Below are 65,522 nucleotides of genomic sequence, written 5' to 3' on the forward strand. Positions count from 1 at the left end.
ACGTTGTCAAACTATGGGTGGGATAAGTGAAAATATAGCATAGCAAAAAAGGTAATACTAGCTTTAGATATCCCTTATGAATGAGATGCAAAGGTATTCTTAGGGTTTCCCTATTAAAATTGAATCCCTTGGAAAATCTGTATGATATCCTAGGAATTGTCCTCTTCATGTGTTGGGTTTGGTGATGTAAAATCACATCATTTTTGTTTCTATGGGTTTATGGGTTTTTCCCTTATGTGAGGGTATTTTGGACATTTTCCTTTCATTAAATTATAAAAAATAAAAGTGAGCTCTTAAATGGTTGTTATGATTCATAAAAGGGGTTTTGCTCTTTGGTTGAAAGAGGGTGAGAAAGTATTGGGTCTTTATGTGTGTATTTTTTTTCTTTTGTAAAACTTAAAATTTCAAGGTTGTTGAAGGTTATCATTACATTGTTATTATGAGTTTTTAATAATAGGAGTGGGATCGAGATTTCTTTTTTGAGTTCTTACTAGAATTGTGTGTAGAGATTTTGATGGGTTTCACCGGAATATTGAAGTTAAGTATAGACCTCTATTCTTATAATTTTTTTCCTTAATTAATGGATTTCTACTTGCTAGCTTGCTCGTGGATGTAGCCCCATTGTAAATGAACAACTTAAATCTTATGGAAAATACATAAACTTAGTTGACTTGGTCAAACTTACTAACTTGGTCAATATTTTCAAGATAGCCAATAGGTCATATTGGATAATAGATACCAAGCCAAGATGGTTTGAGGGAGTCATCTCGGTCTTGGACAATTTTTAAAACCATGATCTCAACCATAAGTTTGATGTTATATTTCTATAGTTGGGACCCGAATTAGTCAATCCATCGATCAAAAATAGAAGATTGTAGTCCACTATAAATCAAAAAGGTAACGCCCAAGCCCCAGGATCAACCCAAAATACGATTAGTGTATGAAGCAAAGCAAGGTCCAGCCAAGCATAACCTCAATAAGACTACCAACCAGTCATGATAAGACCATCGAAGTTCCTTTTGAGATGTAAATTATTATCCTGCATATGGTAGTTCGGGTCGATAGTATCTTTAGAATTTCCTCCACAAATACTCTCAACACTTGCAATCTAATTCTGAGCCTTGTTTCTATCCTCTCTTAGCCCATGTCAAGTTGATCACTGATATCTTACTGGACTTCCCTTTATTTTTTTGCTTTAATCTGGTTTCATCCTAGTTTTAGTGGGTGTGTGCCCCGGAAGATTCAGACTAGTTTAAGGCCCATCACTCAAATGTGATGGGCAGGGCAACTCTAGTTTGTGCAAAGCAACGGACCATCGTATCGGAAAGGAAAATGGACCACGTCTTCACTAGATGACAGGCACACCAACAAAAGCTTGATTCTTTAGAATATTTGATGTAAAAAAGTAATATTTAGGTCCAATACCTATGTTGTACATTGAGTTTGCTCGTGCGTACAGCATGGGCATCCTCTTTGGGGTTATAGGGGTAAAAGAAGAAATGTAATAAAATTAGAGGGTTATTATTGAAAAAAAAGGGAGGAGAGGAAAGACAATAAAATTATAGGGGAAGAAGAGGAACGACAATAAAGTACAGTTATCTAAACCCCACTCTTTTGTCTTAATTTTTATCTCACAAAAATTGTAACTGAATAGACTCCACCATTATGTTTTATAAAATAAACTAGAGTTCCCCTCCTCTTTAAAGATAAGAGAGGTAAAACAAAAAAAATTGGAAGGGCATTATTAAAAAAAATTAGTTTAAGAGGGTAAAAGATGAAAATTAATAAAATTGGAGAGGTGTTATAATTAAAGGACAAGATGAGGAAAGCCAATAAAGTAGGCTAAAGGAGTAAAATAGGAAATATAGTAAGTCGGAGGGGTATTATTTGAAAGGGAGTAAAAGAAGAAAGATAGTAAACTGGAGGAATATTATTAAAATAATGAGAGGAAATAATAAAAAAGACAATAAAATTGAAGGAGTGAAAAGAAAATACAAAAAAGTGAATAGGATGAACTCCACAAAATTATAGTTGGATAGGACGTTTATCCCCACCAAATTATAGTTTGATGAGAGGTTTATCCCCATAAAATTGTAGTAAATTAAGTCCTACAATTGTATTTTATTATATAGACCAGAGTTTGTCCATGTCGTTACATCCTCTTTAAGGTTAGAGGGGGGAGGGGGGGAGGGGAAGAAAATAATAATAAAGTTGGAGGAATATTATTTAAAAAAAATTGAAGTTAAGACGATAAAAAGAAGAAAAATAATAAAATTGAAGATGTATTATTAAGAAATGAAGAGATGAGAAAAAGACAATAAAAGAGTTGTCAAAAAGGTAAAAGAGAAAAGACAATAAAGTTAGAGGACATTAATAAAAAGGGATAAAATAAAATAAAAAATAATAGAATTAAAGGAATATCATGGAAAAAAAGAGGGGAGGGGAGGGAGAGGAGGAGGAGAGGAAAGATAATAAAATTGAAGGAAAAGAAAAAAGAAAAATGATTAAATAAGTAAGGTAGATCCCACACAAAACTATAACTGAAGGGACATTTATCCCCACAAAACTATAGTAAAGTGAGACATTTCCCCCTCAAAAAAAAATAAAAAATTATTGAGTGAGACAATTATCCCCTACACATACACATACGCAAAACTGTAACAAAGTGATCCCTACAATTTATTGTCTCTATTGGATAGACTCCTACATTTTTCTCATGTGTTCATTTCTAATATTATCATTTATTGTCTTTCCACTCACCCATCATCATCTCTGTTGCACTTAATTTATTAACATTATGCTCAGTGACCAACCAACATTCGCCTCCTTTAAGTATAGCTTATCTTATTGCTATTTTTTAATTTGATTAATATTGATTTATCAAATAGTATTTTGAAAACGCTACTCCACTTTAATCATTCAGCTCTAATTTAAAGAGATATCTTCAAACTCCTCCATCTTCACGTATAATGGATGAAAAATAATGGAAGTCATGGCATCAAAACATTTCTAGACCATCAATTTTTTCCCAAACATTCATCATCCTACGTATCAATACTACATTTACACTACAAAATAAACAGAGTCCTGGCACTACATATTTTTGGAGCCCTTGAACTCCAACACCTCTCTACAATTCTAATTTTTGTGTTGACTTCCTCTGTTTCTCATCAACTAATACTACATCCTCAAATAACATACATCAAGTTACATATTCTTGAATATCAGCAGTCATTTCATCTATAACTAATACATAATTTAAAATCATTCCATGATGTAAACTAATCTTAAGTGGGAGTCCATTCGTCTCCTTTCCATTTGCTTTCACACCAGTTACAGCCCCAAATACATCGATGAAAGCTCCAATGGTACAAAAATCGAACATATGAGTTTCAATAAAGATCCCCAAGTTAATTTACTTTTGATTAATAGGTAATAGTGTTGGGACACTTAAAAAAAGGGTAATAAGGATGTGGAACAAAATGTACTCAAGACATCCGCACAACTGTGGATGGCATAGTACTTCAATGCTACCCCAATATTCCAGTCTAAACATGGGCATTGTCATGGGTCTAGTCTGCAACAAATGTAAAACGGGGGCAAAAAATAAACCACCACCTCATCCTCTTTACAAAAATCTTTAAGGCATGGAGATTGCCTGAATCTTGGCTAAGTATGCTTGGCGACATCCCAACTTGAATGCGATGACTATCCAAAGGAAACAGACCTGAATAACAACACCAAGGGAACGGACATATTTTAACTTTTCACTTAAAATATCAAGAATCATCCATACAACATAGGTGAAACATATTTGAGACTCCAACACCACCTAATCCAAGTGACACTGTTAACTTAGGGATGATGGTTGATATGAGAGAGAAGAAAAATCAGAGGTTGCAGATATTAGTGATCAATATATCAGATTTGTTGAAGAATTATTAAAGGATAAATGTATATTATACGTACTGGCAAGGCATAGAGAGGGACCATTGATATTCTCATATTCAGAGTGCTGAACAGAAGCTTGTACATTATTGCAGCAGTAGCATCTCCAAGTCTTTGAACAATTACATCAATGCATACCTACAGAGACATAATATTTTGCTTAAAGTCATGAAGAAACCATGTTTTATAGTTCTTGCCAAAACTTAAAGAGGTCGAAACCCTTTAAAAAGATGGAACCTTAAACATAAGAGACAAAGATAACCTTTGCTACGTCCATAGTCACCAAGTCGGGATTCGGGAATAAGTCGGCAAGGGAAAAATTAGGTAAAATCAGAAAGAAATCGAGCTAGGCATAAGTCTGAACAATTGTTCATATTAGGCGTTCTCATAGTATACCACCAAATCTCATATTAAAACACAATAATTTATCACCAAACCCATGTATAGATATCATCTTTGCATCCACAAGAAGTAACCACAAGTCCACAACACATTCAAGGTTTATATGATTCAAAATATAAAAATATTCAATGTCCTCCTCACTTGCATCCTCATTATCTAATGCTTCATCAATAAAGTGGTCACCATCATCTTCATCAAGGTCATCTTCTCTTACTTGTGCTTCAATTTCATCTTTTGTTTTAATTTAAACTTAATCATAAAGTTCACGGTTTAATCAAGAAGTTCATAATTTAATCGTGAAATTTGTAGAATCCATGATTTATTGAAAAAGTCCTGTTTAAATCGGGGAAGGAAAAAAGTCATGATTAAATCATGACTTCTTCAATAAGTAGGAGAATTTGGTGATTATGGCTACGTCTAAAACGACCTCTGCTTTTCATTCTCTGCATTTTGAACGATAGAGAAGATCATTAAGAGAATCTATTACCTTGGCCTTGTATTTCTCATCCACTGAGACAACAGTGAATAAAAGTTCCCTTCCAGGTCTTGCTAAAACGTATGTAACCACCTGCGATGCAACAAAAAGGCAAACTGATCAGTTCCACTCAATATTGCCACGTCAGTCATGGCACCTTAATTGGATTGAATTGTCTCCCATATTGAGTTGATATTCCCATGGAAAGAAACCAATTGTAGAAGGAGAATTAACTCTAAAATTTCCCTGAAAAGCAAATTTATTCTGACAGATAAAAGCATGAATTAAAACAGCTCTAAAACACAAACCTTTCGCACAGTCTCAGAAACAGCAACGACAATCCAGGTTGGCCAAACAGCAATAGCAACCATACTTGAAAAGGCAGCACAAGGAGCCGAGCAAATAGCAGTAGTAACCCCAGCAACTGTAAGTATACGCCCCTGTAATAGTAGAGAAAATAAGTAGTTGATTAAAATGAAGAATCTATTGTCACAAATATTTAGATCACTTTCACTGCATTTGCTTAACGAGTAAAATTACAACTAACTTCGGCTACAAGCCTATAACAAAGGTTTCTCATCAATTCGTTGGTCCTTCGCTTTGAAGATTCACAAATAGGTTTCAGCTTGCATTTTTTGCAACCATCAAGCTTGCTCACCACATATAATTCCTGGAACTTCTTTCAGAACAATTTCTGAGGTGTTGTACATGATTCAAGTTGCTTCCACTGCTAATGACACGGAAGATGTTAACTGGCCATGTTGTCAAACAACTGCTACATCTTCATTGATTCTTCCCCTTTGGATTTAGTCATTATCTTTGTAACCATAACCGTAGTTAAGCTCAGATATGGCAACTAAAGATTTTACTTTACAAAAATACAGTGGTGGCCTCAAAATATGGCAACTAAAGATTTTACCTTACAAAAACAATTGCACCTAATTCATTTTTATCCTAGAATCCTTTTTTAGTTTCTATTTCACTCTGTTTGTATCACATTATTTCTATAAATATTAGTTTAATAATAGATTTTAAGGAACATCAAAAGGGCAAAACAAACCCTTTACTAAGAAGTATAATTTAAAAAAAAAAAAATACTTGGTTCAATAAAACATGATTATGGTTATTATTTAAACAATACATTTTTTTTTTAAAATATAGTTTAAATAATAGAAGGGAAAAATAGGAACAAAAAAGAAGGATTTTGGAGAAAAAGGAATTGGGTGCAATTATTTGTGTAAATGCAATCTTTATCAGCCTTATCCATAATTGCAATAATTTTCAAAAATATATCCTTTCCGTACTTTTCCCAATTAAAACCAAGGGATGATCTTGTAATGGCTCTTATTAAATCATTTTTCAATTATTCACAACTAATACACAAATTATTTCGTTAGGTCCCAAAAATTCATCAATTATTCCAAACTTTGAATTGAACAACAATTTTCTGTTTTTTTTTTCTAAACACTAGAAACTGTGTGTGTAGTACACATGTTTGAATTAAATTTTTGAGTTTGAACCAAACTTTATTCAAACTACATTAAAAAAAAAAATTATAATACTTGATTCAAACTTGTTTTACAGGGAGACCAGGGTGGTATCTCGAAGGTTTGCAATGGATAGATTTGGATAACGATTGTGTTGATTTCTTCATCCATTTCCAAGTTTCTCTTACATCAGCTAAGGTATGATGAGATTCCTCACTAAATCTAGGAATGTTAATGCATGTCCGAAGACCTATAACATAATCCTATCGTGTGGCATATCTGGAAGGATTCACATAGAGAAAGTAAATAACCAAAAAACCTAGAGCAAGCAGTAGAGGAGAAAGAGAGGAGGAGAAGAAGATTAGAGAGAGAAAGCCAAAAACACAACAACAACTGTGGTATGGTCTCTCTTCTCTTTATATTAAATTCAACTAATAAAGTATGTAGGGCCCACATACATAACATAAAGTGGGCCCCATAACATAAAAACCCACCACAAGTTAAGCAAAACCTTATGGGTTGTCACACAACACACATAGAATAGCCCTAGGGTTGTTTTGTATGAACAAAATTCTAATACTCCCCCTCAAGCTGGAGCATACATATCAAAAATGCCCAGCTTGGTCATGAAGAAGAAAAAAGTACATGAAATAAGGGCTTAGTGAGAAAAATCAGTCAACTAATCACTCGACTTCACATAGGGTGTGACAATCTATTTACACATGAGTAAATCCTAAACAAAGTGACAATCAACTTCGATATGCCTGGTGCGCTCATGAAAGATAGGGTTGTTAGCAATAAAAATGGCAACCTGATTGTCACAATACATCTACATAGGTAATGGAACATCAACGCCCATGTCACGAAGAAGAGAATGAACCCACATCTCAAAAGCAGTGTAGGTCATTGCACAATATCCATCTTCAGTATTAGAGCGAGCCATAACGTTTTTCTTCTTACAAAGCCAAGTAATAAGATTTTCACCAACAAATGTGCAATAACCAGAGGTAGATCGGTGATTAGAATGAATCCCAGCCTAGTCAACATCAGTGTATCCAAAAATAATCAAGAAGGATGAAAGGCAGTGCAAGAGACCATTTTCTAAGAGCACCCTTCAAATAGTGTAGAATACGACATATATCTTCCCAATGAGGTTGTCTAAGGGCATGCATAACTGACTAATCACTCCCACAGCATAAACAATGTTAGGATGAGTAACTGTGAGATATATTAGCTTGCAAACCAATCGCCAATGCCTCCCAGTGTCCTAAAAAAGTTCTCCTTGTTCAGCATCAAACTTGACAGAATGATCCATGGGAGTATCAGCTGGATGAGATCCCAAAGTACCAGCTTAGATAATAAATCCAACACATACTTGTGTTGGCATAGACTGAGTTCATCCTTGGAATGTGCAACCTCAATCCCAAGGAAATAACAAAGAAGGCCCAAGTCATTTGTATGAAACTGAATACCCAAATAAGCCTTCAACTAGGCATTACCAACAAAGTCACTACCAGTGACAATAATGTCATCCACATACACAATAAGAACAATAATACCTGATAGAATGCTGAGTAAATACAGAATGATCAGAGTTGGAATGCTGAAATCCATAACGAAGCACCACAAAACTAAATTTGTCAAACCAAGCACATGGAGACTGTTTCAGTCCTACAACGCCTTATTCAACATACACACAAGATGTTCTTTTCCTTCAACTACATAACCTGGGAGCTGATCCATATACACTTCCTCGTGTAAATCTCCATGAAGAAATGCATTTTTTATGTTTAGTTGGCAAAGTGACCAATTAGAACTTATTGTGACAGATAATAAAATTCTAACGGAATTGAGGCAAACAACAGGTGAAAAGTTTCACAGTAATCCACACCATAAGTCTGAGTATACCATTTAGCCACTAATCGAGTCTTAAAGCGATCAATCGAGCCATCAGGTTGATACATTACCGTGTACACCCAACAAAAACCAACAATAATCTTCTTGGAAGGAAGAGCGGTGAGGTCTCAAGTTTGATTTTGATAAAGGACATGCATCCATAACAAGTTTCCATCTAGAAGAAGTCAAGGCATTAGGAATAGAAATAGCAAACAACGAAAATGTGAAAGAACAAAAAGTATAGGAAAGGCAATGGAAAGATACAAAATTAGAAATAAGATGGTTAGTGCAGGAACGAATACCTTTCCGCAAAGCAATAGGTAACATGGAGGATGAGGGCGTGGCGGGAAAAGGTGGGTCCTTAGAAGAAGCAAGAGAGTCAAGAGAGTCAAGTGAGGGTTCGACTACGGTTGGACCATAAGATACAATTGGATGATGCTTAGAGCGTTGATAAACCTGTAAACGAGGAAAAGAAGACACTGGAAGATGAACAATAGGCAAAACTAAATCTCCCCGATAAGAATGAACTATGAACTAGATCAAAATTGCATTGACAACCCAAAGTGGAGAAAAATGAAATCGACTTTAAAAAGGTGACATTAGTACTAGTATAATATTGATGTCCTACAGGATCATAACTGTTGAATAATTCTGTTTTATTAGACTTTTTTAGTCTTTTGTCCTTTTTAGTCTTTTCCATTTATTAGACTATGTAATTCCCCTTTAAAGCCTAATTAAGGCTAATCAATTAATTTGATCTTCTTTTTCCTCTCTTAATTTTACCTTGGTATTAGCCTCCCCCCCCCCCATTTTTTTTCTACTACAAACTCTATCGCCCTCCTCCTTCTTAAATCTATACTCTACACCTCTCGTCTTCAATACATATCACTCTTACGGGGGATCCTGTTTTGCTCCACACTCTAATCGCATCATGCGATAGGGTCTTGAGGATTGTTTGAATCCCTACGGCAGTAGTGTAGCCACCATCAAGGGCTGCAGCAACATCAAGTTTGCTAGTTGGTGTTGGTTAGGCCTAAAGATGGCATCTTGGACCTCCACAGAGGCTTGCGATGACAACAACTTGGCTGTTTGCTGAAGACTAAGGCAGGCGACATAGGTTTGGACCTCCACAAGGATTGGCGATCACAGCAAAGCCCTGTTTGCAAGCTTGCGATCACAGCAAGGGTGCTGGTTGAGGGTTGTACTCACAGCAGTGTTGCTGTTTGGGGCGGGCGATCACAAAAAACTGTTGGTTTGGAGCCTGCAATCACAACAATGTTGCTGTTTGGGGTGGCGATCACAGAAAACTGTTTGTTTGGGGCTGCACTCACAACAGTGTTGTTGTTTGACGGTTGTAACAACAGTAAGTGACTGTTTGAAACTTACCACAGCGACAGAATTGATTCTTGGTGCCCTATGATTGAGTTAATGCCTGCTTGGGTCACCTACAACCGTGTTTGATTCACCTTCCACACCTCTTACAATCGTGTATTGTCATCTTTAAGGTGCTGTGATCATTTATTTTTCCCTCGTGATTCGTCCCCTCTTCTTATTTGAACTTTCTTCAAACCAAAGCATACTGACTATTTGATGGCCTCCAAGACATCTTCTTCTTCGATCATCAGTAATAGTGGTGGATCGAGTGGTCTTCTCTCTCATTCAACTGACTTTCCAGGCATTCAAATTACCACAGTGAAATTAAATGGTCCCAATTATCTTCTTTGGGCAAGATTGATTAAAATGTTCATTGGTGGTAAAGGAAAGATCGGTTACCTCACATGGGCAGACAAACAACCTGCACCGACCAACACTACTTACTCCAACTGGTTTGCTAATGATTCTATGGTCCATTCTTGATTAGTTACATTTATGCAACCACACATTGCAACGGGTTTTTTGTTCTTCACGACAGTAAAACAGATATGGGATTCCGCAAAGAGCATCTACTCACAACGTCAAAACATTGTCCATATTTTTAACTTAAAGCATGAGATTTCCCGCCTCTCAAGGTGACTCTTCAGTCACCATATATATATCACAACTACGTGCTCGATGGGAAGAGTTGACTTTCTATTCCTTGTCCTATGCGTGGAAGGACCCTTTTGATAAAGGATTATATGCGTCGATTCTGGATAAGAATTGAGTCTTTCAATTTCTAGCCAGTCTTCGGGATGAGTTTGAGCATGCGAGAGTCCATTTATTGGATATGGATCCGTTTCTGTTCCTATAGACAACGTATTCTTATGTCTTAGCTAATAAGAGTCACCGCATAGCTGCTCTACCTCATTCTTTAGGAGACCACTCCACCATGCTTGCTCGCCTACCTTCTCCATAACCTCCCAATGGGTCTCTGCCTACACATCAACTACATAAATGTGATCATTGTGGAAAGTTGGGTCACGTAAAGGCCTGCTGTTATGATTTTCATGGTCATCCTAATCAGCAATATCAACCGTTTCATTGATCTTCAGTTCATGTAGTCTCTCAGTCAACTACTGATCTAGTACTTCCTTCAGCTACTACCTTCTCCTCGGATACGGTATCTTTATCCCAGGCTAAGCTTGACAAGTTTAGGAAATTCTTCAATCAGATGGGGACTTCATTTCAGTCAGTCTCTACTTTCGCTCATTCAGGTACCTTTGCATCTGCACACGGTGTTTCGACCATTTCCTCCCCATGGATCATTGATTCTGGTGCCTCAGATAATATGACCGGTACGTCCTCCCTATTCAAAACCTATAGTGTTTGTTCTGGTCATCGCAAGGTTCGCCTTGCTGATGGTTATTTGTCCTATGTAGTTGGTTAAGGTCTATTTTCTGTTACACCTTCTTTATCCTTAACTAATACACTGCATGTTCCTCAACTTACTACTAAATTTATATCTATTAGTAGCATTACCAAAAATTTGAATTGCAATGTAACTTTTTATCCCTCTCATTGTGTCTTTCAGGATCTCCGGTCGAAGAAGACGATTGACACTGGACGTGAAGTGAATGACTTGTATATCTTGGATGCACCCGGTTCACCTAGCACTCATTCTATTTCTTAGTTTAGTAATAATAATCAGTCTAATAAGGCTCTTGTAATACGTTGGCACTTACACTTAGGCTATATTTCCTTTGGATATTTGAAACACATGTTCCCTAGTTTATTTCATAATAACAATTTACTTGATTTTTCGTGTGAAACTTGTTAATTAGTTAAACATGTACGTTCTCATTATCTTATTAGTATGAATACTACTGCACCTGCTATGTTTGACCTAATTCACTCTGATGTGTGGGGTCCTTCTCTAGTCACATCCACTCTCGATTTTCGCTATGTTGTCTTGTTCATCGATAACCACAGTCGCATCACTTAGGTCTATCTTATAAAACACAAGAGTGAAGTATATGGGATCTTCAAGCAATTTCTTGCTATGGTTCATACCCAGTTTGGTTGTACCGTTAAGACTTTCCATTCTAATCATGGAAGTGAGTACACCTATAGTGAGGTTTTGAAACTTTGTTTAAAGTCTGGCATTGAGCATCAAATGTCCAATGTAAAGACTCCTCAGCAAAATGGTAGATTAAAAAGGAAAAATCGTCATATTCTGGAGTTAGCCCGTGCTTTTTCTGTTGGCAAGAACGTGCCACAATCCTATTGGGCCGATGCAATTCTTGTTGCTGTTTACATTATTAATCGAACCCTCTCTCGAGTTCTTCAATTTGCCACGCCCTTCTCTCAGCTCCATCCGGATCATCCTTTATTTCCACTCCCTCCACACGTGTTTGGGTGCGTCTGTTTTATTCAAATTCTTGACCAAACTCATACTAAACTTAACCCCAATGCCATAAATGTATCTTTTTGGGTTATTCCTCTACCTAGAAAGGATACCGCTGTTATCATCCTTCTTTTTAAAGGCGTTTCATTTCTTGGGATGTTTCCTTTTTTGAACATACCTCATACTACAATGGGTCAATTGACATTCAATCCAAGTGGTTTCCTCTAGATTCTCCTAATGATGATCCCTCTCCCTTGTAATTTCCTCTTCCTATGCCTATTCCTCCTTCTCCACCCCCTGTTAGCTTGTCACCTCTTTCATTACAGGTTTACTCTCAGCAATCACGCAATCACACAATACGACTATCACTTCTATGCCAGACCAGCTCGCTTCCTCGCTTCCTCGCTTCTAGCTTCGCCTGGTACCGTCCCTTGTGATGATCGTCCTATCATCACTCGCAAATATAAACGCACTTATTCTTATCCTATTTCTAATTATATATCCGATTTTACTCTCTCACCCTCCTATCAGAGTTTTCTTACTTCTGTTTCTGTTGTTTCTCCTTCTAATACTGTTGCAAATGCTATTGCCCATCCTAAGTGGCAAGCAGCTATGATTGATGAGTTGAATGCTCTTAAAAAGACTCAGACTTGGGAACTTGTTCCTCTTCCGCCTTGGAGGAAGGTTGTGGGATGTCGTTGGATTTCGTTGGATTTTCACCTTTAAGTATAATCCTGATGGTTTTATTGCTCGTTATAAGGCACATCTGGTGGCAAAGGGTTATGCTCAAATTTATGGGATTGATTATCAGGAGACATTTGCTCTGGTTGCCAAAATGACCACTATTCGAGTTCTCTTTTCTATTGTCGCAATCAGAGGGTAGCCTCTGTTTCAGTTAGATGTCAAGAATGTATTTTTCAATGGTGATCTTCATGAACAAGTCTATATAGTCCAACCTCCTGATTTTCTCACACCTGCTTCTCTTGCACATATCTGTCATCTTTGTCGTTCTCTCTATGGACTGAAGCAGTCTCCTTGCACATGGTCTAAGCGCTTTACTAGGGCAATCATCAGTTTGGTTTCCATCAGAGTTGTGCTGATCACACTCTTTTCTTGCGTCACTCCAAGAGCAAAACTGTCGCTCTAATTGTTTATGTGGATGATATTGTCCTTATTGGAGATGATAGTACTGCATTACCAAGGTCAAATCCTACTTAGGACGTCAATTTGAGATTAAGAACCTTGGCCATCTTCACTATTTTTTGGGTATTGAGGTTGAGTGGTCCCACTCTGGTATATTTATTTCTCAACGTAAATATATCCTTGATTTACTCCATGACTCCAATCAGCTTGGTTTTCGTCCCGTTGATACTCCTATTGAGCAAAATCATAGGTTGGCTAATTCTGACGGGGAGTGTTTGTCAAATATTGGCCAGTATTAGCGTCTTGTGGGAAAATTGATCTACTTGTCTATGACTCGCCCCGACATTGCATATGCTGTTAATGTCGAAAGTCAGTTTATGCACTTGCCTCGAACATCTGATCTTACTGCTATCTATCGTATTCTTAGATATCTTAAGGGGTATTCTAATTGAGATATTTTGTTTAATAATCATGGTCATCTTCGTGTTGAGGCGTGGACAAATGCAGATTATGCTGGGTCAGTGATTGATATATGATCCACTTCGGGGTACTGTACTAAAGTTTGTGGCAGCTTGGTAACTTGGCATAGTAAAAAGCAAGATGTGATTTCTTGATCCAGTACTGAGTCAGAATACAGAGTTATGACACTTGAAGTGTGTGAGTTGTTGTGACTCAAGACCTTACTAGCTTACTTATGTCTTCTTGTAACAGCCCATTTTTCAATATATTGTGATAATAAATCAGCCATTAACATAGTAGTAAATCTGGTTCAGTATGACAGAACGAAGCATATCGAAGTTGATCGACATTTCATTAGAGAGAAGATTGTTTCTAGGCAAATTTGTACTCCATTTGTTCCAACATCTCAACAACTCGGCGATATTCTTACTAAAGGTGTTAGCAAAACCACCTTTGAAGGTGTCTTGTCCAAGTTGGGCGTTGTTGATATCCATGCACTAACTTGAGGGGGAGTGTTGAATAATTCTGTTTTATTAGACTTTTTTAGTCTTTTGTCCTTCTTAGTCTTTTCCATTTATTAGACTATGTAATTCCCCTTTAAAGCCTAATTAGGGCTAATCAATTAATCTAATTTTCTTTTTCCTCTCTCAATTTTAACTATAATAACGATAGCCCTTTTGCGTCCTAGAATAACCCAAGTAAATACACTTAACAGAACAAGGAGACAACTTATCATGGCCAATCCCAAGAATGTGATCAAAGGACACACCCAAAAACATGCGGGACAAGGGAAAAGGGCTTGGCCTTAGGACATAAAAAAGAGAACGGTATCTAGTTACCCAAAACAGGCTTAGGAACTCGATTAATGAGGTAACAAACAGTAAGAACGCCATCGTCCCAATAAGGTTAGGAACAGGCATGTTAAACAATAAGGTGGGAGTCACATCCAAAACATGACGAAGTTTAAATTCAGCAATGCCATTTTGTTGGGAGGTATGTGGATAGGTAGTCTGATGGATAATACTATGGTCTCTGTAGAAATCAGACATACAATTTTGAGTATATTCAAGGGCATTGTCAAAACGAAAAATTTTAACACAGCGTTCAAACTAAACAAATATATCATTATAAAGAGTTAAGAAAATTTTGGATGATTCAGAATGGTCTTTCATTAAAAAACACCAAGTCATTCTAGAATAATCACCCACAAAAATGACAAAATAAGAAAAAACACAAGTACTTTTTATTCTTGCAGGATCTCAAATGTTCGAATGGACTTTACATCAAAAGGACTCAACTGACGACTCTCTAGATAAGAAGAAAACTACTACGACGATGCTTGCCAAACTGACAAGCCTCACATTCTAATAGTGAAATAAAACTCAATGTAAGAACAACTTGACACAACTTCTACAATGATGAGTGACCCAAGCTATAATGCCACTATAGAGAGAGACGACAACACTCAAAGTAGGAATTTACTTATAACAGTCCAAAAAATACAGCCCATTCTGTTCATGCCCTAAACCAATCACCTTCTTCGTCTTGAGGTCCGAAAAAACACGAGACGTAGAAGAAAAGGTTACAGAACAATTTAGTGATTTTGTTAGTTGACTTACAGATAGAAGATTAAAAGAAAATTCAGAAAAAAATATGCTAGAAGTGAATATCATGTTATTGGTAGGGTGAAGATCATCATTGGCAAAGACAAGATTTGAAGAAACATCAGCTAAAACAATATGAGATTTAGATAAGGCGAAAATTAGAAAAGATGGAGGAGGTATCCGACATGTGAGCACTGACACTAGAGTCAATAATCTAGGAAGAGGAAGAAGATTGAGCAACTACACAAGCAAAATTACCTGTATTGACCATAGTGGTTGTTGGAATAGATGAAGGTGAGGATTGACTTGACAAATTTTGAAGGATCTGACTAAGTTAAGCAATAAGATTGTCTTGAGACTAAGAATCAGTAATCGGAGGTTTGGAAGCAGATGGTTGAGTGACAGATGCAGTGGACAAATCAGCAAATGCATTGTAGGCATAGTCAGGACGTCCCCATTTGTCCCAACAATAATCTTCGGTATGCCTTGTCTTACCACAATAGTTGCATTTCCAATTTGACCTATCAGTACCACGACCCCCACGAGTTCCACCACGGCCACTACGATTACCACTACGACCACCACTGCTAGTACCGCTGCGTCCACTACCAAGAGTCCCACGAGTACCATCACTAGTGATTTAGGCATATGAATCCTTAAGAAAATGAGCTGAATGCATAAGGGATGTTATTTGAGGGCGAGAATATGCATTCGCTGTAATAGGAAGCCGTTCACTAGACAGAATATGATCCTTGAAGACATTGTACTTTGAGTTAAGACTAGACAACAACAATGAAACTTGGAACTCTTCCCCTTGACATCGTTGAATTTCCAAATCATTGCTCATAGGTTGATAGAGCAGTAGTTCTTCCCACACACCTTTCAGATTGCTATAATGTTTATTCAGGGGTTTATCACCTTATTTGGTAGTGAACATGCATTCAAACAACTCAAATACCCTAGTCTCATTACTCTTTTGAGAGTACATCTCTACAAGAGACCTCCAGGTCTTTGCAATATCAAGGAGACATTGGAAACCTTAGATAGTTCCATGCTTAACCAAAGTCACGTCATAACTAATGAATTCTCACTCCACCAATCTTCATAGTTCTTTGAATCCTCAGGAGGAAGATCTTTAATAAGGTACTTCGCTTTCTTTTTTGCTCGTAGGAATACCTTTATAACATGGGACCAAGAATAGTAGTTATTTCCATTCAACCTTACCGAAGTAATTTGCTTGGATGAATCCTCACTTGAAGAGCTACATTCATCCATTAAAACAACTACGAAGATGAGCAAACACACAACGAGGGCAACAACCGGTGTAAAGGACACCTAAGAGGAGTGAAAAGGGTAGGAAGCGCAAAAAAATTCCACCGATTTGGGATAAATCAAAAACCTAATTTCGGCCAAAAACAACTAACCTAGACACCACCCACTACGATTAAACCGTTTAACACGTTTGAAAAAAACAGCACCACGCAGCCCCAAAATTCAATCACAACCAACCACAAGCACACAACCACACCCTAAATACACATCTAGGGTTTATCTTGCAACACCACAAGGAACCGAAGTTCTTTTCACCAAAAAACTGCAGAAATAAGGGTTTAAAACCCAAAAAAAAAGTAAGAGAAGAAAAAAATGCTTCACTCTGGTACCAAGAAAATAACCAAAAAACCTAGAGCAAGTAGTAGAGGAAGAGAAAGAGAGGAGAAGAAGAAGATTAGATAGAGAGAGCGAGAGACAAAAACACAGCAACAAATGTGGTACAGCCTCTCTTCTCTTTATATTAAATTACACTAATAAAGTATGTGGGGTCCACATACATAACATAAGATGTGCCCCATAACCCAAAAACCCACCACAAGTTAAGTAAAGCCCTATGGGCTGTCGCACGACACACACACACACAGCAGCCCTAGGGCTGTTCTGTACAAGCAGAATTCTAACAGAAAGAAAACAATTTTTACCACTTATTTGCATTGTAACTTGCAAGGAAAGGTAAGAACATGCCCAGTACCATATAAAAGTAGCATACCGTTATGGTAAGTTGTCCAGCAAGGATGAAGACAGCAATGAAGCTATTAATCTGAGCAAACAACCTTCTTCTCTCGAGAGGGCTCACAACAGTCATTGCAATCACGGTTACTTTCTGCCATTGCAAAACTAGTTAGTAGGATCAGGTGGATGGGAGTGGGAACAATAGCATAGATCATTTCTTTTACCTTCGTTTCGGAGAGACTCTGAATAAAAGGCTAAAAGAATATAAGAAAAAAAGATATAGCAGTCTAACCATATCAAATATGAAAGATATATAATAACATTGCAGAAAATATATGAAGTTCTTAAGTGTTTTTTTTTTTTTTCCAATATTAGATATTTGTGACAGTTCTATTACATGATTATTGGTTTTATTGGTTAAACAATCTTATCGATGAATCAACAACAATGCAGTGTATAAATTGAAAGGGCTATATTAGAAGAAAATGCTTATTATACCTGAAAATAGAAGAAGGATGAGACGACTGCACTGAGCCATAGGAACAAAGACACATAGATTAGGTAAGTTGAAGACATTATCTGTCGCAGACCATCTAACATGACCAAAAGCTGAGGTTTCACCATAGAGGTAGGAGACCGAGGTGAGATTCCTGTACGAGCAGGTCTTATTTGTTCATCAGCCTCAATTTTTTGACCTTGATCCACTTCTCTAAAAGAAAAACCAGCTAAAGTCAAATACCAAAGAGAAGCAATAAATACAACAAATATAAAACCTGTACACTGCAAGTCAATACAAGAGACCAACTAGAAAAACCTAAAAGGACCAGTATACCCAAATACGACATTCAATTCAAAGAGCACTGAGGAAATCCTTAAGCCATATATTTGAAGAAAAAAAAATTTATCAGAAGCAGTATATTTAGAAGTTTTACAAATAAAATAGTTTATGAGTAAAATTTTAATAGGAAAGATATATATATATATATATATATATAATAAAACACAACTGAGTTGGAACAATTGTGTGTGATACAAATGTCCCATCATCAATAGTTTTGTGGGTTAAACCTCCCATCAAGCTAGTGTAATGGGACCCACTTCATTTCCTTTATTCTTCCCCTCCTCTAATTTTACTATATTTTCTCTTCTAACCCTTTAATGCATTTTATTATTTTTCATCTTTTACCTATTTAATCTCAATTTTTTTTAATAAATCCCTCCAACTCTACTTTTTCCCACTTTTACTCCCTTTAACCGGAAAGAGGATGCCCCCCCCCCCCCCTAACTTTACTATATTTTCTCTTTTACCCTTTTAATCCACTTTATTGTTTTTCATCTCTTACCCCTTTAATCTCAATTTTTTTTAATAATACCCCTTTCATTAAGCTATAGTTTCTTTGGATCCACTTTATTTCATTTATTCTTCACCTTCCTTAACTTCATAATATTTCCTCTTTTACCTCCCACTTTATTATTTTTCATCTTTTACCCCTTCAATCTCAATTTTTTTATAATAATACCCCTCCAACTTTATTTTTTCGCTTTTACCCCCTTAACAAGAGAGAGGATGATCATGTCATAGGCACAAGTGAACTCTAGTATATATATATATATATATATATAGATATACATATACCTACCAAATATTGATAAAAAAGAAAGTAGAAAAGAACTTATATTAAAACCTCGATGCCACTGCCTATTCTTTTCTTTCTTTTTTTGATATCGCAGTGTTTCCCCCACACCCTTTTGGGATAGGACGAATCCTAAGGTTGCACGCCTCAGCCCCACCGAAGTTTCCAAACGTGCAACAAGGTAAGTTAGGATGCCACCAAGTTTCAAACACACAACCAAAGGGAGTAAGCCCTTGTCATTAGTTTTGCCGCTAAGCCATCCATCAGGAGGGGTGTCATTGTCTATTCAAACAAACCATCTCCCACCTAAACAAGAATTCTTCAAAGAAAATGCCCTTAAACTTCTTAAAACTTTTTTACATGAGACCTAAAATGCTGTTAATGACCTCTTGTAGAGTTTCCTACCCCCTCGAACATGTGGTTATTCCTTTCCTTCCATATAATCCAAAAATGGAAATAACAGTCAAACTCCATAAAATTATTTCTTTAGAGGTAAGGGCTGAAGTCCGCCAACTCTAAGGGAAACTACCAAATGCGGAAAGCACCAAAGATTATAGAAAAGGGACAGAAAATGAGACCATACTTCAAGTGAGAATTTACAATGTCTTGTTATCATGCCAGCAGCTTAAACTGCAATCTCTTGATCTACTAAGATTTACAGGTTATAGGAGTCATTTTATTTGTACAAGGCAATAATCTTTCAGTCTGCGATGACTCTAACATTATAAAGTTGACTCTTTGCAATAAATCAGTTTTAGTTGACAAACTGAAGTTTAACAAATTGATCTCGTCACTAATTTTATATCCACCCCTACTTTTGAGGGGTGTGCATTACGCAATCCACCCGGATACATCATAAATTAAGACTGATTAAGCCTGAAAAATATTTTCTCCTTATCATCATCAAAGCCTTGACACAAATTTGGAATAGGCAGAATGGTTCTTGTTCCTCCATTTAATTCTATCCTCTATTAATTCAAGTACTAAACAACTTCCCAATTGTTCTTCTCCCCATATGAAATAGATGAAGTGGAGTAAATAAATAAACAACTGACCTAATGGAATGAAGTTCTTCAGAATCATGGGGTGCATCCTGGTTGATGCCTTTGGATGATTGGGCAGCAAACTCCATCAAAAGAGCCGCAAAGAGGAGTAAAACTGAAAGGAATAACATAATAAAATTCAGTTCTCAGAAGACCCAAAAAAAAAAAACAATCACCAGGAACCTCAAAACAATAGCTTCCAGTTGACAGGAAAGGGCATACATACAAGGTCCTAACCAAGCCATTCCTGCGGCAAACAATGAGCCAAAAAGCTGCCCAAGTGTAGCACCGGCACCAATGAACCCAAACAATCTTGAACCTGACTGAATACGAAATACAGTTAACAAGAAATCCACCAATTCTCATTAACACTGCCTGACAAGACACGCGCATACCTCACTGTCCATCACATCAATCACTCTAGCCCATGTCGAAGAAATAGTGATAAGATTTAGCAAAGAAACCTTCAAAAGAAAAAAAAAATCAGAATTTCTGATTAGAAGAGCAATTCTAAGAGACACATAAATAACATTAGGAAGTCAAAATTAATCACTAATTTCTGAGAAACCAACAATGGTTTTAGTCATACCCAAAGGAACAAGGCAGTTCTAACTGAAATGTAATACCACCCATGACTGATCCAAGTTGGAGAATGTGAGGGACTGCCTTGGGTAACATTGATCTTCTGATCTTCTTTAGAATTGGAGGATTGAGAAACCAAAATCTGGAAATGATACACCAATTCAATACATTAGGAAAAAAGTAAAACTGAAAATACAACAATGAATAAGGAAATTTAACAAAATATATTTATATATTGTCAAAGTACGCTCTCACCTTGGAACCGGAAAGGGAGTATCCAGCTGACGAAGAGTGCCATAGAATAAAGAACACAACAAGGGACACACTAAAAAACCTGTGTATCAAAACCAAAGCCTGAAATTTCAAGAAGCACCTATCACACAAGGATATGAGAAGGAACACCAACAGAGGCAAAATGTAAGGATGAAAGAGAACGGAAGCATTATATATGGAGATATAATTATTGTAATTAAGGGAAAATTACTAAAAGAGGTTTAAATATTTTAATATTTACAAAAAAGAATATATTTTTTTCAAAAATTAGTGAAAACGAATTAAGTCGCTTGATTGTCTAGCGTCTTAGTGATTCGCTGAATGGTCCAACATTTTAATGTGTTAAAATTCATTGCTTTACCAAAAATGCCCTTGGAGTAGTTAAAACACTGGACTATCCAGCATTTTAATAAATTGCTTTAACAGGTACTTATAAAAGCACCCCACGAATTAATAAGGGCAACCCACACCATCGCCGAATGTTTTTGTCTTATATGGCTTAAAAGTTTCGGAATGAGTTGATTTTCGGTGAGGATGATCTCTATGATGAGGAGATCATCGTCACCGAAAATCAGCCCATTATGAAACTTCTAACCCCATCAAAACAAGTTCAAGAACCGTAAATCGTCCATTGTTTTTGTAAACCAGTTTTGATGGGGTTACAAGTTTCGGAATGGGCTGATTTTTGGTGAGGATGATCTCCTCATCATAGAGACCATCCTCACCAAAATTCAGCTCATTCAGGCACTTTTAACCCATATAACTCAAAACAATTCGGCTATGGTGTGGGTAGCCCTTATTAATTTGTAGGGTGCTTTTACAATTACATTTAAAACGCCGGACTGTCTAGCGAGTTACTAAAACGCTAGACTGTCCAGCGACTTAATTTGTTTTTGGTAATTTTTGAAAAATTAGATTCTTATTTGTAAATATTAAAATATTTAACTCTTTTTTAGTAATTTTCCCTATAACTAATGATCAGACGGCTTAAAAAACAGTATCACCCACAGCTCAATAGCCATACAGGATCAAGATGCATCACATTCAAGATCCTAATTAGCAATCTGCTGTATTACTCGTGTTCACTATACAAATTTTACCAGCTGTAGATGTGGGAGTTGAGCATATAATGTGATTGAATTTTTCCAAAAAAAAAAAAATTGGAAGATTTCATGGATTTATGGATCTGTCCATATTATAAGCGTATTATTCACTTATTAGGGGCATTGTTGAATAATGTGTTAGGAGGCGGCAGAATTTTTATACCAGCTGCCAACCTGATACAACACTCCTCCTTTACCCTGGATTTGGACTAGCAATATAGTGTAAATCAAACAATACACAGGATACCTTCAACCAAATCAAATGGAGGAACAGGATTAGTTTAGACGACCCCAAATCTTTGGGATAAGGCCTCGACAATGATGATGTTTAAGAAGAAAAGAGCATTCAAAGTTGTACTTACTATCGGGGTATTAAACTCATGAGAGATACTGCCATACCATGGAACTATGGGAAAGAGTAGTTGAACAACAAAGGCTAAGATAAAATGAATATATAGGAGAACCAATTTGGTTTTATGCCCATAATGACAAATTGCATACCCCATGATGGCATATGTGATTATATGCCCAGACAGAGCATATGCGCACATGCAGTTGCATTTGATAATATATGTGAACCCACTTTCAATAACAGAAGACTTGGCTCTGGATAGAGTGGAATGGAGGAACAATACTCATTTAGCCGACCCCAAAATCTTTGAGACATGGTCGTCAAATGTGATGGCATATGCAGTCACATATGCCATTTTTGATTAAGACAAAACTCATTAAGGCATTCCTCCAACTTAGACAAATGATAGAGAAGTATAGAAAAAAGTAGAATAATCTTCGTATGACTTTTATTCACTTACAATTACAGAAATCATATGACAAAGTACCTAAAAAGCTAATTTGATGGATTAAAGGAGCCCCAAATCGACACAAAATAATTAAGAACGTGTGTACGAGGTTGGGACTAATGTGAAGGCAAATGGAGAGGTGATGAATGTGTTCCCAGCTAAAATTGATTTTCATCAGGGATCAGCTTTGAGTCTGTATTTGTTTGATATATTTATAGATGAAGTAACTACTCATATTCAAGAGCACATACTTTAATGTATATTATTAGCGAGTGATATACTATTAGTTCATGAGACAAGAAAGGGAAGCAACACCAAACTAGAATTATGGAGAGAGGAGTTAGCAGTCCAAGGGCTTTAGAAAAAGTAGAACCCATGTGGAGTGTAAATTTAGTACTGACACCGAAGAGGTTAAATGTCCAGTAAAAAATGATGGCTTAGAAAACACTGAAGTGACCACTTTTGTAATCTCGGATCTATTATGCACAAGGATGGAGAGAGTGAGGAAAATGTTACTCATAGAATAATGGTTGGATGGTTAAAGTGAAGGTGTGCTTCTGGATTACTACGTGACAGACTCATAGGAATCGAATTAAAAGGAAAAGTTTATAAGACAGTAGTAAGGCCAACGATTCTTTATGATGTTGACTATTGAGCAATCAAGAAGTATCATGTTAATAAATCGTGCATAGCATACTTGAGGATGTTAAGAGAGATTGGTGGAAAGATTAGGAAAGATAAAATTATAAACAAACACATTCAAGAAAATGTAATAATAGTTCCAATAAGCAATAAACTAAGAGAAGATCGATTGAGTTTGGGCATGTCCAAAGAAGCCAATTCCAATTCTAGTTATAAAAAAAAAATATTCAAGTTGAAGGACCTAAGAAAGCGAAAGGAAAAAAACCAAAAGAACATGGACGGAGATGGTCAAAGCATATGTGCATTGTTTTCAAATAGCATGTCATTGCACAATATCATCATAAAAATATTTTGTGTTCTACTAATAAGAATTGAAAATAAATTAGAAAAATTGGGAAATTTTTTAATCTATTACAATAATTTTAGAAAATACTTTTGTAATCTTTTTATTTTCAGTTTCATTATAATTTACTGTATCTGTAGGTTTAATTAGTTTGTAATAATGCACAAACACAAAAAACAAAAATGTAAAAAAAAGCATGAAAGTAAATTTTTCATACCTTCTCTTTGGAAAGGTGAGGCAATGAGAAGATTACAGTCGAAAGAGGGGCAGCAACTAATGTGAGCACTAAGGAACCCATGAAAAGCCCAGGGAGGTTCGTTAGGCCTAATGATATTGCACCTTCATCACGTAAAGGAAGAACGACAAAGTACGCACTCAAAATCTGCTCAAAATCAAACAAAGATCAGAAAATTAAACCAAGATTAGAAACAAACAGAACACAAAAGACAAAAGCAATGCAACACCCTAAAGCTGGCTGTACTGGACGAAGGTACAGTGATAGAAGCACCTAATTCTTATCATATCAAAAGAAGCTCAAGTTGGAAGGCCAAAAATTCATGAACAAAACCCTAAAAAACCTGCAATTTAAAAACACAGAAAAACGAGAAAATTCGACAATACACTTGAAAACTCGAAAACAAACCTCTCCATAAAATTGAATCTATTTCTTGTAAGACAAGAAATATACTTAACACAATAACAAGAACCTATTAATGCAGAATTTAAACATGCTTCTCACAGTATATTTATAGAATCGATTGAAACTAATAACATCTCAAAAGCCAAATATTTATATGGATTTGAAATTAATCGAAGAGGAAGTTTAGAGTGTACGTTGGATTATTGGAATCAAGCAACAAAACAATGAGCAATTGATCAAAGTCCAAGTAATTAAACCCCTTTGGTGAACCGATTATCTAGACTCACCTTCTTCTCTTTTTCTCTTATTAGGGACAACTAGGGTTTATTTGCGATTAATGGAAATTGCACACACAAAAGAGGAGTTGAACATAGTAAGTTTCGTAATCCATCAAGTTTACTTACTAAACATAATGGAGAATAACTTTTAGAATTCTAACTTAAATAGGTTTCCTTGTTATTATTGGCTTTCCTTTTGATGATAAAATCCATGGTTCCTAAAACAGTTTTCTATAAAATGTGGAGAGGCCAATGGGCCACACGGACCGTGGGTCCAACATTCTCCCACTTGGACCATTAAGTCGATTAAGATAAGAAAGGTTATTTTAGATGAAAACATTTATAATTTTCCAAAATGGCTCAATTTGGATTCCATACTTGCAATATTTTTGAAAATAGCCATTAATTCCAATCCACCAATGCAGGCAATGATGGTTGTATGCCAACAATGTCATACAGCCTTTCATGTACCACACCATTCGATAATGTTTCCTACTATAGTCCATTAATGGGGAAAAGTATACGTGTAGGTTTTCTCCTAACCAATGTAATGGCTTTGTAACTGCCTTGTCAAGACATTTCCTATTGTCATACATCCAAACATAACAATGCCAAGACAAAATTGAGAATAGGAAAATAAGAAAACAATGGTATTGTGCAATCAATAATGTCAATCATTAAACAAGAATCAAGCATCACCATATGCATCATGCATTGTTCAAAAAACCCATCATAATAACATATTCCCTATATATCTTCGATGTTAACCCCTTTGTCAATGGATCAATTATGATAAGAGTGGTGCTCAATTTTTTATTTTTATTTTTTTTGAATGTCGCTTAAATTTTCAATTAACATTAGAAGTTTCTAGACTTTTTCTCTAACAACCAAGTTTAACCTCCATGCGCTTGGCACCATTAGAATTCTTTTCATTCATAAATAAGAAAATTGTTGTGGTTTTACGTTTTTTTTATTGGTAAGCATGTTGCTAATGAGTTCAGTAACTCGGTGTTGGCAGGAAGACTTTATTGTGGTATTATCACAATATATCTTCAGCGGATTGGCAATAGAATCAATATCACTCCCACATGTTGCCACCATTAGATCACTTGTCATTCTTATATAAGAAAATCGTTGTGGTATTATCACAATGTATCTTCAATAGCAATAGGGTCAATGACATGAAATCCCAAGATAAAATTCTACAATCATAAAAAATGACTTGTGGCCTCAAAACACATCACAAATCAGCCTCTATTGTAGATGAAACAATAATATTTTGCTTCACGCTCTTCCACAAAATGGTCTCACCAGAGAGTAGGAATATGAAACCAAACTTGCATTACCAAAATTATCCCTACTAGATCGACTTGTGAAGCAGTACGAAGCGAACTAGTTCGCAATACGGGCTTTACTAGCTTTGTAATATAACAAACCACATACTAGCCAATTTCAAAACCAACTAATCCGATTTGCTGAACATTTTAGTTGGGTTTGATGAACATAAAGGCGAAGATACAACAAATTTTTTGAAAAATAAGGTAATGCCTCATCTTCCTTCTCCATATATACAAATAAAAGAGACTAAATGTCTTCTACTTCATAAATCATCTAGAAACTCATCTTCCTTCAAAAGCAATCATCTTTGGAAAAGACATTTCTTCTCATCTTCAAAAATTTAGGTAAGTAATGCCTTCAACACTTTCAAGTCTCAATTACATTACATGCTCCATTGATCCTTTCAACGAAGCTTTTTTAATTGTTTTGGAAGGTGGAGATATTATTTCATTATAGGCTTTTTTTAGAATGTTTCTGAAGTCGGTCATCGGTCATTGATGGATTGTAATATTGGCTAATCTAAGAGTATTGATAGGTAATACACAGATTTGAAGTTGAGTAAAAAGGATCACCACTTTTCTTTTTTCTTTTTTCTTTTGTTTGGAAGATGGAGATACTATTTCATTATAGGCTTTGTTTTGAAAATGTTTCTCGTGTCAAACATCGATCATTGATGGATGATTGTAATATTAGTTAAAGTCTGCGCGAGTTTTGGTAGGTAATAGACAGATTTGAACTAAAAAGGATCACCTTATCAATCAAATTGATTAATTTAAATTCTTACTCTTAAATGAAAATCAAATTCTAAAGAGAAGAGGTATGTTACAAGTGGAAAAAAATGGTAGATATCCTTCTAGTTCTACCAATATCTTACACAAGGAACTAGATATCACTGCTTGAATGTTGTTTTTCCCCCAAACACTTGATCCTCATGATGGGGCCTTTCCAAACCATAAGTAAATTATAACCATTAAATTCAACAAGTGGTCAGACTTCAGAATCAATAACTTTGCATCTAATACTCGTTTATATCCATGATTTAGTGTGAGACTTCATTTGCTTTCCAGGATCCAGATCATGTTATCTAATTTTAGCATGATTCTTACAGAGAGAGAAAGGGAGATATATGGGTTTACACTGTACGCAACCTCTAAAGGAATCTCTAATACTATCAAGCTATGACACAAAAGTTTCATAAAGAAAGCTACTAGCTAGTAAAACTTTAATTCGAAAATTTTAGTGTTCTAATGTTCAATTTATTTATTCATAAACAACCATCACAAAATCCCTCTCATAGAAGAATTTAATCTCTTTCATATGATTGAATCTTGGTCTGCTTTTGGTGTTTGGATGAATGGTAGAAATTTTCTTGTGTTTTTTCATATGAATGGAATGTAACTATTTCTTAATTAAATGGGTCATATATTATTGACTTCTTTTTATTATTATTTTTAATTATACTAGCATTTTCTTTTATGAGACATGATTCTCATTGGGAAAAGAAAGGGATCTAAAATCCTCTCAATATGATGAAGAACGTGTTTGTATATGAAGAAATTGAGCTTTTGAGCTTCAAGAAGATAACCCTATGAAAAAGGTTGGATCTAGTAGTGCGAAGGTTGATAAAACCTTGTGGAAATAAGCACATGTCCTTGGAGCTGCCAAAGGTTAAAGTAGTGGTGGAACAAAACTTGGTGATGCCTACATTGTAACAAAGAGTGGAGAAGTACTTATACACAAGTAGATGGTCCTTTCTTTTGAACACCACCTGCCTAACCTAGGAAGAAGGCTGATATATCAAGGAATGCAGTATTGTTGAGAAATCACATACTTCTTTTGGAAATAAAAAAAGATGTTGAAGCTGCTGAAAAACAAGGGTCATTCTCCAATTTAAAGATTCCATCATTGAGAAATGATTCTCATTCTACAAAAAAGAAAGGTTTAACAAAAGATTTTATTTAAGAATCAAGGAATGTCAAAGGTGAATGCAAAAATCTTGAGACCATTATGCACTTGTCCTTATTTTCTTGAAATGGCAATGACAATGAATAGTGGACTTAAGTGTTATAAGTTCCCATCATTTGAAAAAGCTAGGACATCATTATTGGACAATGAGAAAGAAATTTAGATAAAGATTCACTAATGGTAAGAGACACATGGCCAACCAATGGGTTTTATATAATCTTTAATGGGTGGACAAGTGTTAAAAATCATCATTTAATCAATGTTAATGCTACAAATAGGTAGGGAGAAATGTTTTAATATATTGAAAATTGTTTAGGGGAAGAAAAAACAGGAAGTTTTATTGCCTTTTTTGGTTTTTTTCTTTTAAAAACAATTGAAGAAGTGGGATAATCTAATGTTGTGCAAGTGCTCATTGATAATGCTGCAAATCATGTTCAAACAGAAACTAAAGTTGCACAAGTACATCCTCACATTCTTTGGTCCAAACTTTAAATTTGATTTTCAAAAATCTATCAAAAGAAACAAAGATCCGAGGTTGTGTCGCTTGTCTGATCATATCAACTATCTAGCTATTTCTCTAATAAAATTTGATTTATTAATCAAAAACCAGTAGCGGGATTGGTATTTGAAGACTTATTACAAATGTAAGGATATTGTGAAGTATGTTACTAATCATACACATAAATTAGATATTTTTAGATCGAATTGTAAATTAGAGTTTATTGAAAGAAGCTAAAACTAGATTTTCTTCACGTTATATATAATGTTAAAAGAGAATCATGGATGTAAGAAAAGGCTTCTTTATCTAACAATAGTGCCTGACCTCTTGGAAAGATTGGACTGCAAAGAGTAGTCAACCAAAATTGATAGAAAATAAAATAAAATTAGTGGATTACTAGTTTGATTGATACAGAAAATCACTAAACCAATATTTGAAATGCATTAGACTTTGTGACAAGAATGTGTCATAATTAATTTAGATAGATTTCCATATTATTATTATTATTATTATTATTATTATTGGCTTTCTTTTAATAATAGAATCCCAAGCTTACTAAAACAGTTTTCTATGAAACTAGGAGAAGCCATCATGAAAGAAACTACAGAAATAAGAGGATTATTAGATGCAGAGATCAGAAGAGTAGTAGTAGTAGTAATACAACTTACGAAGAAGAAACAAGAAGACGAGTGGAGCAATGCTGTTATCTCGTGTGGATGAACGGAGACGATTGTCGAAACGATCGCCTCTATGCGAGGCCGAATTATCATTTTTATTTCTCTCTGTTTTTTTTCTTTTTTTTCTTTTTTCTTACAGAGAATTGGATCGAATCAAAATTCAGAGATGAAGATCATCAAAAGCCAAGGAGAATCTGATTTACCATTACTTCTGAACTTCATTGTTCCCGTTTGCTATCCCATCTCGTTCTCTACTTTCAGCCCAATCAAATGGTCAGACCAGAAAATTGGGAGAAATGTTTCTTTTCTCATGTTTTTAAGGAAAAAATTCTAATGTCCAATGATCGAAATTAACGGATGAGATGGGAAGAAATTCTCCTTTGGGAAAATGATCCTAGAGATTCATACAAATTCTTAGAAATGCGTACTTATTGCCGCCCTATCATTAGTCTGACTCGATTTGATTTATCCGATTAACATCACTGGAACAACGATTTATCTGTATTTAAATTATTGATTAAAAGGTTTTTTATATTACACATATATAAAAAATTAAAAAAATATATATATATATATTTTTTTATAATTTTAAAAATTAAAAACGTAATTCTTAGACCTACTTGTGCTTGTTACACTACATATCATTATTTGCACCGCAAATGTTTTGCAATGAAAAATTTACTATTGCTTAGTGATCATTGGTAAATCTCTTAGGAAATCATTTTTTGTGTTTTGTTTATATTTGTGATTCAAAAATAAAACATAGAAATAATTTTAACTTATTAAATCTCATTAAAGAAAATATTCAAATAACAAAAATATCTTCAAGAACCAACTGCATTAACATACATTGAAATTAATAAAATATATTAAAATGCATAATGGAATTACACAAGTATCCATCATCAAAAATAAATATTCAAATACAAAAAAACCTTCAATACTTCTTACAACAACAAGCACATGAATTTACAAAAATACACATTAGATCATCTAATGTGAATTTTCTTTTTTTTTCCATGGTCAGTAACATGTCATTTTTCATACTGGGTAAAAATGTTGGACATGTTGGACTAAAAAATGTTAAAATAGAGATATCTTTTTAACAATTCTAATCTTAATTTTATATTTGCAATAAAAATTATATATATAAAAAAAATTGTCGACAATAAATTTTAACAAATCTACCTCGAGGTTTGTGAAATAAGATCACAAATGATTTTATTGATTTTGATGAAAACAAGAGTATAAATCTCAATATTTTCCTCTGATTAACAATTAAGTATAAAATGGTGATGTATGTAGCTTTTATTTTCTTCGGGGTTCGCGCTTTATCGATTTAGAAAATTATTTTGACGGTGACTTTATTTGTGATAGATCTTTGGTAAAGGTTTTTGTAGATTTTTCTTATCTTCGGACTTTGCGCTTTATCAGTTAATAAGGATTTCTTAACTTTCTAAATAATGGCTTTTGAGTTTGATCTTCTGTATAGGTTTGTGTAGATTTTTTTCTCTCCGGCCTTCGCGCTTTATCGATTGAGAATGATTTGTTGGCTTTTAAAGAAGGACTTTTGAGCATGATCTTCTATAAAATTTTATGCTGATTTTCTTCTTTTCGGACTTCACACTTTATCGGTTGAATAGGATTTATTGCCTTTTATAGAAGTAATTTTGAGCTTGATATTTTGTAGAGGTTTTTGTAAATTTTCTTCTCTCTAGACTTTGCGTTTTATCAACTGAGAAAGTTTTCTTGATTTTCGAATAAGGGATTTATGCTTAACATTCTCTTTAATCGAAGTCCAGATCTCTAAAAAACTTTGTTTTATATTTGAAGGAGAACTTGAAAGCTTCTTCTTTTCTAGAGGGAGAGCTTTTATCTTCTTAGAGAAAGTGATCTTCTTTCCCCGTTAATTGAGGGAAGCTTTGGTATTTATAGACTTAAAGATAATTTAACTTTTCAATTATGTCCTACCTTAGAAAGCTTTGATTAGTTCATTTAAAGGTTTAATTTGTCAAAATTCAATTTTAAGATTGTTGGTGGGCTCAAACTCATTTATTTGAATATAGGGCACAATATCTAATGTGGTTCACTTAGATATATTGGACTATGAGCCTTATCTACGAAAACCCAAACCTAATCTTTAAAAATCCTATCCCAACTAGTGGGACCCAATTTGGACACATGAAGCCATTTCCAACTTTATGGGCTTTACTTTGATTTAACAAGTTTGCAGGAGCCTTCTCAAAATTTCTATGGATGTATAATTCTCGATTTCCAAAGTCACATCTACTAAGATTTGGACTCGTCACCATTCATTTCGTAAGAGGGTGTGAATGGTCACCCGATGTACATTTTTGGCGTTTAGTGACTCCCGTTCGAATAAGGTACTAATTAAATTGAAATTGAAGTAAGCGGTTCGATTAGAGAAAAGGGAAGGTGTTAGGCATCCTTTTCTCCCTACCAAGTGGTGGTAACCTCAACTCAACTTAGCCATTTTTTTGAAGGAAAATGCAAAATAAATGTAAATGCCACATGTCAATAACTTATACCTTTAGTAGGGATTTACTTTTGGCTTGATTCTAGGATCATCCTATTGAAGGAGATGATCATTATAAACCTTTAACCTTAGGAACTACGTATGTTTGAAAAGTGTTGGCTATGGTTACAGGTCCATTCTTATGAGTTGAGAAGAACCCGAATGTTGATTGCCTCAAAACGATTTTAAGGGTTTAAATACCGATTTTGTTTTGAAGGTAGTTACAACCTTTATACTTTCAACCAAATCGAGGCCCGATCTATCGGAGATAAAGGAGGGGGGTCATTATATCTTAAAAACTTTCTAAAAAGAAATTAAAAAGATGAGGGGGGAAGTAAATAAAGGATATAGAGAGAGGGGTGTGTGTATTCCTTTGACTCACCTTGAAATTTTAAGTTCTTCTTTGACCTTCAAAGTGATAAGTCTTCCTTGACTTTTTTTCAATGGAAGATAGAATATTGAGAGAAGATGATGCTTGACTTTGAGAGTGATGCTTGAATTAAGAGTGAGTTGAGAGTTTAATAGTGTGTTGAAAGTAAGGCTAACAATTGCTCTTATGAAAGTATTGATTGCTACCTTAACCTAGAATTTATTAATAGATACCATTTTCATTACTAACGGAATGATCCTAAAATCTTATCTTAGGCTTATTAGGCTCTATGGATTTCTAGACACGGAGGAACTCATAATTCCAATACATAACTACTATTGAGTTCGGATATCGAATTTTTGATATTACTTTATGATATTGGCTACTTTTAAAAAAAAAAAACGCGTTGGCTGTTGGACGGTTGGAGAAGACGAAGTGAAAAGAAAAAAAAATTTAAATTTTATTTATATAAAAATTTGGGACAAAATTGGTATTTTGCTAATTGTTTTGATTGACGATAATTTGACCATCCGGACTCCAAAATTGACAAATGAATACTCTATTTCGCCTAATTTTTCATTCCAGATCTAATGGTACAGTCAATTTCTATAAATTATGTCTCTATCAAAAATTTACATTTTTTGCCTAAGGTGACCCCTAAGCTTGATGTCGTTTTCGTTTTTGACGATAATTCAACTTTCTGGTCTCCAAAAATGACAAACAAATAGTCCATATTTAATAATTTTTTGTTATGAACCCAATGATATAATTGAATATTAATAATTCTTGTTCTAACAAAAAAGTCACTATTTTAGCCTGGTCTGACTCGGTAATCGAGGATTTTGTAACTTTTATATTCGAACTCGCATTTGAGCGTGCTTATAGGCTAAAATATATTTTTCAATCATTTTGAATCTAATGGTGAGGTCAGATTCTATTAAAAATGATCAGAAATATCCGAAAATTTTACCCCTAAGTCCCACTTTTAAAATTTTCTCAAGATTCCACTATTTATTTTCCTCGAGATACGAATTGAAAATCTGGGGTTTTACACAAAATCTATCATACAACCTAGATGGACTAATATTGCTAGTAGGTATAGCCCCATTGCTCACTAGGTAACGGATTCTGGTTGTTTATCTGACCCACCAGATGGTTCTCATTCGTCGATTCTATGCCTACTTCGCCGACTATAGGCTTTGAAAATAAAAAAAATAGGAAGAAAATAGTGAGTAACAATGGTTACCTAGTAGGTACACAAATAATTCTTATTAATAACCTTATCCTTACATGAATGAGTAAGCATTTTGAATCATTTCAATACATGTAAAGTTTTATAAAATAAACTACAATTAACTAATTCATATAGCTATAGATGAATAACTAAATAGTTAAAAATTCACATCACATCAATCAATAGTACTCATATTATAACATTTTCTTAATTGATAAAATTGAAACAGTAAGCATGATTGTCATTTTGTAATTCAAAATAAGGTAATAAATACATACTACACAATTGTGGAGTAATGGAATTAGAGAATTGGGATTCTCCCAGTTGGGACATGATGTTCTGATCTTTTATTAGTTTTTAGTTCTTGATTTTGTGGTCGGTCATTACATTATCATGATTAGTTGACTATTTATCTTGCTCAGGTTGGCCGTTTTACGTGATCGTAAACCACGGGTATCTTTTCGACGTGTTAAGACATTTGACTACTATAAACTACTAGTGACTACTATCCAATTATCTTCATCTATGCTTATCAGGCGTGTATGTGATTCCATTATACATCCCCATTCGTGTACAACCGCTTGACAGTACAAGTTCACTAGTAAAGATAGAAAGGAATAAACTTAGATTCTAGTTGTGACTCCACTCTCATACGTGTCCCATACCACGTATGAGCTTGGTTGTCCCCACCGCAAATTTCAAGATAGTACATCACTCTGAATGATATGATGAACTATCCTTTTAGGCATTCACAAGCTCTTTAACAATTCACAAAATAGTTATATGTATATATATATATCATTTTTCTTTAAAAACAAATAAGAAATTAACATTACATAGTTGAGAATGGATATTCAATTTCCTACAATACAATTGTGACCAACTGACCTAAATTAAATAAAGTACATAAATTAAATCAATGCCTTGCACTAATAGAAAATAAATAAACATACAACAAAAAGTAAATTATCCCGAGATATCTGTTCACCAACCCACATAGTACAACTATGTAAAATGTAGACATCACCCCTAGGGTGTGATTTTGATATTTTATCTTTTTATCCTTTTTTTTTTCATATTCACCTTTTGATTTTTCAAACACAACATTCATTTTCTGATATTTATCATTCAATACGAGTTCATTGAATATTAAATTATTTTTCAAACTTTAAAAATTCATTTTTATCATTTAAATTGAAAAATTACAAAATTTTGATCAAAATGGGGTCCAAACAGTGGCAAAGGACCCAACTGATAGAAATAATCCAGTGAAATGTTCCAGTCACATATAATTTATTATAAAATATAATTAAACACATCAAATACATATATTTCACATGAATTTGAAATAATGGATAAAAATTCTATGTTTTAAAATAAAATCGAAAGGTTTATAAAAATCCTAAATGCATTTTCGAAATCTATGATTACTAGTAACAATCATAAGCCCCTACCATATTTTGGATGTTAAAATTGAAGAATGTACAGAAATAGAGGTGACCACTACAAAAATCGAGAAGAATCTAACGTGAAGACGATTAATTTTTTTAAAATGGACTGGTGATTTTGAATATCTCAACGACGACATCCTTTTTTTTTCCTTCTATGACAGATGACGATTTGGCTTCTAAGTGGATGAAATCGTGGGTGGAAGAGATCGAAATCCCCTTTTTAGTACAGTTGATTTTTAACGAAAAATAGATAAGAAGAAGAGATAGAGAAAAAGAAATGGGTAGGATTTGTAGAGTTCAACGTTGCAGATACTTTTCTCTTTTTCGTCGAATGTCGATGGAGTTCCATTTGTGACAAATTCATATTCAAGGTTGGTTCAAAACCAACGTTTAAAAAAAATATGGTTGTTATTGGTTGTTATTGGGTGAAAGGTTGGGGAAGATGATGAAATAAAAAAAACACCAATGTTCTTGGTACATAGTGTTTTGATTGTGTGGACATGAACCAATACAAGATCAAGTCTTGTATTTAAAAGGGAATTTGTTAAGGAAATAAAAACTTATACTACAAGAAATGAAAAACAATGGCTCTTGCATGATTGACCTGTGCAGCCTGAAACCAATTCATCACAATAATAATAAGGACCAAAGCAATTGTGTACCTGAAAAATGTACTTCTGAAATACTGATTCTATTTTCTTATTCACACATCAAATGTTCACGGCTTCAAAACATTGGTGCACCTCAACTTGTTGCTAGGGCTCCTAGTCTTTGCCTTCTCTTGGTTGGAGGAGGGAGGGTTGGGGCTTCAGATAAGATGAGTATCAATGGTCCAAAGTTATCAATATCATCTCTTCTGGTATGAGTCAGTCTGTGGACCTCGTAACTACTTTATCGAGCATGAGCCTTTCAGCAAATGGTGTGGTCGACAATAAAAACCATCATCAATCACAGATTCAACAAGAAATTGATGATTATCAAAATTTCATTTTCAATCTTCATGGTGGTCAGACTCACAGCCATAGCAAACAATGTTATTGTAGCATAATATTTACGTACATTTAACTCATAAGTGTTTCTAATAAAAATAAGGAAAGAAATATATGAAAGCAAAAGAAAACATTAATATATATACTAAAAACTAATTTAACTAGATTTCTAAAATCAAACTGTGGGGGTGTTTAACAACATAATAAATTAGCCAATGGAGGAAAAATAACACCAACCTTCCTTTAGAGGTCAGTTTTTAAAAAGAAGTCAATAAGGGGTTGGTGTGATACTACCTTAAGTGTTAGGATGTATGTTCAACACGACAAATATCCTAAAATTATTGTGGTATTATGTGGGAGAATAGGAGAAAATAAATGCTTACTTGCATAAGTAGACCACTACCCCACAAAGTATATATTTCTGCTTTAATCCTATAGATACGTGGTTCTCTATTACGATGGCCACATCTACTAAGGATTGGAGTCGCCACCATTCATATTGTAATTGGGTGTGAATGGTCACCGGATGTATATTTTTCTGAAAAAGTGACATTTTGACATTTTAGTGACTTACGATGGATAGGAACTAATCAAACCATGAGATCGAGGGTAAGCGGCTCGGTTGGAGAAAAGGGAAGGTGTTAGACACGCTTTTTCCCCACCATGTGGTGGTAACCTCAACTCAATTCGATCATTTTAATTGAAAATTCAAAATAAAAGTAAAGTATCACGTGTCGATATCTTATACCCTTAGTAGGGATTTGCTTTCGGTTTGATTATAAAATCATCCCATTGAAGGAGATGATCCTTTGAATTATTTGCCTCGGGAGCTAAGTATGATTTAAAAAATATTGGCTACGATTATGGGTTCATTCTCATGACTTGAGGAGAACTCGAACACCAATTACCTCAAAACAGTTGAGGGATTAAAATCGATTTTGTTTCCAAAATGGATTACAACCCTTATACTTTCGACCGGATCGAAGTCCGATCTACCGGAGATAAGGGAGGGGGATCATTACATCTTAAGTCCTTCTAAAATAAAAATAAAGAGAGGAGAGGGGATAATAGAAGAAGGTAGAGAGAGGGGGGGATTGCCTTGAACCCACCTTGAAGTTTCTCTTTTCTTGTTTCCTTCTTCTTCTATGTCTTCTTGAACCCTTAGTGATTTAGGAAAATGTCATTTTTTTTCTATTGTAATTGAAAGAGTAGAGAAGGGATGATGAGAGAATTGATTTTTTAGTGAGACTTGGTAGGGGAGAATTTTGTAGTGAGAGTTGGTGAGTAAGATTTAGTAAGATTTTGTGATGAGAATTGGGTATGGGATAAATTTTTTTGTAAGACTTGGTAACCATTTTTGGAAGAGGAGGGGGGTATTTATAGGTGTTTAGAGGATACTTTGGGGATATAATAGGGTTAAGTGTGGGAGAGTAGAGAATAACATATGTTTTAAAGGCGAGGGATATGAAATTAAGAGTTGGGAAAGGAGTAATTATGTAATAGAGGTAAATGGATTGTGTTTTGATCCAAATTGTTTGGATCTTACCCAAACTATTTGGGTGGAGTATTTGGTGTGATGACATGATGGGTGTTTAAGAAGGTGGTTGATTGATTGAGTGGTGTTTGGTTTAAGAGAATGGAGGGTGTAAGATGGTGATTGAGTATTTGGTAAGTTGAGGGGAGTGGATTTTAATTAGATTTTGAGAGGGTGAGGGAGATGGTGACATGTGACAAGATGTGTGAAAATTAGAGATTTAGATGAATTGATGGGAGAGAATGAGTGTTTGATTTGAGAGGATGGGATAGGTGATTTGATGAGGGAGGTGAGAGGAGGTGATGGCATGTGTCACCTTTTAATGATAAAAAAGTGATTGGTTGATGTGGGTTGTGATTTATGGGTTAGGGTCGTAGGTTAGATATGAATTGGATATGGGTTTGGACTTAGGGGCATTGGGCTTGGGTTTTAGGAATTGGTTGGAATCATTTTGGATTGGATTTGGGAGGGTAGATACGTTTAGGTTTTTAGAATATATGGGATTGGATTTAGGTTAGGGGTTAATGTGAGAAATGCATTTTAGGTGACTTGCGGGTTCATGGGCTTTAGATGGGCTTATGTTTTTTTGGATTTGGAGATGGAGCAGTGAGAGAAAAGGAAGTGATAGGTGTCCGAAGTCTCATTTTAATTTTATCCATTTTTTTTTTTTTAGGTTTTAAAATTATTGGATTAATCAAAGTGTACCGTGTTGGCAAATCAGGCTTTTTAGGCCCATTGGTGAACTTTATCAAAAATTTGGCATTTTTGGTTTTGGAAGCGGAGCGGCGAATATTGGGAAAGCGTAGGATAGGCCGAGTCCTTTTGGTGGGCCCCCTAAACCATTAAGAGGTCTTAGGGGCCTTGGTTCGATCAAAATGTCACTTTTCAATGACTTGGGCCTTTCGAGTAGGGGCCCGTTCAAATTGGGGTGTTTACAGATCCCAAATTGGTTAATCCTCAATCTATTGCTTCTTGGTCCTCCCCTTACTATGTCAATCTAAGGACACCATTCCATAGAGTAAGTGAAGCACTAAAAAGTTTCATGAATTGATAGTCTTTAATACTCTTGAAAATGATAAAATGAATCCTTTATATAGAAACAATTACCGTGCATTTGCTTCCTTCAATGTTCAAAATAACTTGAGAAGGGACAAGTGATATATGATGCAATTATGAGGCTCATTCATTAACTAGTATCAATGAGAAAATTTGAACCTAACAGCTAAACTTTGTTTTTAAGAAGGATATATGCTATAACACAGTAACTTGGGTGGGAATTGCTCATTTTCAAGATAACCCACATAGTCAGAAACCATGGCTGCGCTGCTGGTCAAGGTGAAATAAGTACAAGTTGGATGGGAATTCTCTACTAAAGATTGTAAAACAATCTAGAGACAACCAGAGGAAAAGGAGGATTGAAAGACAAGAACGTCCAAGTTTTCACCAACTAGTTATTCAATGATAGCATTAGTTTATAGAATTATATTCAAACGTTTGTGTAAAGGTAGCCGAATAAATACACAAAAATGATGAATAATATGTTAAAATTAGTGAAAGTCCTGTTGCTATTTCAATTAGTGACTATCAGAATTCAAAATCATCTTTATAAAAAGATTTTGGGAGAAAAAATTTGGGAATTTTTTTTCTGTCATTCATAACGATAGCCACCAAACAAACCCTAAAAAAACATTCTTCTTGGATGTAAAATAGGTCAAATCATCTACTTTGATATCTGACACTGACGTCATAGGAACTTCTTAGATCAAATATATAAGGACAATTAAAAAAAAAAAAAAAGGCCACCAAATAAACATACCTTTGAAGTATCAAAGCCAACTCTGTTGTGTGTCATCAGTGGTTGCATCAACCAATACATATGAGACTCCATAACATCCAAAGATAGTGATTAAAAAAATAACAATCAAGAGATACTATACAACAATTGAAAAGCCCAGTGAATACATCTACGCTCATGTCTTATATTTTATGAAAAAAACATGTAGATTTAATTTGACCACACGTAAAATGTGGGCTGAACATGCAGTAATAGTGCTAAGAGCTACTTATTTTGCAGATATGGGCAGAAAAGACAACATTACATCGGTATCAACCATTAAATACAAGAAAATCCTAACTCTAATCATATTGATACCTAAGAAGGTAAGAAACAAGTTAAGGTCAACAGAAGCTTTCCATATATTTATAGGGGTCTAACTACCCTATTATTTAATCATCTTTTATGTTACTTATCAAAAGAAAGTCATACATAGGGTCAGGATCTGTGGACTTGAGAAAAATAAAAAAATGACCTCATAAAAACTTGCAATCCTAACAGTTAAAACACAAAATCCAAAAGCGGGAGAAGAGTGATGATTTCATTCAAGAAAATATCTCTCAAACAGTCGCATTGCAATAATGATAAACCTCAGATCTACTCAAAATTGGGTTGGACAGAGAATGTGTTAGTTTTAGGTTGGAACTTGCAAATGAAAATTGCCAGTAGATTCACCTACAAAGGCAAATGGTAACTTGCAAAGTATCTCTTGGAGTGATTCTAAAGAAGATGGTAAATACAAGCTGATGTATGCATAAATATAAGTTGATGTATGCATAGATATACCCAGTACATATAGCACACTAAAAATCAAATGCCATACATGGGTGATTTATGGACAATGTTATTCTATAGGATGACAATTTTTCTAAGCAGTCCATAATGATGGCAAGATAAGCTAAGAACTATTATGTACCATCTTTTCATGACTCTGGTTAGTGAGGATGGCTACATTCACCTCACTTGTTATTTTTAGGCGTTGTGATATGTTCCAAAGCTCTCCAACAGGGCCATTAGAGACATCTTCAAATGCCTAGCGCTACTGTCCTCTCTAGCCCTTCTAGAAAGCTTTGTTGCAAAGGCATACAAATTTGTTTGAAGCTTAGTAAACAAATCATGATTCACTTTGTAAATTTAAGAAGGAATATGATTACCAGCTTGATCCTAACAAATAATCATCATTGTCATTATCATCAAATCCTTTTAGGTTCAAGTAATATTATAAAAAATTACTTTTCTACATACAAAAACAATTAAAAATCATAAATTCAAGCTTTTATCATATGGTGTGAAGAAGAAAACCTTGTGAGGTGTTCTTTTTCAAAATTACAAAGTGGCAACCTGAAAGTGCCCACGATCCGCGGGGAGCGCGGATCCACTTTTAACCTTTGAGATTTGGGAGTTGCCACCAAGTTATTACGGTCTAGGAACCGAATACTGACTCTAAAGGGGTAAATACTACTAATCTACGAAAGAAAAATACGGGTCCGGGGATCACGTGACGTGGTTGGCAGGTGTTAGGCAACAATCCTGCCCGACAAACGCCGGTCTTTACTTATTTTCAAATAGAACTACATTGCTAAAAAGACCTAATCAATAAAAAAATTGAAATTTTTACCTTTACGAAGACAACGGTCTTATTCCCTCAGATCTGGTAGAATAGTTCTTCGTACAACACTCATCGGTTCGTTCTGTCATCAGATTCGTTTCGGATCTCCAAAATAAAGTATCCCATTCTGAATTTTTCTAATTTTTTTTATGGGTTTCTGGGGTGTTTTGAAAGTGTTTCTAGGTATTTTTTGAGCTAAAGTTAGGGCATGGATGCTAGGTAAGGAGTTGGGACTTCAAAATTAGGATTTATAGGAGGCTAGGAGAGCTTTTTGACATACTTTTTCTAGGGTTTATTTTTTCATACGAAAATAGGTTGTAGGGACCCCTATTTATAGATTTTTTTAAGTGCTTATTTTGATAGAGTTAGTGTTTAATTATAATTCTTTTAGAAAGAGTTATTGTTTAATTATAATTATTTTGGTAGAGTTATATTTTAATTATAATTATTTTAAATAGAGTTATTATTTAATTAGAATTGTTTTAAATAGAGTTATTATTTAATTAGAATTCTATTAAGATTTTGACTTTTAGTCTCACTTGATTGAGTTTAAGATTTTGACTTTAGTCTTACTTGATTGACTTTAGTCTTACTTGATTGACTTTAAGATCTTGACTTTAGTCTTATTTGATTGACTTTAATTTCTTGACTTTAGTCTTACTTGATTGACTTTAAGATTTTAATTAAGATTTCACTTTACATTAATTAATGTTTTAATTATTAATTTTGAAAATTTTAATTATTAAAATTATAAAATTATCGTTTTGCCCTCGAAGAGAATTTTTACGTTTCAAGTCAGTTTTTGATGTTCTAGGATGTTTTGGAATGGATTTTTCGTAAGCAATTCAATGAGAATATTGGTTTTTTGTCATTTATGAAATTTTTTGTACGAAATGGTCGTGAATTTTATGAGGGGTATTTTAGTAATTTTGTCAAATTCTGTGAAAATTGGCGAAATGATTTATTTGATTTTGATTTGTTGTTTTATGTGTTTGAAAGGGTTTTCTTAAGCGTAATGTAAGCTCTAGGGATATTTTGAGGTTAGGGGTATTTTGGTAATTTAATCATTTTAAAGTAATTTTTAACGTGAAACTTCTTTTTGTCTGAAAAATTATGATTTCTACGTTTTTGGAGTTATATTTTCCTAGCGTAGCGTGGTTTCTACAGTTTTATTAGTTCGAGATACCTCATCTAGATTTTTGAAATACATCTAATAACAAATAAAACATTAGAATATCATCCATCATTGGGAACCATTGCAATCGGGTTGACGAGTTGATTAATCAGGCGAATGCAAAAATAGGGTGTCTAAAGATGCCCTTCTTTGACAGAGGGTTGAAGCAAACTAGATAGCAAATCTATTTTGGTAGATAGTACGATATCTGAATGCCAAAGCTAGTGACAATTCATTTTGCAACCTGATTTAGCAATTCGAAATGATGTTCGGATCCTTAAAGATAAAACTCTCCCCGAATTAGAAAGTTGTCAGGTCCTTGAGTGCGAACTCTCACTAACGGTGTCAGATCCTTGAATTTTCCCTGACTAAAATGTACAAGTGTGTGCATTTGAAATCTGAGATAAATCTCAAAAGGTCTGAGCAAAATTCTAGTAAAAATGAGTAAAATCTAAGCAAAACATAAAATCTAGGAAAACCTAAGAAAAAATTTAACTTTAAACAAAACTTGAAAAAAATTTGAGGTTTGAGAAAAATCTAAACAAAAGTTGAATGTTATACTCTACCTACCTGGGGTGAAAGAGTAATGAACTTATTTTTTTTTTGGAAAAGTTCTACTCTACCTACTCGGAGTGAAAGAGTAATGAACTAATTTTTTTTTGGGAAGTTCTACTTTACTTGCTCGGGGTGAAAGAGTAATGGACTAATTTTTTTTGGGAAGTTCTAGTCTGCCTACTCGGAGTGAAAGAGGAATGAACTAATTTTGTTGGGAGTTCTACTCTACCTACCTAGGGTGAAAGCGTAATGAATTACTTTTTTTTGAAAAGTTCTACTCTACCTGCTTGGAATGAAAGAGTAATGAACTAAGAGTCCTACTCTACCTACCCAGGGTGAAAGAGTAATGAACCAATTTTTTTTGTAGGAAGTTCTACTCTACCTACACGGAGTGAAAAAATAATGAACTAATTTTTTTAGGAGTCCTACTCTACCTGGCCAGGGTGAAAGAGTAATGAACTAATTTTTTTGGGAAGTTCTACTCTACCTACTCGGAGTGAAAGAGTAATGAACTAAGCTTTTTGGGAATCCTACTCTACCTGCCTAGGGTGAAAGAGTAATGAACTAATATTTTGGGAAGTTCTACTCTACCTACTCGAAGTGAAAGAGTAATGAACTAATTTTTTTTGGAGTCTTACTCTACCTGCCCAGGGTGAAAGAGTAACGAACTAATTTTTTTGGGAAGTTGTACTCTACCTACTCGGAGTTAAAGAGTAATGAACTAAGCTTTTTGGGAGTCCTACTCTACCTGCCCAGGGTGAAAGAGTAATGAACTAATTTTTTGGGAAGTTGTACTCTATCTACTCAGAGTGAAAGAGTAATAAACTAAGCTTTTTGGGAATAAACAGGGGATTAACCTCGCATTTAATTTATAATAAAAAAATAAAAAGTTAGATTTTATGAAGGACCGGTAAACATTTTAACTCTTTTTGAATCTGAGGAGTTTTCAAAATTGCTATCAATAAGGTAACCTTTAATTCAAAGTTAACCTTATCCTTTAGGGTTGAAATTGACCAGGCTTCAAAACCAAAATGCCCCTAGTTCGATAAGGAACATTGCACTGGGGATAATTTAGCATAATTTGAAAACGAATGCCCTTAATGTAGGGGGGAAACTGTACTTTTTAGAAAAAGAAATGCCCTTGTTATGAAAGTTTGAAATTCTTGATTATCGCAAGCGCAATAAAGTCTTAACTTTGACTTTTTATATTGAAGATTTCGAGTCAGGCTCAAAGAAATTGGTACAAAATATTTCTTTCTGAAATTCATCATAGAATCTGTTCTTTCTCCCTGTGGGTTCGCTTAGGGACATGAAACTCTTCAAATCAATCATAGACGAGATACTTGTATCCACTGAGTCTATATTTGGTTCAAACTCGGTATTAAAACTTGGTCATTCGGACTTTTGATGTTTCGGCTCAAACCGTCATTTCAACTTCTCAATTCAATGGAGATTTTCTTTTATTTTTTAGTTGCTCTAAGTTTTGTCTAGATTGTCTTTTTCAAGTTTTCAATCTAGTGAACATGCTCTAACTTTTGCATAGATTGTCCTTTTAGGTTTTCGATCTAGCGAGCTTACAATTTTTTCTCTTTTCTTTGCTCTAATGTTGCCAAGGTCGTCCTTTTAGATTTTTAACCTTGCGAGCTTGCCCTAATTTTTGTCTAAGTTGCCCTTTTGGATTTTCAACCTAGCAGGCTTCATTTTTCTTTTCTTTTTCTTCCCTTCTAAACTTCTGGAGTTATTATTTGATCATGCTTTATTACCTTCCTTAACTTTTTCGCACGGTACTTAGGAGGACTTTCATGGGTAAGCTTAGGACTATGTATAAAAAAAAAAAAGATTCTAAGGCTCAAAAATCCGAATGCCCCTTGTGTGACATTTTCTTTTAAATTATTTTCTTTTTCCTTGAATTTTTTCCCCATTTTGGATGATATTTCTTTTTTTTTTCTTTTTAGATTTTTTCCTTTGTCGGGGAATCTATTTTTTTTATTTTGATGTGGTCCGGCCTGAAGTAACTTCTCAGGTTGCCTACGTACCCCAGAATTTTGGGATCAGACCAAGACGTAGTTCGAATTTTCCCTACCCTAGGTTGAGTGATTTGACTGAGAAAGAAAAAAGGCATTTCTTTTTTATTTTTTGAAAAAGACTGTTGTAAACACCCCATTTTTGCATCCGCCTGATTAATTAAGTCGTCAATCCGATCGCAATGGTTCCCAATGATGGATGTCTATTCCAATGTTTTATTTTGTTACCAGATGTGTTTCAGAAATCCGGATGACGTATCTCGAACTGAAAAAACCTTAAAAATCACGCTACGCTAGGAAAATACGATCGAGAAACATAGAAATCATAATATTGCAGACCAAAAAGAAGCTTCACGATAAAAATCACTAAAAATGACCAAATTACCAAAATACCCCTAACATCAAAACAACCCTAGAACCTACATTACGCTTAGGAAGACCCATTCAAACATATAAAACAACAAATCGAAACCAAATAAACCACTTCGCTAATTTTCACTAAAAATAATAAAATTACGAAAATACCCCTTATAAAATTCACAACCATTTCACATAAAAATTTCATAAATGACAAAAACCAACATTCTCATTGAATTCCCTACGAAAAACTGATTCCAAAACATCCAAGAACATTGAAAAACGACTTAAAACGTAAAAAATCCTCTCCAAGGGTAAAACGGTATTTTACAACTTTAATAATTAAAAATTTTGAAATTAATAAATAAATCATTAAAAAATGTAAAGTGAAACATTAAAGTCAATCAAGTAAGACTAAAGTCAAGTAAGGATAAAGTCAAAACATTAAAGTCAACAAAGAAAGACTAAAGTCAAAGTATTAAAGTCAATCTCATAAGACTAAAATCAAAACCCTAAATCAAAACACTAATCAAGTCAATCTCATAAGACTAAAAGTTGAAACCCTAAATCAAAACCCTAATCTAAACTAATCAAGTCAATCTCATAAGACTAAAAGTCAAAACCCTAAATTAAAACCCTAAAGACTAAGTCCATCTCATGAGACCAAAGTCTAAACCCTAATTGAAACCCTAAAAGAAATCCTAATCAAACCCTAATTTTCTTAAAAAACTTTATAAATAGGAGCCTCCACACCCTATTTTCGTATCAAAGAAAAAACCCTAGGAAAAGTAGGTGAAGAAGCCTCCACAACCTCTCCAAAATCCTAATTTTGGAGCCCCAACTCCTTACCTAACACCCCTACTTCGATTTCAGCCTGAAAAACACCTAGGTACCTCTCAAAAACACCCAAAAAATCCACAACAAATTCGAAGCACCCATATCCAAGAAGGAGATACCTTACCTCGGAGATCAGAAATCAGATCCGGAGATAGAACGAAGTAAGGAGTACGGTACAAGGAGCCGTTTTCACTAGATCTGAGAGAATAACACTTTTACAGATCGAAGGTAAGGTTTTCGTTATTTTTTTTAATCTAGATTTGTTATTAGCGATGTAGTTTTATTTGGGATAAGTAGATACCGGCATTGGTCGGGCGGGGTTGGTGCCTAACACCTTCCAACCCCGTACATGATCACCGGATTCAGATTTTCTGTAGTAGATTAGTTTATTATCCGTTTTAGAGTCAGTTTGGTTCCTAGACCATAATAACTAGGTGGCAACTCCCAAACCTCAAGGGTCAAAAGCGGATCCGCGCACCCCGCGGATCGAGGGCACTTTCAATCTGATCTCTGTAAGTTCAGATTCTGAAGCCATCTCTGCTTGTTGACTTGGTACTGTAGCTCGTTCTAACCGACTGGACTTACGACTCCAACTAGGAGGTGGACGCTTGAGTTTGGGCGCAATGATAATCCTATATGACCCCATCAAAGATAAATTTAATCAATTTCAGTATTACCCTCTTGATAACATTTTAAAGAATCATTTCATTGAGGTTTGTGCACCAATCCATTAATTAATCCATTCACATAATGAACATTCAAAAAAGAAATCAATATTTATTTGAAAGAAAAATAGTTTTATTGGAAATGATTGACAAATAAATGTTCTTATTAAAAACATCTTTGAACAAATTTGACTTGAATTATTTTTACATAGACGCTTGGCTTTGTCTTGATGGTCATCAGGATTGCTATTAGGCTTGACCCTCTTGACTCTCACAACTGGCTCTTTGAATTCTGCTGGTCCATCTGGATACCCTAAGGTGCGCTTGTTCCAAGCTTTCTCAATGAGGTGTACTAACTTTTCAGTCAAAGGCTCGGGGGGAAAGAAGGTTTTGTGTTGAGGTAAAGATAACTCTGTAGGTACATCGTATTGTTTTGGGATCAGATTAGGATGGTAAAAAGATGTTTCTTCTAAATCAATCAGACGGACATAGTAAGATCCTTTGGTTCTTAGAACAGGGTGGTCAGTCATCCACCAAGGGTACCTAAAACTGATATGACAGGCAAGGCGAGAGTCTAACCAGTTACTCCAAGCTTTGACTGAGTTATGACGCACTAACAGGTTTCTCTTGGAAAAGTATTTTGGCCCATATTCGAGGTTTGAGGGAACATCTACGATTTTGAGACGATCACAAAGCCACATATAGAGTAAGTAGGGGCTTCATTTGAAGCTTTCCCGCTCACCATTTTTATGGCATCTAAACCTGAGAAAGTTTCAACTAGGATGAGAGGTACTGGATTGGCTTTCCTTGAGAGTTGAGAGGCTATATCTATGAAGGACTCAGGGATAGTTTGGCTATCACTATTAGAGGTCAGTATGTATTGGGCTAGGATTCCTAGGCACAATCGATAATCTCTAGTAGCTTGCCAGGCTTCGGATTTGAGATCTTCTTCGGTATGGATTGGCCAGAAAAGGACGCAAGCACAGAAGTTGAAGAGAAGAAAATTGAAGACTGGCAGCTCAATCTAGACTCCCTCAATATCGACCAGTTATTCATTGAAGATCACAGTGTCTTGGTGTTGTCAATTGAGAAAGAGATCCCAAATCCTCAGTCTGTAATCAAATCTGTTGTTGGGTGTCTCTCAAATTATCATGTAATTAGTCCTGTGCTGCATGTCAAGACTGGGTCTGTTAGTCCCCTTAGTCTTGTTCAGTCTGACATGCCAGATGAGTCATTTGTTTCTGCTGAGTCAAGTAAGTCCATTATTTTTGCCAAGTTAAGTGAGTCTGTCAAGTCAGCAATGAGTCATGTTACCCCATCTCCTTTTAATGAAATGAAAGAAATTCTTGATTACCCCGAGTGCAATAATAATTTAACTAATAATCTGACTTCAGAGGGAGAATCTTCTGATAAAGAACCTCCCCCCGAGATAATCAAATTACTTGAACAAGAAAATGAACGTCGGGCTCAACCTCCAATGGAGGAAGTAGATGTTATCAATCTCAGAACAAAAGAAAATCCTCAAGAGATTCGGATTGGGATCACATTATCCCCCGATGAACGCAAAGGGATAATAGAGTTGCTCAGAAAGTTCAAAGACGTGTTCGCGTGGTCTTATGAGGATATGCCAGGAATAAGCACAGACATTGTTCAACATTGGATTCCGTTATATCCAGATGCTCGACCCATTAAACAGAAACTTCGACGTATGAAGTCGGAATGGACGCTGAAAATTAAAGAAGAAGTTACGAAACAGATTAACGTTGGATTTTTGGAAGTAGTAGAATACCCTAAGTGGATCGCCAATGTCGTTCCGGTGCCGAAAAAGAATGGAAAAGTCAGAATGTGTATAGACTTCAGAGACCTAAACAAAGCAAGCCCAAAAGATAGTTTTCCTTTACCACACATAGATGTTCTAGTAGATAGTATAGTGGGGCATGCTTTATTATCTTTTATGGACGGCTTTTTGGGGTACAATCAAATAAAAATGGATCCTCGAGATATGCAAAAGACATCGTTCATTACACAATGGGAAACCTTTTACTACATGGTTATGCCTTTTGGTTTGAAGAATGCCGGAGCCACTTATCAAAGAGCAGCCACGACTCTACTACATGACATGATACACAAGGAAGTTGAAGTCTATGTAGACGATATGATAGTCAAATCCAAAGAACGACTGGGGCACGTTGCGGCATTAAAAAAATTTCTCACAAGGATTCAAAAGTACAAACTCCGCCTCAACCCGCATAAATGTGTGTTTGGAGTAACTTCTGAAAAATTGTTGGGATTCGTGGTCAGTCAAAGAGGGGTCGAAGTAGGCCCTGTGAAGATTAAAGCTATCTAAGAGATGCCACCACCGGAAACTGAAAAGCAAATTCGAGGTTTTTTAGGAAGAATCCAGTATGTCAGCAGATTCATCGCTCAACTCAGCAACGTCTGCGAACCTATTTGCAAGCTTCTGAAGAAGAATGAACCAACAGTTTGGAATGAGCAATGTCAAAAGGCCTTCGACCAAGTCAAGGAATATCTCTTGAATCCACCTATTTTGGTTCCACCAACACCGGGTGAACCACTTCTTCTTTATCTGTCAGTCACAGAATAAGCTATGGGATGCATGCTTGTACAGTATGACAAAGATACTCGCAAAGAAAGGCTATCTACTACATCAGTAAGAAGATGTTAGAGTATGAACGAAAGTATTCAGCCTTGGAAAAAACTTGTTTGGCACTAGTATGGGCTACTCAGAGACTTCGACATTATATGCTATCTCATTCAATTGTCTTGTTATCTCGGATGGATCCTCTCAAGTATCTTTTCGAGAAATCGGCATTGACAGGGAGAACCATACGATGGTTATTATTGTTATCAGAGTTTGACATCACGCACGTTACACAAAAATCCATCAAGGAGAGAGCTATGGCAGAATACTTAGCAGATCACCCGATAGTAGAAGAAACAATGCCTATTGATCAGTTTCTAGATGAGAATATCTTACATGTTGAAGAAGAGCCTCAGAACCAAACATGGCAGTTGTATTTCGATGGAGCAGCCAATCAGAATGGGTATGGAATAGGGGCAGTCCTATTTTCTCCGGAAGGATGTCATGTTCCGATTGCTATTAAGTTAGCTTTCTCTAACACCAATAACACAGCCGAATATGAGGCATGCATTGCTGGACTTGAAGCTGCGTTGAATCTGGGCATTACAGAAATCGAAGTTTTTGGGGATTCAACTTTGGTCATACACCAGTCATTGGAAGAATGGAAGACTAGGGAAGAAAAGTTGAAGCCTTATCATGAGTATTTGTTCAACCTAGTGAATAAGTTTAAAGCTATTCTGTTCCAACATGTTTTAAGGGAAGATAATAGATTTGTCGACTCGCTAGCCACTCTATCTGTAATGTCCATTTGCCCTCTAGCATGGAATTGAGGCCAAGCACTGTCGAAGTCAAAGACAAGCCTGCATATTGCTGTCAGATCAATATTGCTACTCGACTACCTGATGGAAAGCCGTGGTACACAGACATTAAAAAGGTATTGGAAAAACAAGAATTCCCAGAAGAAGCATCAAGGAAGGAACGACAAACCCTATTAAGATTAGCATCTCAATTCATCCTGTGCGTAGGAAGTTTATACAAAAGGTCTTATGATGGGATTCATTTGTCGTGCGTCGATGAAGATCAAGCTGAACAGATAATGGTTGAACTACATTCAAGAGAATGCGACCCTCACATGAGTGGGAAAATGTTAGCTAAGAAAATTATGAGACAAGGGTACTACTGGCCTACGATGGAAACAGATTGTCATCACATGGTCAAGACCTGCCACAAATGCCAAATACATGCAAATCTCATACATGTGCCACCTTCTCGATTAGTTGGTCTGACTTTACCATGGCCATTCTCAGTTTGGGAAATTGACATTATTGGTAAAATATCGCCTAAAGCATCAAACGGGCATGAATACATTTTGGTTGCTATCGATTATTTTACTAAGTGGGTCGAAGCTGCCTCTTATGCTGTCCTTACTGCATCTTGAGTTGCAAAATTTATCCAAACGAACATCATCAGCCGATACGGGGTACCTTCGGAACTGATTTCTGACAACGGGTCACATTTCAAAGCTGAGGTTATTACTTTGTGTTCAAAGTTCAAAATCTCACACCACAAATCATCTCCTTACCGTCCTCAGAGTAATGGAGCAGTCGAAGCAGCTAATAAGAATCTTAAAACTATCATAAGGAAAATGTGTCAATCACATACCATTTACACTATGGGCATATCGAACTTCAATTCGATCCTCTACCGGAGCCACTCCCTACTCCTTAGTGTATGGCATGGAAGCGATCTTGCCAGTTGAAATGGAAATTCCATCTCTCAGGGTCTTGTTGGAAAGTCAGTTGTCAGAAACAGATTGGGTTCGCCAGCGGTATGAAGAATTGAATTTGATCGAAGAAAAATGACTGAGAGCTTTGTATCACGTGCAAGCTTATGAAAGAAGGGTCGCCCGTGCATTTGACATAAAGATCAAGGCCCGTCACTTACAAACCGGGGATTTAGTACTCAAAGAGAATCGGACACCTATCTTTGACCCTAGAGGAAAGTTCAAACCAAATTGGGGAGGTCCGTACATTATCAAGGAGATATTACCAGGAAAAACTGTCAGGCTTCAAGATCATGATGGAATCGAGTTACCAGAACCAACCAACCTTGACCAAATCAAACGGTACTACATTTAAGGAGGCCATTTTTGGCCAAATCAATTTTCCTACTACCTAGTTCATTATCTCCTTTCTCAACACCTTTGCAGCCTGTTCAAAAAGAGAAAAAATATATCGTTTACTTCTTAGCCTGATTACCTAACCTAAGGGAGGGAAAAATCCGAACTACGTTTTGGTTTGATCCCAAAAATTTGGGGTACGTAGGCAACCTGAGAAGTTATTTTAGGCCCGACCATCTCAAAATAAAAAAATAGATTCCCCGACAAAGAAAAAATCTAAAAAGAAAAAATTCAAAAGAAAAAGAAATATCATCCAAAATGGGGAAGAAAGTTCAAGAAAAAATGCCACACAAGAGGCATTTGGGTTTTTGAGCTCAAAATTCCTTTCTTTTTATGTCTAGTCCCAAGCCTACCTATAAAAGTCCTCCTAAGCACCTGTGTGAAAAAGTCAAGGAGGGTAGCAAAGCATGATCAGACAGTAATTCTAGAACTTCAGAGGAGAAGAAAAAGATAAAAAAATAATAAAGCCTGCTAAGTTGAAAACCCGAAAAGGGCGACTTAGGTAAAAATTAAGGCAAGCTCGCAAGGTTGAAAAGCTGAAAGGACAACTTTGACAACAATCAGAGCCAAGAATAAAGAAAGAGCTCGCTAGATCGAAAACCTGAAAAGGTGATCTAGGCAAAAGTTAGAGCAACAAAGAAAAATAGAAGAAAATCCCAAGTTGAGAGCGGTCCGAGCTGAAACATCAGAAGTCCGAATAATCAAGTTCAATATTTAGCTTAAACCAGACATAGATTCAGAAGCCACAAGTATCTTGTCTACGATCGATCTGAAAATTCTTACTTCCCCAAGTGAACCAATGGAGTGAAGGATGAATTGTATGATGAGTCTCAAAAGGAAATATTTTGTTCTTTTGAGCCTGACTTAAAATCTTCAATAAAATTAATTAAAATTAAAAATTGGATCTTTATTGCGCTTGTGGTAATCACATATTTCAAACCTTCATACAAGGGGCATTTTTCTTTTTTCTCTAAATATGTAATTTCCCCCCTTATACCAAGGGCATTTTTTTTATGATGCGTTCAATTATTTTCAATGCCATGTTTATTGTCAAACTAGGGACATTTTGTTTTGAGAAATGTTAATCCTTAAAGATAATGGGAACCCCAAAGTTAAGGTTACCCTCTTGATAACAGTTTTTCGAAAAACTCTTAAGGTTCAAACTCAGGTTTTAAATTCATAAAACTTTTGGATAAAACCTTGAGGTTCAAACAAATGCATTTTGGATCTCACATAGGAAATAGGGCATTCATTTTGTCCCAGATCTATTCATTCCCAGATTCAACTCCTCTTTTCCAGGTATTTTTTTTTTCTAGATTTATTCTTTCATTCAAAGTTTTACTCAGCCAGATCCCGCCGAGGGCTTTCTCGGAATTATGCTCAGTTACCGCCGAGGGTTTTTCAGAATTATGCTCAGTTGCCGTCGAGGGCTTTCTCGGAACTATGCTTAGATGCCGCCAAGGGTTTTCTCGGAACTATACTCAGATGTCGCCGAGGGTTTTCTCGGAACTATGCTCAGATGCCACCAAAGGTTTTCTTAGAATTATGCTCAGTTGCCGCCGAGGGTTTTCTCGGAACTATGCTCAGATGCCGCCAAGGGTTTTCTTGGAATTATGCTCAATTGCCGTCGAGGGCTTTCTCAGAACTATGCTAAGATGCCGCCGAAGGTTTTCTCGGAACTATGCTTAGATACCGCCAAGGGTTTTCTTGGAATTATGCTCAGATGTCGCCAAGGATTTTCTTGGAATTATGCTCAGATGCCGCCGAGGGTTTTCTCGAAATTATGCTTAGATGCCGCCAAGGTTTTCTTGGAATTATGCTCAGATGCCGCCAAGGGTTTTCTTGGAACTATGCTCAGTTACCGCCAAGGATTTTCTTGGAGCTATGCTCAGTTACCGCAGAGGGTTTTCTCGAAACTATGCTCAGATGCTGCCGAGGGTTTTCTCGGAATTATGCTTAGATACTGCTAAGGGTTTTCTTGGAATTATGCTCAGTTTATGCTCAGTTCATATTCACTTCATGCTCAGATTTGACTCATTTCTAACTCAAACTCTTTGAAACCTATCTCAAATTTTGAGTTTACACACTTGCACAGTGTTACATCAGTCAAGGAGAATTTTCTAAAATTCAAGGATCTGACACTGCCAGTGAGAGCTCGCGCTCAAGGACCTACATTTTTCTAGTTCGGGGAGAGTTTTACCCTCAAGGATCCGAACACCCTGACGAATTGCTAAATCAGGTTCAAAATGAACCGTCACTAGCTTTGGCATTCGGATATCGCACAATCTACCAAAATAGATTTGCTATCTAGTTTGCTTCAACCCTCTGCCAAAGAGGGGCATCTGTAGACACCCCATTTTTGCATCCGCCTGATTAATCAAGTCGTTAATCCGATCGCAATGGTTCCCAATGATGGATGTCTATTCCAATGCTTTATTTTGTTACCAGATGTATTTCAGAAATCCGGATGAGGTATCTCAAACTGACAAAACCTTAGAAATCACGCTGCGCTAGGAAAATACGATCCTAGAAACATAGAAATCATAATATTGCAGACCAAAAAGAAGCTTCACGATAAAAATCACTAAAAATGACCAAATTACCAAAATACCCCTAATCAAAACAACCCTAGAACCTACATTACGCTTAGGAAGACCCATTCAAACACATAAAACAACAAATCGAAACCAAATAAACCACTTTGTCAATTTTCACTAAAAATGACAAAATTACGAAAATACCCCTCATAAAATTCACAACCATTTCACATAAAAATTTAGTATCAGTTTGGTTCCTAGACCATAATAACTAGGTGGCAACTCCCAAACCTCAAGGGTCAAAAGCGGATCCGCGCACCCCGCGGATCGAGAGCGCTTTCAGCTGCAAAGGGCTGAGAAAGAAGATATTGAACTAGGTAGCAGGAAAATTAATTTGGCCGAAGATGGTCTCCTTAAATGTAATACCGCTTGATCTGGTCAAGGTTGGTTGGTTCTAGTAATTCGATTCCATCATGATCTTGAAGTCTGACAGTTTTTCCAGATAGTATTTCTTTAATGATTGAATCTTTCTAATTGGGTTCAAACTTCCTCCTATGATCGAGAAAGAATGCTCAATTTTTTTTTGGTAGTTTGATGGTTAGATCATTGACTTGTAAGTGATGAACTTTGACTTTTTTGTCAAACATGCGAATGACTCCTCTCCGTTGACAGACCCAATCTGTTTTTAACAATTGACTTCCATCAAGACCTTGAGATACAGATTTTTCATTTTAACCGGTAAGATTGCTTCCATATCATACACTAGAGAGTAAGGAATAGCTCCAGTGGAAGACTGCATTGAAGTATGATGTGTCCCTAGTGTGAATGGTAACTTCTCTAACTAATATCGGTGTGATTGGCACATTTTCTCGATGATTGTTTTGAGATATTTTATTAGCTGCTTCAACCTTTCCATTAAACTAACTTGACTAGAACAAAATAAGAAATAAAAAGATAGACTTGATTACTGAATTGATAGAAAGAACTGGACTCAAAACTCATAAACAACTAAAGCCAATTACCAACAACAGGCTTGATTACAGACTGAGAACTCGAAAAAATTATTTTCAAACGATTGGACTGAGTCTTCTTTTTCAGATTACTTGCATTTTCAGACTTACTTCTTCTCTCTTGGTCAAGACTGTATTTTGTAGAGAAAACCTCATTAGGGACCGATACTCTTGTAAGATGGGGCTAGGAGGTTTATGATTGACTGAGCGGATGAGAAGGACTGGGTCAAACGAGAGTTGAGTATTGGATACCATGTTCAAAGTCTAAGGAGGTTGGTAACTGGGTAGAAGGTTAGTGGTAACATTTGGCTGCTCAGGGCAGGGACAATAACTTTTTTGGTGTCAATGAGGTCTTGAACTGTATGACGAAGAGCGATGCAACGATCAATAAGATGACCGGGATTTTGGTGAAACTCAAAAATAAATTAGGATTGTGAGAAGTGGGGAGTGGATTTGGTAAAGGTCAAGGTTGGAGAGGTGCAATGAGCCCTTTACCTAATAGTTTATGAAAGACAATGCTCAAAGACATCCCACGATTGATAAATTTCCTGCGTGGTCGAGGTTGATTAGGATTAACTTGGTTGTTAGGCAGGATAGTAGATTGGATGGGTATATTAGACGTATTGGCTACATAAGCGTGATCAGTGCTAGACTTTGAATTGGTGAAAGGCCTTTTGAGCTTGTTATCAGAAGGATTGGAAAGGATTTCGGAAGCGAAATCATCTTCTAATTGGCTACCAACTTGCAATAGAGACTTGAATGTAGGAAGGTATTGGGAGACTAGATGTCGGGCATACCCTTGCGAGAGATTTTTTAAGATAATAGCTACTTGTTCTTTCACTGAAGGTCTATCCCACATTTGTGCAACCTTGGCCCTCCAACAACCGATGAAGTTAGTAAATGTTTCCCCATTCTTCTGTTTAGTTGACTCCAAGTCCCTTCTTGAAGTTTCAATTTCGGTACTGTATTTGTATTGATGCCAGAAAGCCTTTAACATTTTCTCCCATGTACCTACTGTAGTTGGATCTTGAGACATCAACCATCGTAGAGCTGATCCTGATAGAGTTCGCTGAAATAATAATGTCATATGTTCGTCGCTAAGGCCTATAGTGCACATGTTAGTCATATACTTTGAGACGGGTTCTTGCACAACCCACTCAATTGAACTTATCCATTTCAGGGATTACAAATTTCTCTGGCAATTGAATCCTAAGGATATAATTCAAAGCTTCAATACCTGCTGTAATCTCATCAATATCCTTTATACTCTTCAGAGTTGACTCTAATTGAGATATTTTGTTGGCTAACATAGGATTTTCATCGACGGGTTTTCATCTCCATCAAGTTCAAAGACCTCATGTGAACGTCTTGTTGCACTTTCTTCTACCTTCTTTCCTTTTGGGTCATCAGTGGGATTGCCCATTGATTCTGAAATATGTTTTAAGGCTTCCACCTTGCCTTTTATATTGTTTGTATCAGTGGCAAAGACTACCAAAATCTTACGGATCTCTGCAAGCTCAGATTCTGAAGCCATTTCTGATTGTTGACTTGGTACTGACGTTCGTTCTAACCGACTAGACTTACGACTCCAACTAGGAGGTGGACGCTTGAGTTTGAGTGCAATGATAACCCTGAAAATCCCATCAAAGGTGGATTACTAGTTATAGACCCTAGAGTAGACTTTTAACAAATAGAAGTTCCTCTTGATAGCATGGATTAAGTTGACTCCTAGATTCAAAATCTTTAACCAATGAAATATTTCGATCAAGAAATGAATATGATTTACTGACCTTGTTAAGCATAAAATATTCAGTCTATTGAATTAAACTAGTCGATACAAGGTGATTGGGACTATGTACCCATTTGGGTTTGGGCCGGTTCGACCCAATGGATCTGAATATTCCACTTGCATCACTTCATCCAATAGTTTTAAGCCAGTTAGTTCAACTGGTCTATATGTTGATCCATAAGATCCATTTACCAATGGGGCTAATTAGTTTAACTTGATATTGACCAGTATTTCTCATCAATTAAGTCTATTCGATTGGACCGATATTGTGGGTTCGATTGCAGCGGTGTGGACCAGTCCACCCACTTACCTTTTGATTGGATTAAATATAGCAACCCGGGAACACTCACGATAAGTTCGAGTCGTGACCTATAGGGAGGTTTCTAGACTCTAGGTTTATTACGTACAATGCAATTTATCTGGCTACCCTTGCCCAAGTACACCTATATACCTCTCGAGCATATTCAATCAGACGGTACGTGGTGACTTGGTTTGATATACCGTATAGGTGATAATCTAAAATTTCAATTCACTTCTCTGAAGCTAAAAACAATCAATTTAATCCCCAAATCAGAGGTGGCGCACGATGTTTAAGCAAAGGCACTCTTAAAGCATCTCTTTTCTAGAATAGACGTAGTCTATCCTCCTAGTACCGTAGTACATCAGAGCAGGATCTCGCTTAGGCACTGGTTTTGACCAAGAAGTGCAATTGATGTACTTATATTATCCTCGATATACCTGTAGGTACGAGTCAAGAGTTGTAGCTTTCATAAATGGTTTGGCATCCCACGAGGAGACCGACCACGTACTAGTACTATATTGGCAATAGGGACATGTGACCGTGCGGCTTACAATAGGTTAAAGGCTCAGGTCGCTCCAGCCTGGGTGCATCGATATACCTTTTAGAGTTACTTGATCAAACGGTACTGATGCCCCAGTTTGATATACCCTAAGGTACGTGACTGAAGTTGTGGTTTTCATGAATGACATCGCATCTCCGAAGAGACCAGGCCACGCACTAGTGCCATGTTGGCTAGAAGGGACATGCAAACGTGCAATGCAACAAAATAAACATGCTAGTGGTGTGTACTAAGTAGGGTGGGGTGTGCCCGGGGTGTTTTTTAGATAAATGGCCCATGGGCCAGATCATATCATCATAACATCGATACCACATGAATACTAACCAAAACAAACACCACTCCAAAATACATCATGAAAAATGAGCAAATAAAATATATATCAAGATCATGATAATGTTAGAAGCAAGCATTCAATCCAAAATATTTCTTTATGTGTTCCAATCAAGGGTTATTTTGGATGGCCCAAAATAATTCGAAATTTCAAAGAATATTGAATCGAGGGTAAATGGATGGTCGTTAGGATGGAGATTTTTCTATAAAATCAAATGACCCCTTATTATTATTATTATTATTATTATTATTTTTTATTTTTTAAACACAAAATCCTAATAAAAATTTGACCAACAAGTGGATCGTTATTGACATACCATTTTTTACTAGGGTCACCCCAATTTCTGTGTAAATCATTAAATAATCACTATAATTAAGGTGACATTAGAGTAATTGGTGTGTCAATAACAATTCACAAAGAAACCAAAATCGTTCTCTATTTAGTCATAGAGAGAGCTGTCAGTAGTCCCTTTGTTTATTTTTTCTCTTAAAAAAATCTCTATATGTTTTTTTGTTTTTTTTATATATTTTATTTTTAGTTTTGAAGAAAGAACATGTATATAAAAAAAAACCACGATCTTACCTATATCCAAAAATTCTCCAACGAAAAATTACATAGATATCATTCAACCAATCGATATACCCTCTCCAGAAAAATAAAAAATTAAACCCGTGTTTTATTTTTCGATTTTAATTACCCACGGATTAATCTTGCTCTCATCCGATCCACCCATCCACTGAAATTAACTACTCCATGACTCATCCGTGTTTAAGATCGTTACTTCCTCGAAAGAATGGAGGTAAAGCTGTTTCAAAAAGAAAATAACAGCATAGTCATTATCATAGAAGATCCTCATCTTCTTGTTAAGATTTCTAACAGAGAAGTCGATTTCCCAATTAGCAGTGATTAATGAGGTGGATTGGCGTTCATCTTATGCTGCCATTGCAGCACCCAATTTGAGGTCGGATTCTCTTTTAAAAAAAAATAGATAAGATCGAAAAGAGAAGTAAACATCAAAGATTTGTAAAGTTCATCGTCAAAATGTAATCCGAAGTAGTGGGTTCCAACCCGTTGGCTCAGATCAAGAAAAAAAATACGCTAGATTTAAAAAAAAAAAATTACCGATTTAACAACAAAGGAATTCTCCACGATCTCAACAGTTTGAGCATTCACCCTCTCTCACGTTCTCTACAATAAAATCGAATTTTTAAAGAAAGAAAATAAAAAACATATTTTTCACCATTAAAGCTCTGTTAGAAGACGAAGATGACACAGAAACGCTCATGGAACCCATTCCACTGGCCACGGTTTTCATTCACCTCTATGGTCGATTACAAAATTACGCATGTTTGATCGAAACACAGTGGAGTTCTTGGTGCAACTTTGAAACCCACAAATCAGATTTTTGCAAAGAAACCGACACAAATCAAAAGGGTTTTTTTTCATCGATTAAGATCTCAAACTTTCACTCGAAATCAAAAGCTTATCATTGATTAGAAATAGTAACTCTAAGATATTTCTTCAATCGATGAAAGAGAGCTCGATTGCCTTTAAAATCATTCGATATCAAATCGATTTCAATAGGAGTCGATGATTCCAAGCTCCATATCTTTCATCAGAAGGTTTCGGAAAATCTCTTCGAATGTTAGTGGTCCTAAACCAATTGGAATGGGAGCTTTAAATCGATCGACTTAAGCCGTGGTTTCTGTTGAAGACGATGAAGAAGGTGATATAAATTGGGATAAAAATGTTTTTTTACTACAAGCACACCAATCTTTGAGTTAGAATTGTTAAGGGTGTAATAGACAAAACCCGTTTCTTACTAATAACATAACTTTTATAAAAAACAATTTACCACCTATATACCTTGCTGTCGTTGGCAGCACCTGAAAATTCCTATTTTTATTTTTTATTTTTTGCTTGTTGTCACTAAAAAAAAACTAACAACAATAATACTGTCAAAAGACTTGACATATCCAAAAAAAAAAAAATCGACATTGTAACTACGTGATTTTCGTCATTACGACGGCCACATCTACTAAAGATTGGAGTCGCCACCATTCAAGTTGGAAGTGGGTGTGAATGGTCACCCGATGGACATTTTTCAAAAAATGGCATTTTTGGCATTTTTAGTGACTCACGATGGATAAGGGTAATCAAACCTTGAGATTCGGGTAAGCGGCTCGGTTGGAGAAAAGGGAAGGTGTTAGGCACCCTTTTCTTCCCGCCAAGTGGTGGTAACTTTAAAGAACTCAGTCATCTTGATTTTAAATAAAAACGAAAAATAAAATATCGCGTGTCGTGTATTTGTACCCTAGACAGGGATTCATTTTCGGCTTGATCACATGGTAATTTCATTGATGGAAATGACCCTTATGAACCTTTAGCCTTGGGATCTACTCATTTAAAAAATGAAAGAGAAGGAGGGGATATTAGAAGTGGGAGAATGAGAGGATAAAGAGAGAGAGAGGGGGGGTGTGTGCTTCGAACCCACCTTGTATCTTTGATCACCTTCTCTTCTTCTCCTTTTTCTTCTTCTTCTCTTGAGTCCTTAATGAAATATGAGAATGAACCTTTTTTTTTAGAAGATGATATGAGAGTAGTGGAGTAGAGAAAAGAGAAGTAGAGATTATATATATTTTTTTAAGACTTGGTAACAATTTTTAGGATGAGGCGAGGGGTATTTATAGGTATTGGGAGAGTATTTGGGGGTATAATGGGGTGAGAGGTTGAAAAGATAGATAATGGCATAAGTTTTAAAGGTGGGGGGTATGAAATTAGGAGTTGGGAGATAGGTAATTATGTAATGAAGGTAAATGGGTTGTGTTTTGATCCAAATGGTTTGGATTTTACCCAAACCATTTGGGTGGAGTGTTTAAGAGGGTGAGTTGATGGGTGTTTAAGAGAGTGGTTGATTGATTAAGTGGTGTTTGATTTAAGAGAATGGAGGGTGCAAGATGGTGGTTGGGAGGGTGAGGGAGATGGTGACATGTGCCGTGATGTGTGGATGTTAGAGATTTAGATTTAATTGATGGAAGAGGTTGAGTGTTTGATTTGAGAGGATAGATGTAGGTTTAGGTTGTAGAGATGGGTTTATAGGAAATGATGATGATAGATTAGGGAGAGGTATGATGATGGTAGGTTAGGGGGAGGTGTGGGTTGATGTGTTTGATTTGAGAGAATAGGGATTAGGGAGTTATGAGGGTAGGTTAGGAGAGTATGGGTTGATAGTGTTTGATTTGAGAGAATAGAGGTTTATAGGGAGTAATGAGGGTAGGTTAGGGGAGGGTGTGGGTTGTTGTGATTTTTTAGAGAAAAGGTGATGTGGGTAGTTAATGTTTTAGAGAAAAGTAATGGGTGGTTGGTTTGATGAGGGAGGTGAGAGGGGATGATGACATGTTCACCTTTTGATGGTAAAAGAGTGATTGGTTGATGTGGGTTGTGGTTTATGGGTTAGGGTTGTGGGTTGGATAATTGGATATGGATAGTATGATGTCTTGTGGGTTTTTAGTGTTGGACTTTGGGTTGTAAGTTATTTTGGATTAGGTAGGGCTAGTTTTTGGATTGCATTTTGAGGATGGGTAGGTTTTAGGATTTAGGTAACATGGGGTTAATTTTAGGTTAAGGTGTAAAGTGAAAAATTGGTTTAGGAGAGAGTTAAGGGTTTATGGGCCTTGCATGGGCTTAAGGTGCTTAGGGATTTCGAGGTGGAGGGTGGATGATGGGTTGGCATCCCAAGTCTCACATTTTTTAATTTTTTAATTTTTTTGAGATTTTTGTAATAGTTGGTTCGGTCAAAAATGCCGCGTGTTGGCGAATCGGACTTTTTGGCCCCGTTGAAGGATTTCGTCAATTTTTTTGGATGTAAGCGTGGAGCGGTGAAGGTTGGGTCATCATGGGATGGGTCCGATCCCTTTGGTGGGTCCCTTAGACCATTGGGTGGTCTTGGGGGCCTCGATTCGATAAAAATGTCACTTTTTAGTGATTCGGGCCTTTGAGGCCCAATTGGCCCATTTATTTTGAAAATCGATATTTTTGGGCCCTTTCGAGTGTGGGCCCGTTCAAATTGGGATGTCTACAGCTGCCCTTCTTTGCAGGAATTGCGTGCAAAGAACTGCAAAGAATAGACTAAACCTCTATTTGCACGGGTCAGAGAACTTTGTAAAACACGACTTTGAATTATCGGTTAAATTGATGACTTTTGTAGAAAATGGCTACTCAAGCACATGGTCTGACTGAGTTTTGCCTTATTAATTCCTTGATCTCGATGGCGTGGAGCTCGTGTGAGATCTCGGATTTGATGAAAGTTTGATGAGTTTTGAAATTGGAATATATTTTTTTTTTTGTCGTGTTTTAACAAATCGGAGTTGAATGCAACTCGAAAGGATTTTTGAAATTCTTTTGATTTTTTTAATTTATTTTTTATTTTTTATTTTTTATTTTTTTATTTATTTTTATTTTTTTATTTATTTTTGTTGTTTAGTTTTGTTGTTACTCTATTTCTAGCATAAGTTAACCCTCTCAATTCATGCATTGTCCCTTGTAATGACGCCTTTGCTCCTTTCAATGGTGTAAGCAATATGGTTGTTAATAGCTGTCACAGATCCGAGAGAGAATTTTGTTGTTGGAGTCGAATCCACCAAGATGTGAAGGCAGGAAGGCTACATAGTCTGAGTCGCGTCCATTTAGCACACATTTATTGCGACAATATCAACAGGTGCATAAGTTGCGAATGAGTATATTGCATCGGTACTACTCTCTTGCAATATCAATATACTCTTTCGTCCTTCTTGATTCAATATCACACCAATATCTCTAGCTTGCATGTTACTAGCCATAATACTTGCAAGGCGTTCGCACTGTCGATTTAAGGTAGCAACCCCTCGCTTTTCTCAAAATCCAAGGTCAGAGTTAACCAGGGTTCTATATATACTGTGAAGTGCTTTGTCATCCACTTCTACATATTCAACCCATATGACTTTGGAGTGACCATTTGGCATTTCTTAGATTACACAGCTTAATGGCCTTCCTCGATATCTCAATATCGGACTATGACACAAATGATCCAAGGAAACATTGACCACCATCCAAATCCCTTCGGCATGTTGTTCACAAGAAACTCTCTCAAGTCGGAACCAGAGGTGAAGGGACTTGAAATTCTGCTGTCATCACTTGAAGGGCTCCATTGTAGTTTTCTACTATGCTCAGTGAGTCGTGATACTTTGGATGCTGAGGTGGTGATGAGCCAGGCTACCCGAATTCATGCTTTGTAGGAACGCCTTGACTCATTTTTCATTTCTTACAATGATGCTTGATCGACTGCGTTGTATCCCCATTTTTGTATTTTCTTGTCATTATCATGAATGTATGCAAAATGTTGAGAGATTAATGCAAAGAAAATAAGTTTTGTATTTACTTGGCCTTAGGTATATCTAATGATTTGAAAACTTGAAGTTTTAATAAGTCCTAGATTTTTCAACATTGGCCAAAATAGTAGGTTATTTTTTTATTTTTTATTTTTTGAAATTTTTTGAAATGTCTTTATCAAATGAGTACGATAAATTTAGGATTTGTAAAATCTTTGGTTATGATGATCTTGATGTTTTTGCCAACCATAGAAGATATAAACGTCAATTGCTCTTTTGGTTCCTTTAGAGTCATCCCCAATGCCCTGGTATTGGAAGACTATTATCTGTTTAAGTCTTAGGATTTTGGAAAGATTTCGCCGTTCACAGTTTATACTCTTGCGGGCCAGGAGTTTTTTTTTAACCCTTATTGCCCTTGGTGCCAATTACGATTTTCACCAGATCCGATTTTCACATTTTTGCGCATCGACGTCCTTTTTGGGATTTTCATCGTGCCGGTGGCTTTGATCTTGCCATAGTCCGATTCTTTTACTCATAGCGCCCTTTCGGGTTTTCACTATGTCCTTTCAGACTATGCTTGTATCTTTAGATTTTTACATTACAATTTTGTTCGGAGTCTCTATGTCTCTGTGGCTTGGTGACTCAAGTTGAGGTGCAAGATCAGCGACTCTACTCTTGCAGTAGCACTTTTTCTTGAGTAATGATATGGATTCCCCTATCGAGTTTGCTGACGACTATTCGTGATTCGGCAACTCAAGTTGAGCCGCAAGATCGGCTACTCTATACTTCGAGTACTCTTTTTTTTTCGAATATCCGACCTGGATTCTCCTCTCGAGTATTCTAACGACTAATAAGACTGTGGAGGTCCGGACCAAGTCGCAAGATCATTGATGCAGCCATTGTCATTGTGTTGCCCTAGGACGTTCCCTGATCAAAAAGGACTTTTGTTGGGACGAAACATTGGCTTAGGCTAATGGTAGTGGAAGGTTACAAAAAGATTAAAGTCTGGATATATTTAGAGTGGTTTAGACATGGGGTTTGTCTATTTTTGTTTCGAAAAGGTGATTTGCGTTTCCTCCCAGCGTCTCTCGAACTTGTTTAGGCTGGAGATTTGGGTCGAGCTCAGATCAAGTGTCCGAGTTTTTTGACTTTTTGATTTTTTTGTATTTTTAGTCGTTCACAGTTTATCCTCATGCGGACCAAGAGTATAAAGACCTTTGCTTTGATTTTCTTTTGTCTTTTTTTTTTTCGTTTCGTTTTTTGTATTGTTTTGTAGTTGTTGACTTGCCCCGGTCTTAGGTTATGAAATGAACGTGATGGCTCAAAAAGGCTTACTAGGGTTGGATAGTTTGTTTGGGAAAGCAAAGATGGCCTTTCGTCATCTCAGGGTCAGATTTTAGGCGTAGTATTTTTTGACAGTGTCAGCATTGATCGGTTGCGGGAATATTTGTCCGTCCATCTCCGTAAGGATCAGAGCTCCTCCCGTCATCACTTCTTCACGATGAATGGTCCCTCGTAGTTTGGTCTGAACTTTCCTCTGGCGTCCTCTTGTATTGGCAGAATCTTCTTCAGTACAAGGTCTCCTGGTGAGAAATTTCTAGGTTTGACTTTCTTGTTGTAGGCACGGGCTATCCGTCGCTGGTAGATCTGACCATAGCAGATGGCTGCAAGGCACTTTTCTTCAATCAAATTCAGTTGATCAAATCGAGCTTGGATCCATTCTGCTTCATCTAACTCTGCTTCTTTTAAGATCCGGAGGGAGGGAATCTCAACCTCTACGGGTAAAACTGCTTCCATTCCGTAGACCAATGAATATGGAGTTGTCCCAGTCGAAGTTCTGAACAAGGTTTGATAGGTGTGAAGTGCAAAAGGCAACATGTCGTGGTAATCTTTGTACGTGACTGCCATCTTCTTGATAATTTTCTTGATATTCTTGTTGGCTGCTTCAACTGCTCCGTTCATCTTAGGTCTATATGGTACAGAGTTGTGATGAGTAATCTGGAAGTCTTCCCACATTTTGACTATATCTTTGTTCTTGAAGTTCTTCGCATTATCAGTCACTAGTCCGTTGGGAAGCCCATATCTCCAAACAATGTTGTTCTTGACAAACTTCAGGACATTACTTTTTGTGACGTTGGCATATGAAGCAGCTTCTACCCATTTGGTGAAGTAGTCGATAGCCACTAAGATGAAGCGATGTCCATTTGCAACTTTAGGTGAGATTGGCCCTGTGACGTCCATTCCCCAGAGCGAAAACGGCCAAGGCGTAGTCATGTTATGTAATTCTGATGGTGGAGCATTGATCTTGTTGGCGTAGATTTGGCATAGATGGCATTTGCGAACATGCTGATAGCAGTCACTTTCCATTGTCGACCAATAGTATCCCATCCGCATGATCTTCTTTGCTAGCATATGACCATTCATGTGAGGTCCACAGACTCCACCATGTACAGTATCGATTAATCGTTTTGCTTCTGCTTCTGCAACGCATCGGAGTAAGACCTCATGATGTGATTTTTTGTACAGAATGCCATTGCTGATGAAGAATTGCCTTGCCAATTTTTGAATGGTTTTGCGATCATTTGACGTTGCGTCTTGGGGAAGGGTTTGATCCTCGAGATATACCTTGATGTTCGAGTACCAAGGCTTTTCTTCAGGTTCTTCTACTTCGATGGGTAGAC

The 65,522-nt window shown here is 36.0% G+C and overlaps 1 protein-coding gene across 2 annotated transcripts; it reads right to left on the bottom strand.

Moving 5' to 3' along the window:
• Positions 1-3,390: 3,390 nt before the first annotated feature.
• LOC147386538 (TLC ATP/ADP transporter) lies at positions 3,391-29,296 on the bottom strand. Of its 2 annotated transcripts, XM_086422378.1 has the most exons (13): positions 28,990-29,292; positions 23,819-23,983; positions 20,696-20,794; positions 20,448-20,582; positions 20,254-20,322; positions 20,085-20,181; positions 19,871-19,973; positions 17,680-17,890; positions 17,219-17,332; positions 5,134-5,265; positions 4,838-4,918; positions 3,970-4,086; positions 3,391-3,727 (listed from the first exon to the last, which is right to left on the bottom strand). In XM_086422378.1, the coding sequence occupies exons 1-13, from the start codon at positions 29,089-29,091 to the stop codon at positions 3,641-3,643; spliced, it is 1,512 nt and encodes a 503-aa protein (XP_086278504.1). In that variant the 5' UTR covers positions 29,092-29,292; the 3' UTR covers positions 3,391-3,640. The 2 variants fall into 2 exon arrangements, with proteins under 2 accessions (XP_086278504.1, XP_086278505.1); XM_086422379.1 differs by lacking the exons at positions 3,391-3,727; positions 3,970-4,086; positions 4,838-4,918; positions 5,134-5,265 and adding an exon at positions 5,289-8,664 and having other exon boundaries at positions 28,990-29,296.
• Positions 29,297-65,522: the final 36,226 nt, after the last annotated feature.

The sequence above is a fragment of the Akebia trifoliata genome, chromosome 14, assembly GCF_017979445.1.
Source record: "Akebia trifoliata isolate Shusen 1 chromosome 14, ASM1797944v1, whole genome shotgun sequence".
Taxonomy (NCBI): domain Eukaryota; kingdom Viridiplantae; phylum Streptophyta; class Magnoliopsida; order Ranunculales; family Lardizabalaceae; genus Akebia; species Akebia trifoliata.

What these genes read in the sequence shown, in the direction of transcription:
- LOC147386538 (XM_086422378.1), bottom strand. Translation starts at nt 29,091, where the DNA reads ATGATAATTCGGCCTCGCATAGAGGCGATCGTTTCGACAATCGTCTCC. An exon ending in GAACTGCCTTGTTCCTTTGG is followed by an intron (nt 20,323 to 20,447) that starts GTATGACTAAAA and finishes TTTCTTTTGAAG; the next exon opens with GTTTCTTTGCTAAATCTTAT. An exon ending in TTGATGTGATGGACAGTGAG is followed by an intron (nt 20,182 to 20,253) that starts GTATGCGCGTGT and finishes TTTCGTATTCAG; the next exon opens with TCAGGTTCAAGATTGTTTGG.